Source organism: Ammodytes marinus, assembly GCF_949987685.1.
Source record: "Ammodytes marinus genome assembly, chromosome: 16".
In the NCBI taxonomy this organism is placed as follows: domain Eukaryota; kingdom Metazoa; phylum Chordata; class Actinopteri; order Uranoscopiformes; family Ammodytidae; genus Ammodytes; species Ammodytes marinus.
This window is the reverse complement of record NC_137220.1, coordinates 8,531,227-8,595,002: the sequence shown is the minus strand read 5'-3', so window position 1 is coordinate 8,595,002 and position 63,776 is coordinate 8,531,227. Positions and strand designations below refer to the sequence as shown.

Here is a 63,776-nt window from a genome sequence, read left to right as displayed (position 1 = left end):
TTAACATGCAAGCACAGTCGTGTGCCCCCTGCAGTTAAAGAACCATAATGGAAGCAAACTTGGAATGAATGTATTCCCTCCAGGTGTGAACAATGATTTCTTATGCTGTTCAAATTTTCTCTGGTGAGAATTTTCTATTAACAAAAAGGAATTGCGTCCCACTTTGGCACTTGTCTCTATATTAATGGCTTTGTTTACTAGAGTTGAGGCACTCTGCGAGACCTGCTTTAGTTTCTACAGATTGGAAACAAAACGGGTCAATATGAACAAACACTTGTAAAAATCTGGCTTTACAGAGGCAACACTTTGGTCCCTCTGTAGCTGTTATCGTTGCTTCCAGAATAAAAACATTGAAAATATCAAAATAACAAATTGCTGTAGAAAGCCCAAACAGCAGCTCAATCACAGCAGGGTTGCCAGGCAATCCTGGGATGTAATTTGGTGGCGTATATGAGTCAGCGATTTAGTTGGCTCTCACCGTTGACAATTTACTGCAGTTCTTTTCTGCTGGCTTTTGCTTTCTCCCTCTGTCCTCTCAACTCTCTCTTTTTCTGTGCAATCTAACCTGCTAACGAATGTTACAACTGTTATGGTTTATCTCTCTCCCTGTCCAGCTACAACAACATATCCCAATCTCCATTCCCTTTCTCTGTGCAATATCTCATCCATCCACTACTGCCCTAAAACATCTGCTGCTTTCACCATGACCTGAACTCCTCAACACATCTCCACACCTGCTTCCCATTTACTATAAGTACCACAATGTTGTCTTCTTTTGTTGCAGAGGCTTTGTCAGTATTGTGTTTTCTGTTTATTCTTCTGCCACAGCTCCTGTGTCTCTACCTGTACCTGCCAGTAAGCTTCTTTGTATATACTGTAGTCTGAGCCCCCGGTTCCCAGCTTCTAGCCCAATCCATGGCCTTGCTAGCTGCTGCTGTCCACCATTCTGCACCTTTCACCTACAACCAGCCTTTCCTGTCACAGCTAGCTAGCCAGCCACCTGCATGTCCTGTCATGGCCAGCCGGCCACCTATCCTTCTTAAGTTGTCAAGGAAATTCCTTGACAATCCAGCTGTCACTAAAGGAGGGAGTTGTTTGGTAATTTTCACGTACAGGGTCATCCTGCCCAAGCCCTATACCGTTTTCTATGGGCTCCTTCTTCGCCTCTGCACTTGCTCCACTACCTGCTTGACGCCCACTGCAAAGTACAGTTTTCTTGTTGACCACAACATAGTCTCGCAAAGCCAGACCAAACTACAGCAAGTAGTATGGTCTGGAAGCACTCCGTTTAGAGCCGTCTATTCGGGGGGAAACTGGGCTGGCCTGTTTTTATTTCTTTAAACCAATCACAATCATCTACGGCGGGGCTAACCCCGGGAAGCAGCCAATGGAGGCGTAGCGTTGTTTGCCGACGCCAGCGCTTAATAGACGCTGGCTGAAGTGGTCAAGCCAGACTAACCACAACACCGTCCTTTTCCAGTTCCAAGGCTGTCTTGCCTGATCTGCAGTCCCCTGGCCACTTATCCCTAACACTTTTGTGTTTCTATTTTTTTTTTATCTCTACCTGTACCTGCTTGCCTTCCAATTCTGCCAACTCTCCTGTGTCTTCACCTGTACATGCACATGTCACACGCATAATTCCAGCTCACATATACAACTTGATATTTTCATTGGTTCTTTCTGTCGCCAGCATCCATGATGGTATAACTCACTTCCGAAGACAATAAATAAATCCTCCTCATCCATCTCGGATGAACCTTGTTGCAGCAGAGCTTTGCCAGCTCCACAGCCCCAAATCCCCTTTTGTCGCATTTCATTCTGTGTTTACCTGATGTGTGTTCACATTGTACGCTCACTAAAGACTAAGGGGACGAAAGCTGATTATTCAGGCTTTAAATAACTTTGACGGTTCCTGTGTTGAATCTAAACCTGCTTGGCCTTCTTTGTTGCCTCGACCCCTTGTCACATGCAGTCCTTTACATAATCTGAACTGTGTTAAGGCCTGATAAAATCACATCAGTGGGTCAGTGGGTCTTCCTTGACTGCTTTTACGTCGGTGTTGAACCAGTTGGATTTTATCATTATGTACAGAGTAGAGTAAATTTGCTTAGGCTTTCAGCAATAGAAATTGGCAGTTGAGACAGAGTGCATGGGAAATGCTACATCGTTAATCTTTTGAGTCTTGTATAATAAGAATTGGTACTGTAAATACTTTTTATTTTCTATTGTTTTAGTAGAGGTAACATTTTATTCATTTTCCCAGTCTGCGCTCTTGACGTGGTGTGAAGAGAAATGAATCAATACTTGCTCTGCCTCAAAGCAAACAGTTAAAGAATAATTGAATGATTGCCCCTCAGACTGAGACAAATGACTCTCATCTGTAAGTGATTGGACTTGTTGCTGCCTTGCCCTTCACTACCTTGCATTACTCGCGCGCTGCTTTCCTCTTATTGCCTGCCTCCTCCACGCCAAATTGAAATTCAAATGAGCCCCGGTGGCTCGACAACAAAACAAATGTGCCTGCTAATTCATCTTGTAGACACATTTGAAACAAACATTGTAAAAAGTTTAGATGCGATCAAAAGAAAAAGTTTAACATCATATATCCATATAAGATGGTGGAAAGTTTTGGTTTGAACATTCAGGTGTATTTCCGCTAAATTATTTCCCTCTGTCCCTTTTTGTCGGCATCAGCTGGCACGAATTGCTTCAGTGAGAGTCCAATCCAGGGCTTTAGAATGTAGAGAGATATGGAGAAAGAGCCCAATTATAGGTGTAGATGTAGTTATTCTTGTGTGTGTGCATTTTTTTTTTTTACAATATACCTTGGAAAATGTCTAAGGGGTCTGCTATATTTCCAAGGATATAGTATAGTATAGTTATGCACTTGCAGAGAACAGGAACTTTTATTTCTATATGAGTGAGAACGATCATATAAGATGGGGTTTAGCTTTTTCTTCATTGTCAGGTGTGAGAAGCTTACGCATCCATTTAAATTGCATCAAGCATCACACAAAAGTAGACATTCAAGGTTCCATTTAATCTATTAATAATGTTTTTTTCGTTTCATTGTCTTCTTCTAGATCAATGGCAGAGAAAAAACAAAAATTCAAAGTTTTATAAAAATGAATGAGTGATATTATTGTACCAATATCAAATAATGTCTCTTCTGAAAAAGTGTGTGTTTTACTGGCACACGTCCACAATGCACAATGTTTGGACCGACCTTATGTGCATGAGGGAAACGGGACAGCTGGGAGGTTAATTAAATCTGTGGAGTCCGAAGAGGCACAGATGCACAAATCACATCTTACAGTGAAGCACCTGCTATCCACCGCTCTGTTACCTCCGGACCCTGTTCCTGCACAGTTACATAAGAAACCCTATATAATATGTAAAGGAAGTGGGACAAAAACCTATTTAAAGAGGCCATGTTAATCAAAAGCTCAGTCTATAATTAAAGAGCCAACTTCTGTGTTGGATAGTGTGGAGAGCTGCTGTTGTGTGAGTGGTGGTGGTGGTGTGCAGCTCTTAGCACTGTGCAGGGAAAACGTTAAGTCAAATTATTGCCACAAAAATCCAATGAAATTATAAACCCTTTTGATGTCCTTCCGGCCCAAAAATACATGAATGAAAGTTGAGGGGAAATCATTCACAGCATCGCCCACGTTACTAGCCCAGTCGACATGCTGTCCGGTTTTCTGAATTATGGATATTGATTTAAATTGTAAGAAAGTGCAATATGTTTACAACTATCTTCTATTAATGATAAATGATGGTATCAAGAGATCTAATGTGTTTTTATGGGAGTATTAAAGAAGGCATATGTCAACTCTTTTTAGATGTGTGTGACATAGAGTGCATTGCATACCTTCACTTGATAACGTTGGATCAGGATGAAGGGATGACCTCATTCTCTCACTCCCTCATGAGATCTCCCCGTTCACATTTCACTTTGCACATCTTTTCAGACGGATGCTGCTCGCTCGTACATTATTTTCTCTCCCCTATGGATGTTATACCTAAAGGGCACATTTAAAAGTTTGATGCTTCTCTTAATACCTCTTAGGATTTCCTTCACGTGCACAAGTCATGAGATGAACTAGCATGTCACTCGGAATCAAACGATACTTACTGTGAAATCACATCTTAATGACGGCAGCGTTTTAATTATGCATCAAGATTGCAGATGGCTTCAGTCACGTCTGCAGCTGTATTTCATGCATGGGTGTACACATGGAAGAAGACATATGCACAGAGAAACGTGTGCATATGTGCTCCTCTAAACAGCCTGCTGGACCCGCTGAGGTTGTGTATATGTACTGGCTTTCTTTCTTCCCTTCTTATGGAGACCTCAGACTCACAACATCTCTGGTCCTCTTCCTCTGCCCCCATGTTCCCCCTGTCTCTCCATCATTCCCTCCTGTTTGGCATCAAAGAGCTCCATTTCTTTTCTCTGCTTCCTATCTTGGCCTTCTCTCCCCTTCTGTCAGCCAAGAGTGAGATTCAAGTCTAGCCTCAAAGCACTGACCCACAGAAGGAAGGGTTGCTCGCTGCATTTTGCTCACCGAAGAACAAATAAGGCAGTCAGTCAGAGAGCTGCCCAAGCAGGAGTGAAGGGAAAAGGACTCATATATATATATACAGGGGAGAGAAGAAGATGACAAGAAGAGCAAGGAAGATGGGCACAAGTCGGGCAGAAACACAAAGACGTGTACACCATGTTTACTTCCAAATAGGGTTGAGTTGTTGCTGTTGAAGTCTGGTAATGAAACCCAAGAGATCCTCTTCAGTGACGCTATTATTAGAGTTTGTTGACTGTCTCGCATCTTCCTTGTCTCTCTCTCTCTCTATTTTTTTTCACCATTAAGAACTAGGAACACACTGCGCTGAATAATCATGATCATATTTGGTGCTGCTGCTTGCTCTTCAGAGCATAGTGTTACTGTGGGTGGAATTGTAAAGGCCAATGGGAAATACAGTGCAACAAAAAGTGAGTAACTTTGAACCTTGTCTGTCTGCTCTACACCTCTCATCTTTGCCACATTATCTATGTAGCATCTCTATGGAAACGGCCGGCCCTTGATCTTCCCTCAACTCTCTCTTGCCCTGACACTGGTGTAAGATGTTGCAAAAAAAAAAATTTTGGAGCAGAATGTGTATTTGGAGGTAAGAGAGGACGCAGAATGTGAAACCACTGGTGGAGGGGAAACATATTGCTCATCGTCCATGCATATACATGCATATACTAGAGTTTTTGAATCAGTGTAAATAAGTAGAAATATGGTATGATTGCATTTTGGTTCCATTGCCGCCTTTGATTGCAGGCCCATGTCTTTGCCTTTGTCTATATTTTCCTAAACCACTCCAATCAATTCATCAGCCCCTCTTCTTCTGCTCAGCTGCTCATCACAACCTCTTCATCTCCACTCATCTGTGGCTCTCGCATTATGATGAATTTGCTGTTGCCGGAAAAGCAGCTGTTTACATTCCCTCGGCATCTGGTTTCTCTTTATTGCAACTTTCATATCTGCCACTTGTTGATTGAACTCCCTGCCTGTGTGATGTCTGACAAAGTCTCACAAACTATTGATTTACCAACTCCCAGAGCTTGCTTCAAAGCTGCATGATTTATGAAGTGAAAAGTTACTATTAGAGCATCCGGGCTCTCCATTTCATTTCGCATTTCCCCCTGAAAAATTCATCGCTGTTATGAGCAATAAAGTTGATAACGCTGGAATATTTAGCCGACCAGGTGGATTGAGTCATTGAGATAATGTGTATATATTTAGTGTAGCCTATGCACCACAATGACAAAATGTATAACTTCTATACTTCTATCATGAATAAAATCAAGCCATTCTGAGGCATACCTTAGCTGAGTGGACGGTTACATGAGACAGCGAGAGGTAGAAGCTGGAGCAGATGGGTGAGGCCCACAGAAGGCTGTCCAGACAGGTGAGTGCAATACCACATGCAGTGTGATGGATGTAACTGCTACCGTACAGAGAGGGACATCAACAACTGCGGTGTCTGTGCAGTCCCTCTATTCGCTATAATGTGTGACTTTATTGCTATGGCCTCTGTGGAGTTTATGCTGTACTGTTGGTTGCCTTGGAGATATGCCTCATTCTGCTGTTAAAGTGACATTTAATTAATTTATGTTGCCTAATGATGCTTGCTGCACCCGCCGCGGTGTCCATTGCTCTTTTTATTTATTGTTTGTCATTTCTGTTTAATTGTCTGAGTTGTGTCTCTTTGCTGGTGGTTTCCAATGAGGCAACACCAAGCCCCAACCTCAGCGATTTTTACCAGCATCCAATAAGGAAGTGACCACAACTGTAGTAACCAGGAAGTGCCACTGGGGGCTGGGAGCAGAAGACAGCCATCTCTCATTGACTCCAATGTTAAACATGCCGTTTTCACAGCATTATTAAACCTATTTACAGCCTGGGCCACGAAACCATTTAAGTCTGTATGTTTAGGTCATATCTCCATGACAACACTGAGAGGGGTGAATTTTTTTGGCCCACGCTAGTTTTTATTCTTTTGGAGGTTAAAATGTATTGGCGCGATCTCTTGAGTGACAGCTCTCCGCCCGTTGTCCCTCACTTTGCCTCGGAGGTATACGTCAGCTATCTCCCTCCCCCTCACAAAATGGAGACGCGCACAAACCAGGATTATTGGATGCCGTGTGAATAACTGAGGTCAGCCCGGATGCTACATCCATATTATTTACTATCTATGGGCAACACAGAGGAAGGCTGATGTATATTTTGAATTGATATAGGCCTAATGAGTTATGCACAAGTATCCTAGGCTACTTTATAATTGACTTGAGTAAAATTGCTGTAAAGTAGGCTACCAGTTCTACCTACACACTCTAACTCTTTCCTTCTGTGGTAAAGCCATTGTCTGAACAACTGGGGTTTTCCTCAGTTTAATCCTGTTGTTACTCTTACTGTACAGGCCACGACACATGCTGCTAAAGCGTTGGCTTAATTGAGTCAAAATGGCAGCCCTAACAGTAATCCCACATGAAGGTTCATTAGAGTAATCAACTGAGCGGGGAAGGTTTGAACTTTGCGTGACTATGTTGCACTACATTTACATTTCAAGTGAAGTTTCCGCTCTAAAATTAGAAGTCTCAAAACTAGGCCACGTGTTGACTAAGTTTACTCATTAGGCAGGCAGGGGATGCAAACCTTAAATCTCCCTTTTTATTTGTTCCAAGGTGTGTGGGTGTCCAAAGCAAAAGGCGCCCTAAAGTCTCCAGACAAAATTTTAGATTGCTGTTTTTTTGTATACTTTATCCTCCTCTCATCCGTCCTACACACTTTATGTCTCTGCATCAGAGTGTGGTTTCTGAGTCTTTGTCGCCGATTCCTCTGTTGCAGTCGGCATGGCGTTTGATCCACCGGGTGGCCTGTGTGTGTGTGTGTGCTGCTCCTTACTTTCTTCTGAAAGTCAAGCACACCCACCACACGCAGCATGAATAATTGAAGCGCTGGGGGAGAGGCTGATTCTTCTCCTTTACAGAACCCGACATCCCGACAGTGTTGGCCTGTTTGTCTGAGCGCTATAAAGCTTTACCCGATCTGTTTGGAGGACGCCTTCTCTGATGTTCAGGCTCCCCTCGTTCCCTCTCGAGATCAGCTAGAGCTTAATCACTGGTTACAATAACAGTGTCAGGAAATTAAGGCTTTCCCCAGCCATTGCAGTCACCTCCAAAAGGTCCCACCCCTGCAGAGAACACCTGACTCTATCCCTCTCTATCTCTCTCTCTCTTCCCCTCTCTTGCTCTGCACTCCGATGAGATTGGGGGAAAAGGGCAAAGAGGAGCCCCGGCTGTGATGCGAAATGGTCAGATAGATTGCGGTACGGGCTTCTGTGTCCTTAAAGGAAATTGAATTGACCGCCGGTTATGTCTCAATACAGTGGGGCTCAGTTGACCTCCTTCAGCTCACTCTCTTATCAGCCCAGCCCCAGACCGCTGTCACCTGTCACAACATCTGGCCGTGTGTGGGCAGCTATAAGGGCGGCCATTTCAAATGTATGCCTCAGAGCGCCGAGATGCTGTATTAGAAAATCCCCAAGTTATCAGTTATCACCGTGGCTGAAAAAAAGGTCTGCTCTGGAGAACTTGAGAAGAGCTGTTGGCTATTTTGTTCCTCCACTTTTCTTCACTATAGTGTTCACTCCAATTACACTTACAAGTCCACTCCCGTGCCTTTTGAAATTCCTCTTCTCTCCTCTCATCCTCCCCAGCAAACGTGACCGGCTGGCTGCTACCAATTCCTTCATCTAGCTGGCTCTACTTTTCCTTTGTCTCCTCTCCTAAACCTGCTCTCCTCGCTTCACTTTCTCGTGACAGCCTAGAGCTAAAAATATATATTTTCGGATGTCTTCATATTTTCCTCAAACCGCCATCCTATGCAGGATTTCTAAACAGCACAAAGCACATAATTACTCCCCATGGCCCCTCCATTTTCCTAGTAATTGCCATAATGATGTTTGCTGCTCTGCTAATGTCCCCCTACTCAAGTCTTTGCCCAAGGTCAGTGCACATAAATATGAAAAAAGCAAGAAAAACAAACAATTCAACCGTTCCCACACAGCAGCACCCAGGAAGGAACCTTCATTTCACTTTCTGCTCTCCTCTCCTCTATGTAGATTTAACCGTTTGGAAGTCAGTTGTTGTAGCCTGTCGTTTTAATATACGTTTTGCAAAGTATCAATGTGCGTGTGTGTGTGTGTGTGTGTGTGTGTGTGTGTGTGTGTGTGTGTGCGTGTGAGAGAGTGTGAGAGTGTGCGTGTGTGCAATCTGCGCTGAATTGCAGTCTGTTAAACTGTCACCCCCAGCGCGTTCTGCTTTTGACAGTGCTGCCCCTCAGAGACTGCAGCATTTTGAGCTGCTGCCTGTGTGCTGTGACATCACCTGTTGCTGTCACTACAACAACTTGATCATGCCATCCCAGTGCATAGCAGAGCATGAGCGCCTGACCAATGAGATTTGGCTCAAGAGGGGGGTTGGTGGAGGGACAGCCAGATGATATGGAGATGGTGGTCCCTCTGTGTCGCTATGTGGCACCGGTTGATGGAGGACCCAGTAAATGGCTGTGACTGCAGAGCGGTACGGCCTGCCACACGGATGCCGGTGCCAGCGTATTGCACTGTCCCCCTCCATCTACTCACCGTGATGAATGTAAAATTGATAAAGGCTCATTAATATGCGCAGACAAAAGGGAAAGCCATCGACTACCTCAGCAGCTCCTGTCGCTTTTTTTTTTGGGTGGAAATTTAATTTAGTAACTAACTGGATCAGTAAAGCGCAGTGATCACAACCCTATAGCTCCAATTTGCATATTAATGTAGCGTGCCGCATGCAGCCTGCAATGTTTGTGGACGGGTGGGGCTGAGGCGACTGTTTTTAATTACCTTTACTTTAGAGGTGACAGGGGTGGGACCTTGTCGTGTTGCATTGGAGGCAAGAAAAAGGCAGCATTTCCCCTAAGGAAAACAATCTAATGCTTCTGCATTTTTATTATAAAAAAAAAAACAAGGTGTTTTGTTGTCCCTGCTCACCCAGAGGACTTGTAGTGGGACTTTTTCTGCCCAATGCAAGTTGAAGAAATATAATTACTCCAATAGCACCTCCCACCCCCACCCCCATGTATTTCCTTCTTCAGTGATTTCACTTTGCCGCATTTGCCCGCTCTCCCACATAAATGAATGCTCTTATAAATGTCAAATATTATTTTAATGCACCCGTGACGTATAGTGAAATTATTTTCTGAATGTGTGAGCATGAGAAAGATTTATGTGACTTTTAAAACAGAATATATATTCTGTTGCATGAATTATACAACAGCTTTATGGAAGCAATGCATAGTCGCACGTCTTTATCCTGGAGCAAGTTCAGCTGTGCACTGTTAGGCGCAGAGACAGGGAGAGGGACCAAAACAATAAGGGAGGAACTGCAGTATTTTAAGGCTGCCGTAAAAGTAATATCAAATCAAGTTGGAAGGGTCCCAAAAGGTTCAAATTCATTTAGACTTTTATTATCAGTAATACTTCTATTGCACTCATGTTTGATATGAGATACAATTCATCCAATTCAAAGAAAACTTCTCTCCTGCCCATGTCTCTTATTCTGAGTTTAGCACGAATAATTGTAACAAAAAATAAGCAGATGCATGCTGCAGAAACAACAGCTGGCCAAAAGTATGTAACATATAAGACATTCAGCAGTACTGAATAATAACAAAAAGAAAAAGAAATGAAGAAAAAACATGCTACAACATAGAAAGCATATACTCTGCACACCCTTTACATCGACACACTTAATAACATGGCATGCCGCAGGTTGATTGTAGTTAAAAGTAAGGGAGCAATAATTATAATTTTTTTGTGATTTTGAAAGTGCACATTTTGAAATTGAATAGGCAATTATTTTGAGACCACTGTGGTTTGTATGCTTTTTTCAATATAAGTTGTTTTTTTAGTTTAATATATAATTATTTTTTTTACTTTAACTGGGGTCTTTCAGATGATGTGCTGGTTTTCCTGTTAATGCATGCCTATGTGGCTCTGTGCTTTGTAGGCACACGTTATCTCCAGACAATAATAAATATAACATAGGCTGGATGTGTTTTTAATGTGGTGGTATTGTATTGTACCATATTGTTGTTTTCTGTGCCTGTGTGTGTAACTACTGTTACGTCGATGTTGAATCAGATGTGCTGATCTGATGTGAAGCCGTCTGTAATCATCTGTGGTGAGACAGGTGTGGATTAGCAACAGCATATAATATGAGACTGCGTACTTTGCACACAAGCTACATCTCTGTCGACTACAGTTGCCACGTTGGCTAGCTGTAATCCACACTAGATGTAGCTTGTGTACCGCAGATAAAGAACAACGGATAAAATGTTACATTGTGACAGAGCACTTTATTTCTCTATAAAAGAAGACTAGAGAGAGGATATAGGAAAAAGTTCTCTCTCCTCACTGAGAGCCCCTATGATCTCCTTTGATCTTCTGGGGGAGAGAGCAGCATCTTGTCTCTCGCTGACACACAGTAGATAAGGCTTATGATCTGACAGTCTTCTTACCTAACCTGGATTTTTTACTTTGCCTGGCTGGCTGTCACTCTTTCTGACTTACTTCACAACCCTGTCACTCCGCTTGCCTGAGCTTTCTAGTTTTCAGTGCAGTTGAGGCGTTTTGCTGCTCCATGATCTGCTCTGCATTTGTTATCCTGGGAGTTTTCAGTATACCTGCTCTGAAAGCAAAAAAACATTTTGAATGTTTTGGTTTATAAACACATCCATCATGTTCTACTACATTTTGGCCTGAAACTTATAAGAAACATATAAAAAAATAAAAATAAAACAGAACAATCGAAAACAAGTACCCATATTTTTTTGCATGTGTTTAATGTTTTCCATGTAAAATACATTTTCTACAGTGAGTCTCTGTTAATGCTGCAGGCTGTATAAGGCCAACGTTGGTTGGCCAAGAAACAAATCTGTTTGTAACTCACCGCCCACACTGGTAATCAAAAGTTGCCCTTCATCAGTGAGTTCAACAGCCCATGGGTTTCGTTTGTCAGTGTGAATGAATTTCCATATCAAAAGTGAAAAACAAATTTTACTCAGCCCACTGAAGGTTGCGTGGGATTTTTGTTTTCTTACCTCCTTATCTGTTTTGATCCCCACAGAAAGGCTGGGCTGTATATAGTATATAATGTATAGTAGATGACCACCTTTCAACTGGTTCAAATCCTGTGTGTCTTGTCTATACCAGTACAGCTACCATAGCATCAACACAGTGGTTTTAATGATGATGAGGGAGGATTCCACAGATACTTTGAATTTAGGAAATATCACAGTCATAAACGCCACAACTTCCGATGCACAGTGGGTTCTCTAGAGCTCCATTGTCCTCGTCATCATAACTGGGTTGTAACGTTAGTTGAAGGGGAATAATAATGCCACACATGTCTCACTCAATCTTTTCACACAGTATATTTTCCTTGAAATATATGCTTCAATTGGAATGCTGTGTCACACATTACATTCACAATTGTCATACAGTGCAAATTATCTATCACAGATGATCAGCTTCAAGGCAAGCAGCTCCCACTGGTCACTTTCCTCAGGTCAGTTAGCTTCAATTATAGACTTCGGTTGATGTCACACATGTGTTTAGCTTTGTTGTTCAAGCTCGTATAGGCAGGGACCATCCAGAAATAAAAGAAATTAATAACTGTGTACTGTATATGCAAATGGTGCAATTAACTCTCAAGAAAGTGGGCCTGGCTGAAAAGGACAAAACCTGGAGGTGAGGGACGTTTGCCAATTTAAATCTTGCTAGCGCTTTCTGCAAATGAGAGCATGTACTTTTCAAAAAGGCACGAGTCATTAGAGCAGTAGAGGCTGAAAGGAGATTGCAACTGATCCATGTTAAAAAAGAAGTGCAGATCTTATTTAATTTTGTAGCATTTTTCCATCAATGACAGCTGACCTTGATTGACAAGAGTTTCTTTTTCATTCTTACTTCTATCATTACTGCGGGCCCTTCACTTACCGTAATTGGCTAATTTAAAAAATATTCACAGTACACAATTGAGCTGAACGTGCTATAATAATTCACCTTGCATTTTGGTTCATAACCCCTGATATAAGCATTTTTATGAATAGGCCTATTTCCATTAGACTCGTTTACCCACAAACCTTTCAAATAGCTTCTCCAATGTTAATAACATTTGGTACAGAGCAAGGTAAGATTGGCACAATTTCTTCTTTCTTTCTTCTCTTTTTCAATATGACATTTATTTTAACGATAGGTGCTAACACTGTCACATACTTTTGACCGGATTTGAAAGTGGTTCCAGTACTAGTGAAAGTGATTTTCACAAGGTTTATCAGGAAACATCTGAATTATTCACCATATCTGGAATCATCAATACTTATTGGCTACACAAGTACAATACACATGGAACTGCTCCTCCTCATGAACCCAAATACAGTATTGTACCAACATTTGGTGGACAGCTGTGAGGATTGATTAGGTTATGATTGATAAATAAGAATGATTTACAACAACCCAACCAGCTTGTAGCATTGTAAGAGCTGAAATAGTTTTTTTTAATTTTCACTTGTTTGACTGTTCATTTCTGCTTGGTGCTTAGTGTATACGTTTGTATTGAATTACACCTTCTCTATCGGCGTACCAGAGCTGAACCTGTATCTCTTTTCTCCAATGGCACCTTACTGTAATTACAGAAAGAGGAGAGAGATCCAGGAGAGCTTCCAATTCAATCCACCATGGTACATCTTTACTGCGTTTAGCAGGGTGTGTGATGTCCGGACATCAGGGTCATAAAACTGAATCACCTGTGGTTGCAGCCCGGAAAGATTCTGCTTTGCAAAACGGTACCTAATTGGATTAGGGATTCTAGCGATGAATCAATGAAAGATCAAAATGCAATTAAAGATCCAAACTAATGAGCGAGGTTCTCTGAAAAGTTAAGTGGGGTAAAATCACCTCCTCTCTTGCTAACCCGTTATTCCATCTCCACACCCTGGTACAATTATTTTTGAATTTTAAACACGGGAAATGGAGTGCAAGGTAATGTTTATTCACGAAGGAATAAACGTTCAAAGCACTGTTCAGAGTCGCTTCTGTGTCACCTCACGGAGCAGGGAGTTGAGAAAAAAAGTTTGTTTATTGTGAATTGAGGAGAGTGGTGTTCCAAGTGTGTCTGAGGGGCACAGCTAACGAGGAAGTTGATGAATGATGCTACAGTGGAAGAAACCGAGAATTAGCAGCAGACGCATAAAAAAAAAAGAGTTGGACCATATGTGAGCCTTGCTGTCACTAGACAAAAGTAACTCAAATTGAATTAAAGAGGAGTATATCAACACCAGCTGCACACACAGATGAATATATTTTCATCAAAACAAACCTTCTTTCTGGAGGATCTGTGTTTGCTTCTTAATCATTGAGTTGCTGTCTCTATCTCTTGTTGCCTATGATGCTCATCCCCTGTGCACTCTATTAAACCAGTTCCATTGCTGCCATATCTGCCACAATCAGTTCAAGTGCATGTGAGAATACTACATGCATATGGCCACTTTAAGCAAATCACGCTCCCGGAGACGGTCTGTGGTCTATTCTCCCTTTTTGTTTTCTTCTCTGCATTAATGCCTGCTGCTCCCGTTCCGAGATTTCTGTAGGTTAATGCATCCTCCACACACATAGAAAAAAAAAATGTATTGGTTACTTATTATTCAGGCCAACTTTACTTTTAACGTTGGTTTCTTTTGTGTTCCCTATAGACCTGTAAAACTCTGCATTCAAGAAATATTCTGGCAAAGTCACCGCTGACCCCTACATCAATGAAATGTTTTACTGAAGAAGTGGCTGACAGTCTTTTCAAGGTAAACTAGTTGCAGTGTCTCCCGCGTACGGCCAAGCATGACAATGAGTGTGACTATTAAAAACTTTTAAAAACTTCTATTTGCGGTAAAAATAACTATCTTACAGACATCTCGTGTGCTGTGTTTCAGAGTTTACCGAGATTAGTATAGATATTTAGTATTACCTATCAACTATATTCTGCAATTTTTGGGAACTAAGTAAAAATTGTACTGCTAGTTATCCAATTGCACTGAATAATCTGCTCTACGGTGTGTGTGTGTGTGTGTGTGTGTGACGTGTGTGTGTGTGTGTGTGTGTGTGTGTTTGACTGAACAAACATCTTTTTGACTCTATAAACGGTCATACTTTTCATTAGTCACTGTCTTGCTGCCAACTGAGCAATCAGTCTCATCTCATGAGTAATTCTTGACTCACTTTTTTCATTCAGTTCAGTACAGTACACAGACTTGAGTCAGTGCACTTTGTTGTTTTTTTGCAAGCTGAGTGATCAAAGCATCACCATGACATTTTTTTACTGACTCATACTAAAAAGTTCCTTTGTAGCTATCCAAATTGCCATTTTACTTCTGAATAGTGATGACATATATCCAAATGCTGTGTGATATTTCCAATTATTTAGAATTATAATATTTTAAGCCTATAGGAGGCTATTGAAAACAGTTCCATTTAGATCAAATTAAAGGAACCTGTTTTCTGATTGAAACTCTACTTTGCTCTCAGTGCTGCTTGAGAAACACCCAGCTCAGACGAGCCTGAAGAATGTTGTACCTGACCAATGTTGCAGATACATCTCCACTATGTGTGAATCTTAGCTTTGAGAGATTTACACACTGTGTAGAACAGCTTCATGATGTTATGCCCCCTGAATCACAGCCTTCACTATTTTCAATCCACCATTTTCTGATCTTGAGCAAAGAAGATGAGTAAGTGCTGTTGGAAGGGGTTACGTACTGACAAGTATACCTTAATCGCTGATGATCTATCCTGATTCCTGACAGATACCGTAGTTCAATACTATACGTGGGGCCATCATTAATGATTTGATGGGTTTCGTCATGCCCCTGATCTTCATGGTTATTATCACTACACATGGCCCTAAAAAAATTGTCTACAAAAAAACTTCTGTTATTTTTCAGAACTACTTGGTAATAGCATTGTTTTTGTCCCCCCATTTCAACTCTGAACTGAATGTGTGAGCAAAATATCCAAAAAGTGAATTGACAATTTTGCTTAAGAAACTTGACCAATACTGTATCTTTCAAGCTGCTGCTGTTGGATGCCCAGTATTGTTGTTCACTGTATGGTGCTTAAATGTCAGCCACTCCTGTAGGAACTCATCAGGGCTCCCTTTGGCTTCACTTTACACTTCATCGATAGAAAGGTCATCCAGGATACAGTAAGTATGATCACCATGGATACGCAGGAAAATAAAGGTGAAAGATACCATTTAATTTGATGTATTCTGAAACTACCATAGCCTCTGCAGAGAAACCTTATGAATGAGTGGAACAAATTGACAGCACAGGCTGCCTGAAGAAGTGCCCCCTACAGCAGAGAATGCCAATGTGGCCTCAAATTCTTCTTCGGTAGCTCGATAATAAAAAGGTTGCAATGAAAGATTCCTATTTGGAGACTTTGATGTGAACAGTTTCCCACTGTATGCCTTGTGTTTGAACGTTTCCCTGCAGAAAGCACCTGAGAGAAGCTGTGCGACTAACACAATTAGATCAGATTGAAGCTTGATAAGCCACAGTCACTGTGAAGACCCATTCCTCTACTTAAATCTAAATGCTTTCAGAATTCCTTTTAAATTTTTTCTCTTTTTTTTTGCTTGTCGACTTCTTCCCACCTCCAACAGCTTCTTTTCACTGAGTGTTCAGCTTTTACTTTATATTCACCTTTGGAAAATACAGTTTAAGTTCTGGCTGGTGCACTTACATTCAATAATCTTTTGAGTATATGGAAGTATACTGTTTTATTACACACCACCCAAGCCTTGGCTTTGTTGATTAAAAGAAGTGGATGGAATGTTCTCAAAGATATAGTTTAATGCAGCCCCAGGATCTCTAAGTGTGGTAGATATGGCCTTTTCAGTAGTCACACGCTTTCACCTGATTATATTTGATGAATTTTGCCATGGTAGTAAAAGCCACTCAGTGTCAATAAGATGGGGACAATGTATTCCAGAATTTTATTATTTTGAAAATGTGGCATTTTTCTCATTTGAGGATTTGAAATGTCATGCTGAAGAAACAGCTTCAATTATATTCACATATAAACACATCATTTTATACCTACAGGTACCCGTCATTCAAGAAGAAATAAAATAACAAGTAATAATCATGATTTATATTCATTTATATTGTTTATTTTATTTTAAAAGATCCATTTTGTGAGTACACACCTCCCACCTCCCCGCTCTGTTTTAAATGAATGTGACAATGAAATACCAAGTCATAAATGGTAAAGATTGATATTTATTTCTCATCACAAATAAAAAGAACCATGCTTACTCATCACAGAAAGAAAAAAAAGCGCAGCGCTCAGTCCTGGTATCTTTACCGACATTGCTGTCGGAGTGTTTTTTGAGAATGTGAATAATAGCACTCTATGAAGATTGAAATTCTTTAAAAAAATCCAAGCCTATGCCCATACACTGAACCCCCCACCCCACACCTCCCACAACCTGTACCCACCTCCACCCTGTTCCTTTGTCGCTCACCGAACAATGATCACAGCTTTATTTGAGTGGGGAAGTACCCTCAGTCTCCAGAAGTCTTAATAACCTGGAAGAGTGTGACATTGTAAAGCACCTGGTGTCCATTGTTCCAGGTGTACAAGACCCTCTCCCTGGGGTTGTAGTCCATCATGGAGATGTGGGAGTATTGATTGTGAAATGGGATGTCTGTGTACTCATAGCTGGATGTATTGGTATAGTAGGCAAAGTAGATTTTAGCACCCGCCAGGTGGGAGTTGGTGACGTAAAGTGTACCGCAGATCATAAAAGACTCTCCAGCACTGCGCTTGGGAAAGCCTGTGTCCCAAGTCTGTAGCACTTCCAGACTTTGAGGCTCCAGGCGACTGATGACAATGTTACCGGCATTGGGGATGGTGGTGTAAACGGCCCACAGGCCATTCTCATCCGCCATGAGGTCGATGTCAGAGGAGCCACCCCAGGAGTAGGGAAAGGTGTTGTTATAGCCGGCTCCACTCAGGCTGCGCTGCACCAGCACACTTCGAGAACGAAAGTGGTATTTGATGATGATGTTGCTCTGGTACTTGTTGTAGTACAGCGAGCCGTTGAAGACCACATGGCCAGTGCCTGCCCAGGGGTGAGGCAGCAAGTGCTGCACAAAGTTCTGGCCCTTCATGAAATCATTCATTGTGCGGTATTCCAGGACACGCCGACCCTTGAAGTACCCATCCATGGACCACACCTGGGAAGAGAAGAAAAATGAATGTCAAAAGAAAGGAAGAGGGTAAGAACTAAAGGAACCGATGATCTAGAGGTTAAAGAAGAACATCGTTGTGCAATACCTAGACACACCTCTTGGCAAGAGTGCTGTGGGATTATGGCTGGTGGTCCTGCCCTGAGCAAACTAAGCTTCTGGTGTGCATGTGGTGAATCTCTACTTGTTTGAGTATGAGTGTACTACTCCATGCATTTGTGCACAATTGAATGTGTATGCAGAACTATTGATCTCTCCTGAATGTGGGAGTGAAGACGTTGCCTGCGCTTCGCAGTCAACCACTGTTTGTGCTCCCTGCCCTTTCCAGTCCACATTCACAGAAAATCAATCCATTTAGCAGCTCTATCTTCTTTCCTCAAGCACTCTCATCGGATCTCATCACTGACATGGCCCCTCTCTGGCTGCTTCTCCCATCTCATTCCCTCAGTGCTTCTGCCGAGGCACAGTTCAGCTTTTAATTGATTCAATTAAACTGCAGTTGGCTTTGATATTTATTTTGCCCTTAACATATCACGGAGAGCCCTGCTAAGATGTAGCTCTCATTCTTCTGATGAGCCACCCATCGTTTTTCACCTCTTTCTCTCTTTTCCTGCCCTGGCCTCCTTCCCAGGTGTAGAGAAGGCACTTTTCTTCAATAACAATTCCAGTGGGGAGAGAGGAAAGGTTTGGGTGGAGCCGGGGGTGGTAAAGCTACTGCAGATGAATTATGGAGAAGGAGAGATTATGGAGCATTAAGCATTGTTTTCTCCTCGTCCTGCTAAATGACTCCCTGCAGCTGAGCAGGAAACAGAAGCTGAGCCAGGCTAAAGCTTTAGCACCTTCACACTTTTTCTCAAGTGAGTTTTTTTATTTCATGATTGGTGCAAGTGTTGTTGTGATATTGTTGATGTATCTTGTTATTCCTACAATCAGTGATTGTCCTAAAGAGTCTAATGCGGTTTCAGCAAGTCAGATGATTTAGTACAAAGAGCAGGGCCTTCAATCACTGTAACTGACCATTTCTGTTGGCAACATCTATTAGCCTGTTTGATTTAGGGCTGGGATGAAAAAGGCAATCGTCATCTCTTCTCTAAAAATGCATCAGTTTCATTCTCCCCTACAGAGGGCTTAATAACCCACTCTTCCTATTCTCCAGCACCACCACTTCTCCATTTACCAGGCCACACAGTTCAGATTCATTTTTTCTTCCCTTGTCTTTCCCCCTTCTTCTCACCATGTGTCTGCCCAAGCAAAACCAAATGTCATCTCTAATCAGCTGAAGCCATTACTATATCATCTGGGCCCAGAGCATCTCGGCATACTCCTGGTAATTACCGAGGTGATTTAGAAAACTTTAGCCCAAACTACTCGTTCATTTCTCCACTGATGATGAAGTGATTAATCAGCAGGACTTGCAGTGACAGCGGAAGGCAGGGAGGAGGGAAAGGGATGCAATCCATCAATGACTCAGCTTTGCATCCCCATTTCTGTCTCTGTCTCTCTTCTTTCAGAGAGATCTACACCAGCAAAACAGTCAATCAGTCAATGAAATATCATGGTAGCATTGCTGTGAGGGAGATCATTTCCTTTTAGCAGCTCATTGCAGATGTTTGTTGAAATATGGAGGTAGATGGAGGAGGAGGAGGATTAAGGGGCTTTAGTTTAAAAGTGAGTATTGAAACAGAAGGACTTACTCTGTTGTCTGAGCTGGGGATCATGGTATCTGTCATCCAGGACCCAAACCTTGACCCTGATGCACGTACTGTGATGGGATTACTGACCCCAGTCAACTTCCCACAACCTGGAGGTCAAAGAAGTGAAAGGGATAAGACGGCATTCATGTACAGGTATATAGATTTGCACACACTGTAGATACTGTGATGGAAAAAGACTCCCACACGGAAAGACATATATTTTTATGCCAGGGAACTCTAGTTATAGTGCTCATATGAAACATGGTCAAATAAGTTCTTTCCATTTCTGCACACTTTTAGAAATACATGTATTATAAGTGTTTTCGCTGTTTGCAGATGACACCCACACAAGTGTGTTAAAAACTGACATAGGTGAGGTATTGATGGATATTCAAATTGGCAATTTTACTGTTGGTTAAGTGGGTGTACTTGTATCCCAGTCAGAATAGGTCTTGGACAAGGCTTGGACTTAGATAGAGTTGAATCAGAATCACTTGAATCTTAAACTGAAGCTTAGTTACTGGATAAACTAAGTGCATTCCACTTCTGTAAATTCCTTAGTTTGTATTTGTTGGATTTTGTAAAAACATCAACAAGATTTCAAGAAAAGACATTACACAAGATCAATCATTCAATCAGGGTTTCTAGGGCAATGTTCTGCTATTTTTGCAGATGATTCGGGCGGAGTCGAAAAGTTGATAATGTACAACAGAGTTTTGACCATTAATGATTTTCATTTTATCATTAATTTCTTTCTGCACCACAGTCTGATCACTAAGTATTGTGCTACAATATCAGGTCATATCAAATAAAACATTAAATGATTACCCACTCAACCACCCAACAACATTTGCATGGAACTTATACCTAGTTTCTGCATGCAGGAGTGGAGCCTGGTCTCCAGCAGCAGGACTCTCTGGCGCAGCTCTTCATAGTCATAGGCCCCCATCTCTTCTTGGATGGTCATCAGCACCAAGGACAGATTCCTCACCTCCTCCCGAAGGCGAAGGATCATCTTGGCATCCGCCTTGTATTGCTCCAGCACTGGCAGCAAGGGGAGCAGCTGGGTGACCTTGTCTTTCAACTCCTAAGATGGTCATTGCAGAAAAAGACACATGGACTAGCAACGGGCTTGGAGAAGATTAAACCCTGGGATAAATAATGGACAGGGGATGCGTTTGATCATAGTAGTAAGTACAGGGGATTGTCTGCAGAGGAACTAGCCCTTCAATCTTCAGCTGTCTCTTGACCCCCTTCTGGCTCATAGATCAGCTCAAAATGTAGCTTGGTGCTATTTCATCTCTTCCCTCAAGGCCTGGAATCATTTGTGATGCTGGTTTGTTTGTTGACGAAGCTGGTTTGGTTGATCACATTTTCACCTACAGTTAGGAGCACGGTACTGCTTGGTCTGTGACTCATCCTGTGTTTAGAATTGAAAAGGACAATGTGTCCTTAGGTAGGAATGCAGAAAGCAGCAGGGGAGCCGGGCAGCCTGCTTGGAAGGCAGAAAGCTCAACAGAGAAATAGGTGTATCAATAAAGTGTGGCCACCACAGGAGGGGCTGTTTCCTCCTTGTTAAGGTTTTATCGTAAATCTGGTGATGGAGCAGCTCTCAGCCCCGTGGCGCCACATCATAAATCTCATTTTCCCCTTTTCAAGCTGCGAAAACTCAGTCTCGTTAATCTCCCACGCTTTGCCATTGGCAACTTTGAGCTGCACGCATTCATCAGCTAACCTGCTCTGGTCAAATCCTGCTTTTTTAAAATGCTTTTCCCCCTCTTTATTGGTTTGCGGATACATATTCCCATAAATCCTGGGGATACAATGCTCACTATTCTGCAATGTTTAGCCATCTGAGGGCTTTCCTGATAAATTGACTCATTTCATAAACATCTTCATTATCTCCATTGGACCTGCTTCCATAAAACACACTGCAAGCAAAACACGGCCACTCATGCTTTACCCTGTGCTGAGGCAGGGTCCCAGCGGTAAATCACACTCATCAAACATTTATCAAGTCATCTTTTAATCAAACAAACACAATCACAAAAACTATTTTATGGTCCATCTAATATCTGTAATCCTGTGCGACATTTGGAGAAAGCCTGGGCGAAACAGCCCCCAGACAGGAAGACAAAAAGTCCCACTGAAAATGGAAGCAGCCCTAGCTTGTAGAGATAAGGTAGAGTGAATGTGAAAATATGTGCCGGCTTTCTAAGAGCAGACACCAGACTGTTAAGTATGAATAGTAGAAAGAGAGTCCGAGAGGGGAAAGGATGTAAAGAGGGGAATACAGAAAAAAACACTCTTCTTCGTCCAGGAGTTTAATAATTTAGGAGCATGTGAATTTGCTCAAATTTCCTCTGCGCATGACTCAGTGACTGAGAGACTTAGATAGTTTTAGAATTGATTTTGTGTTCCTATGCTAGCCCGGCAGTCTACCGAGAGTCATACAAAATGTTATTGTCTGTGAAAAGCAAACAAGATTGCAATGTAATCTTGCAAAGTTTGTGTGCGCACTGAGAGAGCAGTGCCACATCTAATGGTATCTGCATTCACTTGTCAATTATACACACACACACACACACATGCACGCACACACGCACACAAACACACACAGCGCTGTACAAGAGGTGACAGACAGCCAATTACCTGAAAGCCCTTTGGATTGAGACTGCGGGGATTTTCTGTGGCCACCTTCAGCTTTCCATCCACCACTTTCATTAGGCTCTCTGTGTTTCTTACATACTGTAGATCTCTGTATGTCCGCAGGTCCAACACCTCCATTGACTGGCTGATGTTCTGAACCTGTGACATACACACACAAACATACAAACGCACACCACCAAACAAGAATTGCTTTAGTTAATATGAACAGTCTTTTGTGTTAAACTTAAAGAAATATTTGGGGATTGTTTTTACATGAGCATATAAATTCCTCTTGACTTTCAGCTTCAGCTTGTGAATGGAGCTGACCTGATCAGTTGATTATTGAAAGTATTTTCAGGACCGATTTATCGTTTCAGTCAATGCTTGGTAAAACAAAATAAAATGGTTACAATTATGAAATTGACCATTTTCCTTTTTCCACAGACAGTAGGAGTAATAGTTGATTTGACCAAAAAAGACATCACAGTGAAGATGAACATATTTGTAAGCCTGTTTTCTACAGTTCTGTTATAATGAGAAACAACGGCATACATTCCCTACAGTGTATATCACACTTCATGGATAAACAAAGGAGAACCTGATGCTTGGCAGTCTATCATACTGTCATAGCTTGGAGTCTGACTGGAGCCCAGTTGGGTTTTGCTGGTCTGTTGAATTGAAAACGCTGAAATGCCCAGAGGTGCGGATGTCTCTGTCCCCCCTTCAACAAACTGCCAACCCCTCTAGGATGTCACCAAGACTGTCACCCAATGCATGCTGGGATGGCCTGCAGCTCACCAGGGATGAGCGTATATGTAACAATGAATTTCCCTGAAGGCAACCACTGCAGTTACTCAACAGTATATACAAGGCTTGCTTCCCCATCCAGGATACAGACCGCTAACATCCAATTGGACACTGATCCCTCTGGGGACTTCAAGATATACAGAATACACAGTATATACAGTATATACAGACACACATGTCTTTTCTAAAGCCTGGATGTAGAGATCAAGGTGTTAATTTACATCCAGCACCGAGGATAAGGAAAAAGATGTGTGAACAGTATGTGTAAACTTTTTTTTCCCCATATATGGTATCAAGCAGAACTCACTTGAATAGAATAAAAGATTAAACAAGCTGAAAGATGAGTGTAGTAGTTGCTCGACTAAATTAGAATTGCTTTCTTGCCTTACACATCACCACCAAGAAAGAAATGTATAATAATTATGATATAGGTGTATTGGTATCAGCAGATATCGGAGTCGGATTGTACTGAAAATAGTGGATCGGTGCATCTCTAACTATAATGCAAACAGCAAATCCCATGTAGAAGCAAACACTCTGTGAAGTAGGTGTATCTTTACTAGTTTCTCGGCTTGCTCATTCTTGGACAACCCACTCTGTTGCTGCATAACAAGCCTACTTCTTCAAACTCCCCCTCAACTTCTGCACGTTGCCCCAAACTAGCCAGAAATCATCTGAACATTGACAAATGCTACAGTGCAGTGGTGCATATAGCGGCCTCACGTGTACATATGTTATGTACAGCTACCCACTCAGACATGTACCACTGAAACTCTAAGCACACGCGCACACACACACACACACACACACACACACACACACACACACACACACACACACACACACACACACACACACACACACACACACACACACACACACACACACACGATATGTATTCAAATCTCTACTAACAAAAACAAAAATGGTTCCATCTCACAGGTCATAGTTTGGCATAAAGTCTGTTTCGCACCAAATGCCTGGCATGCCTACTCTTTGACAGCCCACTCGATTACTTTGTGTCCAGCCTACTGCTTTCCACACCCAATTTATCTCCCACATGCTTCATGAACTGGCCAGGGAATATTGGGTCAGAAAATATTTTCTTCTCCAATTAAAACGCATTTGACAGCAGCACAGATGGAATCGTGCAACTGTAAACTTCTTTCAACGGCCTGGACTCTGTAAACAAATGCTTGAGGGGCGCACGCACGCACACATGCACACACACACACACACATACACACACACACACACACACACACACACACACACACACACACACACACACACACACACACACACACACACACACACACACACACACACACACACACACACACACACACACACACACAGGCATTTCACACTTTCTTCTGGCCAGACCACTCCCCACCCTCACACTCTCCAGAATCCAATCAGTCCAAGGTGTGTCTGCCTCAGGTCCAGTGTAATGACTAACTCTGTACCAAAATACCAAAGTGTGTTTGTGGGCATTTGTGTGCCTGACTGTGCCATTCTATCTCTGGTCTCAGAAAGTCGGCCAGAGAGGTCAAAGGGGCATACTGTTCAAAAGCTTGCGCCGTGAGCATTTTTTTTCACACCACCCACCGTCCTTCAGGTTCATCCCTGCTTTGGATGGCACATTGTCTTCCGTTACAGAAAAGCTGAATAGAGGGTTCTGCAATAGGCTACTTTACATTCTTTGAACAGAGGGTGCTTTTGACATTGTTGTAACCTTGGCTCTTCTGTGTCAGGGAGAGACTTTGCTGAAATGGTCCTCTCAAATTAATCTGCCACATGCTCTGGGTTCAAATGAGGATGTCTTGGTGTGCAAAGGTACGTGCACATACTTATACACAGACTCACACACACCAAGTCTCTCAAGTTGTGGCTTTCACTTCTTGTGTGCAGCTTTAATAGCGCTGACCCCCGGGTGTCCTCATTAGGATGGACTGTGAACTGTATTTGATTGAAGCGCTTTGCTCTGATAACTACTGTCTTACGAGCAGATACAGAGAGTGAACACGATAACATAAACAACCAAACATCATATATAGTAGATTCAGTTCTTATTGAGAACGCCTCAGATGGGGATGATTTGACTCTGTGGTCAACCACTTTGAGTTGAAATGTACACCTCTCTGGCATTGACTTGACACGAATAACATATTACATGCTTTAAAATGAGTATTTATGCATATTTTCTTTTTATTAGTTTTCCCTGAGATATATGCACATTTTTCAGGGAGAAGCCGGTAAATTTATCCTGATTTGTATTTAATGATGCACTTGCAATGTTGACAGCTCAGAAAAAATTCTCCAGTGGTGGAAAGTGAAAGGAAAAACGAGCAGAAAATACCAATGAGCACCTGATCACATCGCTCAAAATAAGATAAAAGTGACTTTGTGCTGCAAACGGTATCCTTAAAAATGTAATATTCATGCAAGTTTTTTAGATAAGTATTGTATTGTTTTTTAGAGACAGAATAAACCCCAATATATTTTGAGAAATTTGACATTGGATTGAAATGTGACTCTATTTACCTGAGAATTAAGTTACACTCGGTTACACTTACATGCACACGGACCAATTCAGGTAACACAAGCACATGCTGTACTGTTTATACTGTATAGTACTCTATAGGCATGAGTTGTGCATTAAATCTGCATTTAATCGACAAACTATGAACTGTATGAACAACATTAACAATAAGGCAACATTTCCGTCATTGAAATAAATATAGCATAGTTTGCTCTGTATTTCAGTTCTGCGTAGATAGAAAACATACAGCAACCGTATTTTCTACATATGTTCATACATTACGGCTATATTACAGTTATTTTTAGATGCATACGTATCATATGCACATATCTATGTGAACAAAATGACTCCAGCTTTATCAAGTTTGTTTTTCAGAATGTGCCTTCTCTTTTGGAATGGGCTTCTTTCAAGGTGTGTGTGTGCATATGTGTTGTGTGTGCATAGATTTGGTTTGTGGGAATGTAAGCTTGAAACAGTATCAGACAGAGATTGTCAGGGGAGAAGGCAAACTTAAATGAGAATGAATGCAATAAGTGAATTCAGGCGTCTCATTGATCTATCAGGGCCTTGGAGCCTATACTCCGCATCTCAATTTGCCATTCTTCTCACACCAAAGACCACGTGAAAGTCTGCCCCTCCTGTCTTACTAGCTCTCTTCCTCTTCTCTGCTTCCATTATTTCACTCACTCTGTGTCCACGCTCTCATTCAAACATTCACTCATTTTGAGTGTCTACAAAAAAACAACTATGTTGTGAATGAGCCGTCAAGCTAGTGAAAGCTATTAAACATTATTATTATTACTCAGGTTTTTATTATTCAATTTGAGAAAGGCAATGGAATCAGAATGGAAAGATGCTGATGTACTGTCTGCAAACCACCAATCGATGCAGTTGCAGATCTGGAGTCAGCTGTGGATCACGTGAGAGCGAGGTCCTCTCTGGCCTGTACTCTCACAACGACTCTGTGTGTGTGTAGTGTTTATGTGTTTTTGTGTGTGTGTGTGTGTCACGCACGCACTAGCCAAGAGCAGGAAATTACATTTGCATACAATACACTGCCCTGCAGGTCAAGAGTTAAACACAGATCATGTATTGTGCTTGCTTTTGTTCCCGAATGCTTGAGGGTTTTGTGTGAACATGTTTCTGTGTGTCTTTAAATGAAACTGATTTGCTTGCTAGACTTAGAGAAACACAGAATGAGCACATGTTCTGAGTAAACATATTTAGCGCGCACACCATTTACTGGGTAACTATGCAAACAAAGCAATTGCCATCTTCACTGATTCGTAAAAACGTATTATCTAATGGATTTATATTCATAATAGAAACATAAGGCTAAGGATCAGTACATCTAATTTCATGGGTAAGTTGAGGACATTTCTCTCATTAAGACCAATCCCTCCTCCATTCATCTTAAGCATCTCTGTTGCTCAAAAAAGAATAGTTTTAACCAACTTGGCAACCATCGCCTGACTGGCGTCATGATCATCTGCAGGACTGGGGTTGAGGCAGACGTGAATCTGTTATTTTCAACAGCCTGTATCTGTCAGACATAGCGCCAGACATGAGTGCAGATCAGTTTGGCAGTTGGTGCTTTGTGTGGGTAACAGTGTCTCAAAGTGTGTGTGTGTGTGTGTTATTGACAGTTGTCACCTTCTCCATGAGTTGGCGAAGCTGCCTGCTGCGTGGGTCGCGGTTACACATGTTCTGGGCCGGTGCGACCACAGTACAGATACACTTCCCATCTGCGTCCTGTGCCGAGCTGTAGATCTGCCAGCCCTCCTCTGGGCTTGGGTACAAAGCCTGCAGAAAAACATAGAGACATATACAGTATCTTAGACTAAGGTTATAAATGGGTTGCTTCTGTCTGCTGTTGTATACGTAGCTATACCGAGCAGCAGGGGGTTTCAAAATGTACCAGGGCAGACATGATGCTCCATTCTGCCACCATGTATCAAGAGCTATCTGAAAAGTGTTCCAGCCCGCATAACACATAAACTAATACATTTATCTTATACTTGATAGTGCTGTAGACAGTGTTTTGGAAGGAGAAACAGAATATTTTAATACATTCCATATCGTGATTAGTTGTGCCCATTCTGTCACCACAAGTTAGCTGCAGTCATATTTCCTCCATGGCGGTTCCCCTTTCCCTCTGGCAGACCTGTCAAAAGTGACTCTTCCCTGAAGGCAATTAATAGCAATTGATCCCTCAAATACTCCAAATCACTTGCAGTGTAATTTTGGTATGAATTGTAGATCAACGGAGAGAGAGAGGGAGCAAGGCCCGGGCTTTAAAGAGGTGACAGAGAGAAGCTATAGGCCTAAGGAGTAAGAGATAAGATACAAATATGACATTGATGAAAAATACTCCAATCAAATGGGTATAAAAAAAAACCAATGGAAGGACAGATAATGGAGTAAGATCCTGATGAACGATGAAGAAAAGCAGAGACGGCAGGAGGAACATTAGGTTTTTTAAAGTAAATAGGAAGGAGAAGGGATCAGGGCCAGGTTTGTGTGAAAGCAGAGCGTCTAATAAGTTTGGACACAAGAGAGGAAATGGAGCTGTTTGGGATCGATAATGCAGGCTGTTACCATTGGAGGAGGGGGCCAGGCCGGAAGGATGGAAGTCTCTCTCTCTCTCTCTCTCTTTCTCTCTCTCTAATCCAATCAAAAGTAGTGCTGTGCGCTAGCAGGCACGCCACACGCACATGTATACACACACTGTTTACTCAAAGGCCTGGCCTATAGGACGATCTGTTCATTCACACGACATGTACATACACTCACAGCAGCGTTCGCAGGAAAATGTAATGAGAAAAGGAGCAGCCATTTTAGTGATGAAATTAAAGAGCCATCCCCATAAGTGGAAGGAAAAAAGGGCTGGGAAATAAAGTCTCGTGTCTGGGCTCTCCTAGCGTTCCTTTGAGCGATGTTGTGCTGTGTGCTCTCTCGTCTTCTTGGGTCGGGGGATCAGATTAAAACGTCTCGGTGGGAGAGGGGGGGGGGGGGGGACCTGTGTGATTGGAGTGTAAAGTAGCAACCACCCTGCGAGCCAATGTGCTCACTGTCACATCTTGTCACTCCTGCCAATCCCTTGGCACTCCAAACCCCCCTCCCCTCCCCAACACCCCTCTCCCTTTCCTCTAGTGCTCTCACTGCCTCTCCCTTCTCCTCTTCCTCCCTCACACACTCTCAGAACGAGTGAATTTAAAATCTGACTTACTTCAAACCAATCTTGGCAGATGGTCTACAGCTACGTGAGCTACACTTAAATATGCCATAGTGTGTCAACCATTTTTTGCATCTGTTTAATTATATTCAAGGTATATTGAGACTCAAACAATGTCAAAATGAGAACATCTTAAATGAATTGAAAAAAAAAGAACATGATTAATATTCTGTTTTTATTTTCTATTCTGTATAATGCAACATATGAGTAATATTTCAGTTTGACTTCCTGTCTACTGTGTGCAGATGAATGACTATTGGCTCTCTGGCTAAATATATCATTCCATTATTCTATAATATTGATGCATATTTGTGAGTCGATGCGCAGCCAGTCCCTGCAGTGACGGCACAGATTTCCTTCAGTCAGCACCTTTTGTTGTTCTCTCTCTCTCTCTTCCCTCTTTGAGGCAATCCCACATCAGTAGACTGTGAGGTGGAGAGAGCATGGAGCTCTACAGAGGCTACAGTCGGAGTTAAGAGACAACAACAGAGGCACTCTCTCTCCACAGCAGAACCTCCACCCATTCCTTTCAACAGCATCTCGCTCTCTGTTTCATTCTACCATTGCCTTGGGGGGGAGATGTTCTTTTTTTCTCTGGCTGTTTCTCCGACTGTATCTCACTCACTGTCATGACTTCTGATTCACAGTAGCGTGTGTGTGTGTGTGTGTGTGTGTGTGTGTGTGTGTGTGTTAATGCTCATGGGTTTCTGTAAACATCCCAGTGTTTATATCTGTATATCTTCTGATTTACATGCAAGAACAGAACATACAGTATGTGTATGCTTGTACATACAGTATAACATGTAATCCAACTGATTTGAATAATGCATTTATATTGACAGGCATTTTTTTAATGCTGCATTTGCACTACTGATCCACCCCCAAGAGAGTTTGTTTGTTTGTTGATTTGTAAATCCCTGCATTTATAATGCGTCATCATTACTGCAGGACCGGATATGCATATGCAATGGACTGCTAGCATTCTGTGGATGTGTGTGTAAGATAGTGGATTGAGAGGGCCGCAGCATGGCACACAGGCTTCTCATTACAGTTGATATCCTAAGGTGTTAACAGATGGAGGTTTGTTTACCTCAAACAACAGAATCTACATAAGTTGCTCACTGTGAGGGTATGTGCAGGGTCATTCCTTAAAAAAATTAGCCCTCGTCCATCCATGTGGTAGGCTGTCTGCCTTCCTACCACGCCAGATACTCACTTTTTTGGTTCAGAAAGATTATTTCGAATGGATGCAGAAGTGCACATCAATATTTCATGCTGCCATCAGCCTGAAAGCGTGCCACAGTTAGTGTCGCAACCGACTTTTTCTTTTCTTCTTTTTTTACAATTTGTAACATGGTGGGCAGTAAAAAAAGCAACATGTTCAAAATTCTTCAAACGAGTAATATTGGTGGTGTGTCTACTCCATTATCATAATACTTTCTTCATTATCATTCATTCGTTTGAACATGTTTAAACTCCTGCTGTGTGCCCCACGTGCGCTTTCCCCAAGTCAAGGACTGTTCACACACTGAAACCAATCCTCTCCCCTCTTCATTAATGTTTCATAAATGCTGGGCTGGAATTAAGAGCTTATTTGAACCAGTTCCAATTTCATTACCGCCCACCTATCCATTCTGCGCTATAACCTCCCCATTCCCGTCACAGTGGCAGTTCAGAGAGCGGGACGTAAATGCGTTTTGTCCTTTATATTAGGCTTTGTGCCTGAGCCGTTGCTAAGAGCTCCATACATCAGCACTGATACCAAACTGATCACTCAGAGCGCCACTAGAAAACTTGAATATGTTTCCCCGAACGTTGGCTTATTTATGTACATATGATTGAGTCTCCTCACTGCAGCGATGAGTGGGTCATTGACATTGGTTCATTTAAAATGCTCACACCATGCAGAGTATCAGATATCATATCACAGTAGGAACAACACCTTCCTCTATAGCTAATGTAATTCAGAATTACTTTCAGGGTGTGTGTGGAGGAGTGAAACGAATAAATACCTCTGCAGTTCAGGCCTCAGAATGTTAACGTTTGAGTAATGATGATAACATAACCTGTGCTATCAGTGACAGCTAGCTGGGAGCACTTCGGGTCTGGGTAGATAAGAATTTTCCCCCAAGACACAGGCGGTGGTTTCAGGAGAAAGAGGACGTGCTCGGTTCACTGTCCCAGAATTTCACCCATTAGATGTGTGAGGGATGGAATAGAATATGTAAGTGCCAGATTTGAAGCTGTCACAGCCGTGGCTGCTATGCAAAAGTCCATTAAGGAAAGAAGAAAAGCAGCAATAAAAACAACAGGAAACTACAGAGGGCAAGGGAGAAGAGAATTCAATTGGCCTTGCTTCGCCAGAGTTAAAATGACTCTTTAAGATTCCTGGATGGTCCCTTTTGCACCACCCCAGGGTTTCCTTTTATTCCCATGACATCACATCTTGACAGCCTGGGCCTATGAAGTCAAGTGCACAATGCACTGCTGGCTAGTCTACTATAACCACACAGCTTCCTAAACGGATCAAAGTGGGAGTAACTGATACACTGATGAGTAGAAAAAGGGAAGAGTTGTGGTTTGAGAAGGGGCTGACTGGAAAGAGAGAAACGGCTCTCATTTCCTCAAGCTTGGTTTAAATGCTGCCCAGAGTTACAATACTAAATGACAACTTGGGTTGAATCCATGCTGAGAGGGTGTAAGAGGAGAAGAGATGAGAAGTAATGGGCCATTACTAAGCTAAAAATGTGTAACCAAATCATGCTATTTCCAACATTTCTTATCGGTCTCCTCCTGTACACTGCAGACAAAAGAGATCAGACTTGGTTCAGTAATATGAGTCCGTGTGGTTTAGACTAGAGGCAACCAGTATGTAAAACTAACAATCCAACTTGTGCCATTATTACCTAAGCTCTTCTTCATAGTACAAAGAATTCCGGAGCCATTCTTGTGGCGTTAACGATTAACCACATTTAAAAGGGATTATCCAATTTAGACACTGGAGCCGGTGGTATCGGTGTCGACAGTTCTGGCATGATAGACTTCCTCTGTGGTTTCATTAGAGCGACCCCGGAGCTGGGTGTAGCTGTAAAGCCTGCGCTAAATGAGATCATAAATCCATAGCTCCACTACTTTATGAGCATGACGGGGAGTCTATTATAACTTCCATAAGCAGCAGGCAGGCAGGAAGTGGCGAACCAACACACAGACGCTGGCACAAGTCTTGAGTCAATGGGATGGATAGAGAGAGCTGACCCGCTACACTGTGAACTGAGCTTACCATCAGATATGAACTGCAACACCCCCGAGGACATACACAGTGCAAGAGACAGGAGAACTGAGATAAGTGAGGACGTATGGAGAGAAACAAAAAAGAAGCGTTTTGAGAAACGTAGTGGGGCATCCAGGTGAGATAGTCTGAGAGGCAAAGAGGTATATTACCGATGTAATCTCTCTTTCCCCCCCGCGCTTCCAGCCCTCATTGCCAACTTTGCTTATCCAAATTCTACAGCCCTCACTTTATTTTCCCTCTCAACTCTCTTCTTATCATTCTTTGCAGGAGGAAGTTTTTACGCGCCAGGCATTAACTTCTGTCAATGCTGTTCCCCCCCTGGGCAAAGTAGAAAAACAGCTGCCTTTTGCTTCACACAACTTTGTATTCTTGTCTGTTGCGATGGCCAAACAATCGGATCCCATTTTTCAAAATGTGCTGGGTATTGCTGTTATTGAACCAAACAACAACAAATAAACATGCAAATACACAACTCCCCATGCTCTTCAAATGAACAATAAGTCAATCCCCAAAGCACATGCCAGCTGTCGGTCTTTTGAAATGAAACTCATTAAAGACTCCCTCCCAGTCCAAGTGCCTGGTTTTCTTCCTGCACCCAAGGAAAAGCGATTACCACATTCAGTGCAGCATGGTTGCCAGTCAATAATATGACTCATAAACTCATCATGCCCCCGCCCCCTCCCTTTACCTCCCTGCCTGCTGCCTCTCACTGTCTCCCACTCACTACCTGCCTCCCCTCCTGTGCTGTCCTGCTCACTTTCCATCTGCGCCTCACTCGTTCCACTCCGGATCACTCTTGAGTGACAGTGGGGCTGGGGGGCTCAGTCGGAGTGACATTAAATGACACTCCCAATAGGGGCAGCTACTACTTAAAAACGTTTTTGGATCAGGCTGCTAGCGCAATGCCAGGTGCTCTAGTAGTGAAATGCATTTGGCATCGACTCTGCTGTAAGACGGCTAAGAGATAGCTCTATCGTGACTAGTGCTAAATAGAGGAGGGGGTGACAAGAGTGGCAGGCAGGGTCGCTAGTGTGAGCAAACATATCACAAACTGTTAGAACACAGTCATTGCTTCGTTGGAGGAAAATATGGATTGCTCTGTGTGAATTGTGAAATTATCAAATTGTTGTGAAAGGGCACACATCAATGATTCAGTCTCAAAATGATTATGAATCATATCAAAAGCCTGATTAAAACCCTGGGATCAATAACACTTTGTACACATGTAGGCTATCACAAAATGAATCAATGTATCAAACCAATTTAAAAGGATATTACAACACTGGCTATCACTAATCAGAGAGATTGTGGCCCTGCACATGGCTTCCCATTGACCATGCACTTAAAGCAGTAGAGGACCCCTGTCAGGGTCTCGACTCATATCAATTTTTGGTGGAAGGCAGTACAATAAACATAAAAACCAAAGTGCTCAAATAAAAATCTGCAGCCCTGTTTAATCTTTAATCCATAGCCAAGCATTGATCTTTACAATCTAGCTTTATTGTATTGCACAGTGGATGTGATAAAGTTTACAGTCTCACACTCAGACGCTGGGTGACCCCCAATCACATTGTGAAGCCCTGCTCTTTGGATGCTGCCATTTGTTGTTACACGCTGCCTTTTGATGCTGGAAAAATATTTTCTTCACTCTTCTGCCTCACAGCTTTCTTATTTTAGATATCAAAGGGAGAGTCATCACACACACACACACACACACACGCACACACACACGCACACACACACACACGCACACACACACACACACACACACACACACACACACACACACACACACACACACACACACAAATGTTCTGTCTTTCCATGCTGTATATATCATGGGTACACACATCTACAGTATGTGGAAGTATATAATTTATTTATGCCCATCATTTACACTCATTTTAACAGATACATTATATATATATATATATATATATATATAAAAGAACCATATTGTATCATTACTCCTTGATCTAAGGATTGTGTCAAATCAACTTGCAACCCACACTGAGAGAATCGCACAGTGGGACAGTTAATGCTTTAGTAATTTATGTCCTATTGTTGTAAAGCAGACATTAATATTCCTAACAGACTTTCTACTTTGACTTTGCCTCGTATATTACACAAGAACTCCTTTATTGTTCCAGTATTCTTTGGATTACATATATTTATATATATTCAACTTGTTTGCAAGTATGGTGTCTGTTTCTACTTTTATGTTTATGACACAGCTTAATTTATCATTGTCAACCTTTCTAGGCTGAACCTACTAAGCACTAAATTACCCCATACGCATTACAGCTTGATGGCTCAGAATTAAATGCAGATAAAATAAAACAACTGTTGCCGGTTCGTATGTTGAAAAACAAATCCAGCAGTGCAGTGCCGTGGCGGGGACTGTTCTACCTCTATTAAGCCTGTTTTTCAAGATGTCAAGTTTTCCCTTTTGACTTTGATTTCAGCTTTGAATATCTTGTTAAAAGAGCGTACCGACTTGTTTATTCCGCCTACTGAAATCTGACACAGCCTATCACCCTGTCATACTGAGAGAATTATTCACACATTATTGTAATGCCCTACTTAGACTAGTTACCTGTGTGACACTGTAAAATGTGTTTCACTGGAATTATCAGCAATTATGTTAGAACTCAGCTACCCACTAAAAGCTTCAAATAAGCTCCCCATGTTCTGTACCTGTGCTGAATCACTTATTACTTAAAATAAAATCAATTCAAGATTGATATTATTTAAAAAAAAAATACAACTGAGTCATTACATGGTCAACAATTTATAAAGAGCTTATTACAGGACTTTTAAACCATATGTGTCTTGACATCCCCCTTCAATCATCCAGGGGCTTTTAGCTGTCCCATTAGGTAGACTACAGGGGACAGAACCATTGTATACTTTAAAGCTGCTAATGCTGCTTAATGTGTCAATGGATCCATACATCCAGCTGACCAAAAACTTAATAACTAACTGCAACATGAATGCCTTAATAACTTTGAGTGTGCAGAGCACTTTGTAAAGGTCTATAGCTTCTCTTGGCTTGACCATTCTGTATAGACACCAGTTCCATGTGAGTGTGAGCTTTCCAGTGTCTCATTAGGGAACATGCTTTTGCACTATCCAGATGTGCACAAGCATCCAGGCGGTGTTGTGCCTAGTGCCATGGCGGAAAAAGGCCCATATAAACTCAGTCAGCTGTGTCTTCTTCGGATCAGCTGGTTAGAAGACGGGCGTAGAAAGCAAGTGAAGCAGACTTTGAAAATAGCTCTGAGGCTGGGAGAATATGTGACGCAGCTTGCATGGGTGCCAGGGTGGCAAGCAGTGCAATGCAATGGCCACTGGCACATTAGCACCACACAATGTCACAAGACAGTAGCTGGATTGTATTTGATTAGAGCTCTAAACATTGTGTGAGTCATGACTTCCTCTTATGACCATCACAGGGAAGTGTCTCATCGATAGCGTAGGGACTTTTGAGGCAAGGTTTTACATTAAAGATTTATTTGCCGCCATTGTTTATGAGGGGAGATTATTCCTGTCTCAAAGCGAAGACATTTCCCATCACAACAGACCTTTTAGCTGTAATAATTCCTGGCACTATCAAACCGGCTCATCAGTTTTGATGAAACTTTGATGAAATGAAACTTCTAGGAGCTTTTTATCCCTCTGTTGGTTGGTGAATGACGGTTGCCTTAATGGGAAAATATCCACTCCAGAACTGCTCCATTGTGTCCACTCTTTTGAAATGTAAATGATAAGGCTTCCAGTGTTGAGTTTTGATTAGAGCGATTTTACTGAAAAAATAAAAATCTTTTATTCCCCTGGACCCTGAGCTGGATAAGCAGGCATTGAAATGGATGGCTTATCTGGACCGATAGTCCTCAGGGAAAGGTGGGTGTTCAATAGGATTATAAGAGTTTAGCGCTGTAAATAATTCAAACCTTCCTAATGCTCTGACGTTGTTACAGAGATTAGATTATGATTTGGCTTTTGATGTTGTAGACAAACGGCAAAATCCCTCAGCTTTCAGCACGCTGCTTGACGTATCACAAAGGTAACACTGTGTTAAGCTAAGCTGCAATTTTTCTCCCCTTGAGAAGACATTTTCAACCCGACAGCTCACTGCAACATTTAGAAGACACTCGCCGACAAGATTGGTGTTGTAACAAACCGTAATAAATTATAAAACTTCTCTCTTCAAACAGATGGACACTCACCCCTGAGACAAGGATGCTGCCAAAACATACTCCGAGTACATGTTTTAAATATACATGCACACACTCGCATACATACACATATACAGACGGTCACAGATCACTTGGTGAAGCATCATTTCAGTCAATCATTTCAACAGACCCAGAGATGTCCTCATTGGTAAAAGGTTCCAAAATAACTTGTCTATACGAATAGAGGCAAAGTCATTTTTGAACCACTGATGAGCCTGAAAATGTCAAATTCCTCGTCTGTTTTCTCTCATTGTCTGTCATCTTTCTTACCTCACATTTGCACACCAAGAAAGACAGACGGACAGAACTTTCAGATTTCATTGTTTGCAATAAACGGAAGAAAAGTTTCCATGTAGACAAAATTGAAATGTAAAATCTCAACAAAAACTTCATTTTAACTGCTTTTTTGTACTGAGAAAATATCTGTATGACCTGCCTACATTGGGCCAGAGCGTTTCACTCGAGGTGGGGGGGATTGAGAGGAATCAGAGACAATCGGAGCAAGAGAGAAATAAGACATACTCAACACTGTAGGATTGTCTCTCTCTACCACCACACCTCGTCTGTCCCATCACCTCTGAATGTGAGCAGTGCCTGGAGGTGACTGACAGATGGGATTAGCCTGAGCATCACTCAACAACAGTCCTCTTCCTCCCGTCATCCCGACAAAAACATATGATTTACCACGGCCGTCCACACTGCACCCTGCGCCCCTCTCCATCACTCACGCTGTCACAAGCCCATGCACAGTTCAGCATCATTATACCTAATGTGACTCGTACACCAATATGTGCATCGCTCACGTTCGGTTTAAACATTGCTCTCTCATGCGTGTCAACGTCCATCATCTCTCTCTAATTAATACAACGTATAGCCCTCGAGACAGACTCACAGTCCCACTAACATCTGTATGCCCTTAAACATATGAACACACTCTTAACTCACTTGCTCCTCAGCTGGGTTACTCTCTTTTAACTGTCATTATTTCTTTCTCTCTTACATTCACAAAAAAAGAGCACAAACAAACAAAAACAGAGCATGCACAATAGCAACAAAAAAACAGCAAAAGGAAGTCATACGCACGCTGACAATCCTCTCGGAGGTGCCCCCTCTGGAGACGGTGGTCCCGTTGAGTCCCACCAGAGAGGGCAGAGTCTGAGACATCCAGTTGGTCACCATGGCCATGGTGCTGAGCACCGCCCCGATCTTTAGCATGGGCACACTCATGTCTGCTTCCTGTGGGGGCCCCCGGGCACAAACGGCCCTACAGCCAGCCCTACCCTTTACCCTGCCCTGCCCTACCCTACCCTGCCCTAGACCCTCGGCTCCAGTCAAACCCGCTCTGCTCCAGACAGGGAAGCAGCCAGTCAACACAGCAGCGCCTCCCAGAGCTGGTCCAGCACAGTGACCAGACCCACACAGCACTGGCTCAGTCAGAGGGACAGCCGGTCAGAGAAGAGCAGCTCACATCCAACAGCATCACGCTGGAATCTTCCCCCTCAGAGTGACTGCCTCAGCGTTACCCCCTCCTTCCCTCTCTCTCTCTCTCTTTCCCTCACATTCCCTCTCTCTCACCCTCCCTCCCCTTGTCTCTCGCTCTCTTGTTCCCCCTTCCCTTCTCTTTCTCAAGATGCAGGGGCTGCGTATTGGCTGACTCTCTGTCTCATCCCCTCCCAATAAACCCCCTTCTCTACCCTTGCCAGCCCTGTTTTGCATGTATCCATTATTTTCCTTTCCTCTCTCTTCCTCTGACATTTGGCTGTTCTTTCATGACTCACATCTTGTTTGTGAGTGAGCGCCGACATTTCTGAGGCGTGGAGATCAGAGCGAGAGAGAGAGAGACAGAGAGACAAAGAGAGTGAGAGAAAGAGAGAATGAGAAGAGAAGCGAGAGAAGAGAGACTGATTTCAGCTGGCTGATATGTGCTGTCTGTTATGTGACATGCGTGTGCCCAGGGCACGCGAGGCAGAGTAGACTGTCCTGCAGCCTCATCACACTGTCTGTGCTGACGGAGGAGTGAGGGTATGGAGAGGTGGATAGATTTTAAGGTTGACCAGTAGCTTATTTGGGGAGACACAGGGCAGGTGATTCAGCAGGATATTGATGTGGGAGATCAAGGTGCTCCTGTCTGCTTTAATGACAGCTCACCTGTCATTCTGCTTCATGACATGTGAGGCTGTAACTTACACTTTTTCACAGTATCTCACCAACTGTACTCAGCCTGAGGCATATGAATGTCATCATATTCTGTTACAATGTCTTCTTGACAGTCACAGTGTGTACAATGTTGCTGATGCTCTAAAAGTAGTGCTTGAGTGCAAATTTGGATAAAGATTGAACTGACATAAACCATTAAATTGGTTATAGCAAGGGTATTGCATTTCAATTGTCAAGCATTACATATTTGTTGTAATGCCATAATCCTTTAATGGCTTTAGCTTTCAGCGCATTCACAGAAGGAAAGCCAGTGTCGGATATCGTACCAATTGCTTCGCTGCCTTTTTCATGTCTTTTCAATTCAGGGGACTGTGCCTCAGGCCTGATCTGATCTTATTTCAGCTCTTATTTGAGGTTAGTTTTCGGATGTGGGGGCCATACATTTAGTTTCACCTGTGCACGAATGGGCCATAATGAAATCAGGAATGCTGCAGAATGTGTATTGGAGGGTGTCTCAAATTTCTCCTTGAAGCTCAAAGCCCCTCTCCTCAGAAAAAATTAAATAAAAATCCAGAAAGGTATAGCTGGTAGTGTCATTTCACACCCCTAAACAAGCATGCATAATGATGACAGAAAGGCCTACTCAGAAAAAACGTCCAGGTCATCTCCATTTCTTGCCTTCCTTCCTGGTCCACTGACTTATTCATCCTGTCAGTCACGGATGGGTTGCCCCCTCCCCACCCAGTCCTACCGGGGTGATTGATATGGGCTCCTCTGCCCGGGCTGTGTGTGATATGAGAAGAGACAGCTTTCTGAGCCCCATCCGAGAATATGTCAGCCCTCCTCAGCTCACCTGCTGGCTCCCACAAATCATTCTCGCCATTTCTGGAGCAAGACTGTCCCCGTGTGGTAACCAGTGGAATTGCACCGCTAGACAGCAATGGAGCAGACGGCGCAATGTTGAACTTGGCAACAGCTACTTGTCACTTTAAAAGGAATGTGTCAAGCAGATGTAAGGGGGCATGTGGCAGCGCTGTTTAGAGTCACACTGGTCCATGTCTCACAGAGATTTCAGTGAGGCAGGCAAAAAAAAAAGGAGCTTCTATCCAAAAGAGGACACACACACACACACACACACACACACACACACACACACACACACACACACACACACACACACACACACACACACACACACACACACACACACACACACACACACAGCCAGGGGCAATGCTGGAAATAGACTGGCGCCAAGTGAATATGTCACAAATATTATCTAATTGGAAATGTCAAATGCGATTCACCATGTATCTCAATAGCTGTTCGTTGAAAATACTTTCAGTCTACAGATAAACAATAAAACCTAATCGATCAGTAACAAGTGCATGTCAATATTTATAATCCACAGACATTTATAAATTTGAATGCAGTGTCATTTTCTCAGGGTTTTTCGTCACAAGCTTTTTGTGGATGAGGGAAGCTCTGTTTTGCAATGGTCCATACACACTATATTTCCTTTTTAAAGAACCGTCCAACGAGAATGCAGTAATCGTCATATACACAGGGTGGCAGCAGAGATTTAAACATGGATGTGGAAGTCCTTTACCCTTGGAAAGGTGTTTAATCACGCTCCCGAACACAGTTGACTCTAAGAAAACCTGGTTCAGAGGAAGGCAGAACAGGAAAATAATTTAAGATGGTGCTAATTGACCAGCTACTCCATCCATGTACATCTGTGTGGTCACTATGTGTTAGAATCAAGCTGGATAATTAACAGAAAGTACAACAAGAAATCTATGGCTTCAGCACTTTGATTACAAAAAACTGTTCTCCACTGATGATGAGTCCAATTTGTAAAGTTTGACTGCAAAATATTTGCTTAATAATGTCTTGTGCAATAGTCTGATGAAACAGAAAATGAAAAGAGAAGTTTGCATTCACAAATAATTCTACACTTTGAGAGGACCTTATTTGATGCAATGCATTCCATAGGCCCTTACCCCAAATCATCTATCATCCATAGTGGACTGTTGTCATGTACAGATAGGTTCAAACATGGAGCCTTTAGGTAAGACAAAACAATGTGTGGTGGAAAACAAGATTATTACATCATTAAAAGCAAACCTTAATGCTAAATATAAACTACTCTCTGTTCTCTAGCTTGCATTCTGATTGGAGGAGTGTGAAAACCTATATTCTCCCTCTAGTTGGATGACATGATAATTGGTTCCAGTACCAGAATACTGTGAGCATGCTGCACCACCAGGGTGACCAATAACCGAAGCCAACAAAGGCTGCTGTCAGAAACTCCTACATCACATTTTCTCTCAGGGTTCCCGCACCTTTGCACCCTTTCCTTCCATTTCAAGGCCTATTTTAATCATACACCAGAGAGTTAATAAGGTATCTATTGTGGAGTGTGGAGTGGACCTTCACTCTCTCTCAAACTTAAGATTCACCTCACACAGAATGCAGGTCGGATGTCATCCTTTGTAAAAGCGATGGACTAAATTATAAGATGGTAATAATGATCACGGTGATGAGAACATTCCGTTATACGTCAAAGACTTCCAGGCTCTGCCAATCATCTGTCTAATCACAGAGTCTGTTGGCAGAACAAGCTTTCATTAAATATTAGCCAGAGAGGGAGCCGGCCATTTAACCTGTATTAATTTAATCCCCTTTGATTCATCTTCACAGCCATTCCTCATCATTTCCACCAATAATTGACCGGCCTCATTTTCTGTGTCATTATTTCCTATTCTTTGTCGCTCTCTTTGTTCTCCCTCTCTGTGAATTTTCCTTGGCCTTTAAATCCTCACTAAACGCTCTCTCCTTCTCTCTGTTGTCGCTCTCTCTTTGACTATTTCTGTGCTATGTTCATACACTCATACACAATAATATTAGCTGTCAGGTCACATGCTTGGACTCAGATTTGCACTTACAATACAATGCACTACGAAACAATACAATACAAAAACAAATACAAGACTGTGGAACATCTACATGCACGTGTATGGCTCCTCCACATATACAGTACATGCCAACATGGCTTGATGCTCCAACCTAATCATTTAAAAGTAAATCCTGTGGCCAGGGTCTGTAAAGGGCATCAGTTCAAATGGTTGAAAATCCCCACCAACTGCAGAAATTGCAGCATTTCTTCACACCCATGGATGGCAGTAGAGCGCCACATTGCCTGAGGTCATAGGGACAAGCTCTGGGTGAGATGACAATACCAGGGAGCAGGAAGAGCCATACACGAGCACAGAGGAACACACAGCAAGCTACAGATTCACACCTGGAAAAAAGGACCAAATTACACCTCAGCTAATTACACAGACCTAATTCATAATGATGCAGAGCTGTTATGACTCGCCAACGAGCCATGCCCCTCACTCTGGAAGATGCTGCTGTCATCTGGTTCTAAGAATACTGGCTACTTTTCTGAGTCATAATTCATTAATTAGATGATGGACATGGAGGCCCACTGCCTTCTAAATACATCAAGATCATAATCATCTTAAACAAAGCGTGACCTCATTACCATGGCAACTATTTAAATGTCTTGAATAGCCTGGACCCCAGGGTTTAGGCAGGCACACAGTGGTGTGCTTTCAACATGGAGTGTTTAATCTATTAACGGCTCCTGTGGGCCTTTGATTAAGGAAACTCATCTGGGCTTTTATATTTTAAAGCAGCGAGTGAAACCACAAGAGGACTGAAGAGTACACAGACATTGTCCCTCTGCATGCATAAAGCATAGAGAACACATCCTATCGAGTTGAATGCGTTCAATAATTCAGGCAGTGAACATTCACCACAAATGAAGTATAGGACCTCTGTTCCACACAGGCAATTGACAATATATCAATCCTGACATGATGAATCTGGCTTGCATGGCGACCTGACATGGGACTCGATAACCTTGCATTAACACTGTTTAACAAGATTAAGTATTATAATCTCAAACAGTGTGCATGATGTAGAGCTTATGTTAAAAATGTGTGAATTAGTGTATGTGTTATGTGTGTGTTAACATATGCATGCATAGCCTTGTTTGTGTGTGCCATTGCTCCTCCGTATTTGTGTGTCCACTTGCATGAGCTACGCTTTCTGTCCACTCAACTGTGAAATTTCTACAGTAATGGTGGTTGCCACAGTGCTGCGTGCGTGAGAGACCCAGTTGAGCTTTGACATGCACATAATGTACAGTATCTCAGTGACCATACATAAAGAAGGAACAGAACAGTGTCACTGCCCCAGGCTCGGCGCAGTAGTGCTTAACTACAATAATGTCTATTAACAGGTGAGAAACTCTCCCTGCAGTGGGAACACGTGGGAGAGCAAATCAATACACCTAAGTGTGTCTGCCTGGCTGCATTGACTGTAATACACCTACAACACCCTGTGCTAAGTCCATCTATTGTCTTTACAGAATAGCCCATTGAGCCAATCTAATCAACCCCGCACTGAAGACCAGGAGATGCATTAATAATATATCCCGAGGCAAGACTGTAGATCTAAGACCAAGACCATCAATGGTCTTAATTACCTGTACAGTGCTCACATAACCGTATAGACAATATATATTCTTTAATAGTGTATGGATAATCTTTATTTGCTCATAAAACATTTTGAAGCAGTCCTCAGATTGAGTGAAATATTCAAAGCCAAGACAAGGTTTCTTATAATTGCACCATTACACGAGTTGGACATTTGTAGATGTCTTAACAATAATCTAATTGGTCAAATCTAGCAACCACGTCTCTTTTCCATCCTTTTTAAATGACCCACCAGAGGGGCAGATGCTTTCTTTGTCTAAACCAACATGACATTGGACAAATCCTAGTTCAGTGTACTTGTTCTTTGAAACCTCAAGAATAGTTTTGCTGGAACATGCAGAATTGATTATTCATGGAGGGCATGTTGCTTCTGATTGCTACCTTGATTACAATTCCAACAGCCCATGAGGCATGTACACTATTATTTGTAGGGTATTCATGGATGGTATATGGTTGAATGTCAAGCAGGGCACCACTTTCTGCTTACCAAAGAAAAGGCTTGATCAAAGAACTACAATCAGCTGCCATGCATTTTGCAGCACAGCATGGCTCTATGCTCTGTTCTCCACCAGCTGAATAGAACTCTGTGCAGCACTTCCTGTGGTAAATTTGCCCAGTTGAATTGCTTGTGCCACATCCTGACCTTTTCTACCCACCCAGCTAATCAAACATTCTCTCTGTTACATGGGGGAAGCTATTCCTGTAAATTGAGTAATTACTGACAGCACATTGGGAGTCTTCAGGCCGACAGAGAGGTAGCTCAAAGAGAGCCTGCTGCTAATTGAGAATGCCCCCCCATGCTCGCTCGCCTTTAAAAAAAAATGCCCTTCACAGAACTTGTGGCATGGGCCTCTTCACTCAGCCATAAATAATCGAGTTTTTCATCCAGATGGTAAATTGTATTCTGCTGAGTGCTGGAAAGAAATCTTTTCTTCAAAAAGCAGTTTAATTTCAGACAGCACAACTGATACAACTGGAAAGTGTTTTGTTTCATTAATGATGTGTTCATCTCTATATGCAGAAGAGCTGAGAGCTAATCTAATGATAGAGGCCATGCTACTAGTTCCTTAACTGAAGAGACAAGCCGTCGACAAAGTGTCTGCTGCTGCGTTTTCATATTTGGTGTCTGAGTCACCCAGTCACAGAGTGAAGAAGATATGACTATGGTTAGCTAATCACTGTGGCAGGTTACACAAGAGGACAACAAGCCAACGAACAATACAGGAGATAGACAAAAAACATTATAGAAGAAACAATGGTGTTACGGAGAGGCAGAGAGAGACACACGGAAAAAGGGAGAAATAGATGGGTGATGCATTGGAATCTCCCAGAGGTGATGAATTTACATCTTGTCTGTTTTCTGCCACGTCTGCAACTGTGAAAGTAACAGGACCCGAGAGGAGTAGAGAGATCCTGCCAACCCACAGTCTGATTGACTGAGAGCTTGCAGCAGCCAATTGTGATAAAACATATTTATTTTTTATCTTAATGCATCTAAGCACTAAACATTGTCAGGAGAAACAAAACAATGACCAGAACCCCATTCTACAGCTACGACTGTATATTAGCAATAAAAGGACAAAACCAGCCTGTGGGCCTTTTGTCCAGCATATTTGTCAGAGCTCATACAGAAGCCTCCATTTGTATCCTCTGTCTTCAGGTCATTAATGCTCAGAGAAGCTGTAACATTTAATTAGGGACACATTATAAGGACGACACAGGCACAGTGTGCACTGGAGAGAAAAAAAACTAAACAAAACAGCCCCTAACTGAATATTACAACATCATTTAGATGCCTCGTGGAGATATGGGGCAAAGAAAAATGGCTAGGAGAAACTTTGTAGATAACAAATTGTCTTGTCACAGTTTGCTTTTATGGAGTTATGCCTTGCTGGTGGAAAGAGTAGTACATCATAACAGTAAAAACAAATAAACATTATTGCGTTAGTATGTGTCCTTTTGAACCTTCCCCCGACACACTGCCGATGATTTCAGCCATGTAATCTTCCAAAAAAACACTGTCAAACAAGAGGAGCCACTGATTGGTTCAGAGATAAGGCAGACTAACAGGCAGGGAAAATACCAACACACCGGAGAAATTGAGTGTATAAAGTATTTACTGTGTCTGTGTGTGTATGTGCTTTGTTTTCTAATATGCAAATGTATTTTGGGTGTGGATTTCCATATAAGCCTGTACAGGGGTCTGCCGCACCCACATATGTACTTATATGTTCTAGCACTACGTGTTTTCTTATATTGTTTGTATGTGAAATAAACTAAACTTAACTAAACTAAATGAGAGCATGTTGAACATTATACAGGGATAATATCTGCTGGAGTTAGCCGAGTGTGAGATGAAGAAGTGTTGGTGGGAGGGAAGGAGGAGAAGAGATAGAACCCTAATGGTAAAAGAGTGGCCACAGACTCAGGCTCTTTACCACGGGGGGTTGCATTGAATCATCAGGCTGGATCTCTCAACAGCAATAGATGCAACGTTCAGCTAGTAAAAACGCAATAAACTAGTATGCTGACTGTAGCTACATGTCCTGCATTACTATCTCAATTCAGCTTTCGACTTGAGTCAATGTGTGTTTTATAGACAAATTGTTCCTCTGTGGATTCTTGCGTCTTTATCTGTATACCATTTGTGTGTAGGATGTTGTGCAGCACACGTTCCACTCTGAGCATGATGCAGATCTGCGGGGCTTAACGATGGTATTTGTGAGTGCAGTCTGATAGAGATATGATATCAGTAAAAGGCCATCCCATCCCTTGCATTAGTATTCCAGGCAGCCCCAAGGAAGGGAATAGCAGATTATTTTTCCCTAAAGGAGGTGCTTCCTATGCTAATTCTTTACATAAATATTATCATTGGTCTTGAAGACATGGCGGTCTGTAACTCCACTGGGCATTGTTTTCTGGGATATTCCGTATGTTGCCTGATTTGCCATTGGGTAAAATGGACCAGAATTAATTCAAAAATAAGTCCCCTCACTGAGCAATGGGAGATTATGATGGCATAAATACCCTTTAATAATAATTTCTAAAAGGGTTGCTGATTCCGGGGACAACACTGACACCCACAAATTAAATCACTTATTTTAATTTAGCATGTTACTATGTTTTAAAAGGCTTCGGTCCATAATAATCAGAATTTGTATTTTCCTCGATATTCACCATTAAGTGGCACTTTGCTGAATCAACATATGACACATGTATATAATCAATATGCTCTTCTTAAATTGCTTCTATTATGCTCAGGTCGATCAGTTTCAGTTTGATCTGAGTCCCACTGTTTACATTAAAGTGGACCTATTATACTTGTTCGACTTTTATGACCTATACACGTTGTTATAATGATTTATAGTCATGTTTAACCATACTAAAGTATCAAATAATGACTTACATGCATTTAGACGTATTCCGTGCTGACCGTCTGGGGTGGCTGTGCAGAGCGCTAAACACTAGGGCAGCTGGTTGAGAATTCACTTGTTCAAATTTCCGGGATTCGTAACGTCACAAATCCGGATTTTCCCATGTATGGTAATGCTGCAACGTGCTCCGGCCATGCCCCCACCTGCCTGCTCAAATCTGCCCTCGCGCTGCTGAAAGTGTTCCGGAAGGAAGGTAACCAATCACAACGGAGTGGGGTTTGCAGGAGGGGGGCGAGGGGGCACAAAGCCGAGTGTGGACAGAGACTGCTGAATGCACCCAGATGAGAGGAAGAGTTTCCCGAAAATCTACATGGTTTTTTGTGCTGTGATTCGTGTCAGGTTGCTCTATAGGAGTCATTAATGAGAAATTAAGACCAGAAAAGTAGTATAATAGGAGATCTTTAAATAGGGGCTGTTTTGATGATGATCAACACAGATTTTTAAGCATGGCCAGTGCCACTGTGCTGCACATGTCCATACAGCACACATACAGATGAAAAGAATTTGCCTGACAAGGGAGAAGTACTCTCTTTTCTGAAGATGGCTGCATCCCCACCAGCTCACTGCACGCTGTTATTCTCCCTGAGAGCAGTAAGAGATGTAAGACGGGCCTGAGAGGGCCAGTAGCCGGAGGCATTAGGGCTTAAAGAGAGAGGACCTCTGCTGAATACCTATTCATCACATCACCATTAAAGTGGCTGAAGCACTCAACTCTGCTGCTCAAAAACATAACGAGGATCAGAGCATCAGATCCCATAGCATATAGTGTGACACGATGATAGGGCTATCACTGCCTGTCTGTCTCGTATGCTAACCGAGCCCAGAGACTGCTTCAACCTGCTCGCTCTGTGATGCAGCAAGACGCAGACAATGCACCGTATGTCTGGCTACACAATCTGCAGGCTTGTAAACTCAATAGAAGATAAACAAGGGTAGACTGTTATCATCATCATCATCATCACGAGAGCCGCTTTTCAATCAGAGCATGATGTTTTACTGTTTTTTAACCCTCCCACATAAATGCCACTTAACACACATTTACTTCTCTCGTCCTGTCTGTCAACACTACATCCTTTCTTCCGGCCAGGTGTCTCGTCATAGTGACAGGATGCACATGCCAGTATTTTGTCATGGTCGCGGGCGTATTGATTAAGCAATGCGGAGCTAATTAAAGACGATCTGCAAGGAGTGTCAGTGCCAGTAAAGAGGGAAATAAAATCACAGTGACGAAGCGATAGTCCTCTGATTTGTTATTCTCCTTTTGAATTCGGATGGGAAACATAATAACCCTGCAGGCACAGTCTGAGGGCACTTTCTCTCTCTCTCTCTCTCTCTCTCTGTCTCTCTCTTGTTTTTCCCGCTACCCCTGCCTGAAACTTCCAAATTTCATTTCCAGCAATTCTGCTCTGTCTTTTCCACTTTCTCTCTCTCTCTCCCTCCCTCTCACTCACTCACTTCCCAGCCATGCTGCCCTCCTCAGCCTCTCCTCTGGGCACTAATTCAAACCCAATCCACATCCTCTCACTTTGTTCTCTGACAGATGCCCACCAAGCCTGACCACCACAGCATCTGTCTTCAGTATGTATGTGTGTGTGTGTGTGTGTGTGTGTGTGTGTGTGTGTGTGTGTGTGTGTGTGTGTGTGTGTGTGTGTGAACTAAATGTCTGTTATATACTGTACACAGTGTTTTGCTGGTGGTTGTTTGTGATGCACATGAAGACTTTTTTAAATCAATGCAACAGTTTTCTTATCCACACCGAAAATTCAACATCATTTAGATGAGCGTAAGCATACCAATTAGCAAGAGAATTTTCTAAGGGACAAGATGGGCAAAAGGAGGCTTTCTTTACTAATGAGAATATATATTTTGTTCCTTGTTCAGGCTCTCTGTGCGTCTGAGGCATCTGAAAGTTGAAAAGAGAATATGAAAAATGTTGTAGAGGAAGAACTCAGGACACACTCAAGGGCATTGTTTCAAAACCATGTTTTGTTTGTTTTCTCGATAAATAATGAAACGGGCATAATGAGGACTTTATAATAAGGTTCCGTGCTGCTGCTGCATACACAGGACTCACTCTAAGAAATGCTCATTTCAACTAATGTGCTTATCTAAATCCCAGCCTTTAGATCTATTAATAATGAATGCAGAAGACGGCCTGTTGCATCATTTTCCTCCAGGATTGTGTAACCCATCAAAGCCAGATCAAACTTCATTCAGTCAATGTCATCGACGCTGCAGATATCATTCCATTTGGCTTTTTATTTGATATGATCCATAATAACTGAATACACACACACACGCACACACACACACACACACACGCACACACACGCACACACACATGCACACGACCGTGTCTGTGTGTGTGTTTTGTGGACTTGGGAGAAATCCCAGTGGGGTTTAGAATCAGGCGGCATAATGTAATGTAAAGCTGGTGTCCCTTCCAGTGGAGCATCTTGTTATCTCCCCTCTCTCCCTACATGTAGTGTCTCTATCAAAGGACCTCTCTACCCTTCTCACCGTGGGTCTGCAGCTCTGCCAGCCTGCTTGATATGCAGCAGTGTCTGGTGGCTGCCGGGCTCCCACGCCTCCCTGACTGGAGGCTTTAAGAGAGAGAGAGAGAGAGATAGATAGAGAGAGAGAGAAGGAGAGAGAGAGAGAGAGAGCCAGTCCCTTCATCAATGGGCCCTACTGAGTGGCTGTGACAGTGCCACGCGGAGAAAACACATCGATTAAATGGTTCCTCTTGCCACTCCGCTTCTGCCGCGCCGCATTGCTCTCTCATCTCTCATCCCTCTTTCCTCCTCCCCAAATGAAAGCTCTGCAACTGAGTTAGCTTTTCAGCATGGGAGGCAAGGCTGTCACACGCGCGCACATAGCAGGGAGGGTATTCTCTGGAATAAAAGTAGAAAGGATCATGTGAGATAAGGGGCGAAGGGGGATAAAGAAGAGACATTTAGATGAAAGACAGACAGAGAGAGAGAGAGAGAGAGAGAGAGAGAGGTAGTAAGAGAGAAAGTTTGAGGAGATCCACCAAGATTCACCAACTTCCTGTGATGTCAATTGCTGCAAAAGCTTTTCAAAGGTAGAGTCAGTGATTCTGGAGAATGCATGTTGTAAAAATCAGTGACAATCTCCTCACAATCCGCTATACCTGTCAATACTGTGTGTGCACTGAAGAAAAAAAATCCAGTGTTAATACAAAGCCTAGGCTCTGTAAACAGGTATGTCAATAAAGGGTATTTGTTTTTTCAGCACACGGACAGTACAGACAGGTAGCAGATCATTCACTGATTTTGACAAAAAGTGATTTTGACAACAAGAGATTATCGCTGACTCCCCCTTTGACTCCATGAACGTGAGCTATACGTGAAACAACCTAGGGCTTTCAAAGAGAGAAAACTATGCTGTGCAAAATATCTGTCTTCAGACGTTGACATTAAACCCCAAGCTCTTGTAAAGGAAAACGAGCATGTGTGGTATGTTGGTCCATATAGCCATGTGTGATGGAGCAGGTGGAGGCAGGATATCACAGTCTGGTGTTTGAGGATGCATCACTCTCTCCTGATGCGGGACGTGTGTCTTTTGCGATGAAAGCGAAAAAAAGAATTGTGAAGAGCACCGTTCAAGTAGCAGCCTGCCCAATCTGCTCAGTCTTATGAAAGCTTTTGTATCGGAGCGGGAAGAGGAGCTCTAGGCGCAACAGCCATATTTATATTCCAATCTTCTACACAGAAACCCACATTGCCAGGCTCATAAAAGATTCATCGAGCAGGGGAAAGCAAGGTCGTACTAGAAAACTGGTCAGGGGGTGCCTACTGCAATGCAAAAAAAAAAGAGCAGATGGGTGCAAAAAAATAAAACAAAATCATTTGGTGAGTCCCATGATGGCAGTTACTAGGGTAACGTGCGTCGTTAGCCTTATTACAGTTGGCAGTGTGTCCAGCATTGACCATGATGATCAGGCATGTCTGGGCCCTCGTTGTCCTCTGTCAATCATATTCATCATAACCCTAGGATATATTTTACAACCGTGGCCATGTTTGTTGGTATCGATTCAATGCATTGTTTGGCTCCTGTCTATTGTGGATCCCATTGCTGACATTGTTTGTGAACTACAAAGCGAAAGGGGATGGGAGAAAGGGAGACGGAGACGATGCCTGTGAAACAGAGACTGAATGTATGTGTGTGTGCGTGTGTGTGTGTGTGTGTGTGTGTGCATCTGTGCGCCTCTTCTGGGTGTTGTCAGAGAAATGTCCTTCTGGCTTAGAGTCACAGACATATAGCTCTGGGAGTCCTTCACCCTCCAGCACAGTCACACAGAAGGAAAGAGAGAAAGTGAGTGTGTGTGTGTGTGTGTGTGGGGTGGGGGGGATTCGATATAGAGCTGATATTAATCCCTACAGTCAAGCTGATCCTTCCATACACTTTTGACACTGACAGCACGCATGCAAATAACATCCCCTATGTGAGCACAGAGAATCTTTTGAGAAATTGTACATTACTTAGTCGATGTCTGGAAGAAATAATTGGGGTCAAAAAGGGACACTGCAGGCTCAAAGGACACATACATTTTTTTTCTTTCTTTTTGCATGTATGTTTATTACATTTATGTGTGTGTGTGTGTGTGTGTGTGTGTGTGTGTGTGTGTGTGTGTGTGTGTGTGTGTGTGTGTGTGTGTGTGTGTGTATTTAGGCCCCAAGTGTACAGCCGTCTGCTGGTTAGCTGCCAGGTTAACCATGTCTGTGTAAATGAGAAAGCTATAACAACTGTATTTAGTAGTCAGTCCCAGAAGAGCTTAAAGACCTTTTCTAATGACGATGATATGCTGCCCTGGAGTCAGCCAGCTCAGTCCATGGGATTGTTAATGGTCACTTTAGGCCGGCAGGCCGCTGGGTTTTCAGCAAGACAGAAAACGGCAACAGAGGTCATTCAGAGCCCACACAACCCTGGAGCATAAGTGCTGGTGCGTCTGTGGCTCGGAATGAGCAAGTGGTCATTAAAAACGTGGACCAACTACTAAGGTTACCAGATCTTCCCATTTGACTTTGACAATCCCAGTTTGAAGGAAGAGTGTCTGCTGTCCTCTGGAATATCTCACAACACTCCCATTCCCAGGGTGTCCACGTCAGATGCCCCATGTGGATGGAAGTTAAACAGGCCCCCACCTACTCACTCAGCTTAAAAACTCAGAAAAACAAACATGTTGCAAGGGATTGGGTTTTTATCTGTCTGTTCAGTGTATCAGGAAAATATCCTACATAGAATACTAGTCATATGTTTTACAGAAGCCTGCTGCAGTATATATAGTATGGACTTAATCTTCATGATTTTGTCTTTGGTTTGTTTTGCAAGTCAGAAAGGTCATGGGTGTACACGTACATGAAGGGGCATCCCATCTGGACAGGTAAAGACTACACTGCCTGGCACACCCTCTCTACCTCAGGGAGCAGACCATGGCAGCGACACGGAGATGCTGTTAGTCTGGGAGTGAGGCCACATGACCTCACATGCTTCTCTACCCGCCGTTCCCATCTGTTAACCAATTACCTCGCCTCCTGCCGCCTGCCTCCGCGCCTCATGCAAGGCACTCCACGGTAGTAAAATCAGTCACCCGTTTCACCCCGGGCCCGCACCGCAAAAAAGCTCATTGCCATCATCACACGCTAATATCACCCCTGTGTGAGTCATTTAGAACCACATTTAGAATAACTGACCCAGAAACAGGTACACCATCATCAACCACCGGACCACTCACACACAGGCACTCAAACCTCCCCGTCCATTAAAAAACACACTTACTCACCACCCCTTCTTTCCTCTACCGCATATCACGCACTGTGCCTGGGTGGAATTGTACAGTATTGACTTGCTCTTAACACCACAATGTTCAACGCGTATGTCCTTCCTAAAAAAAAAGTATCCCTAAAAAACAAATGGTTCACCTTGTGAGGACCTCATTACTTTCTCAGATGGGAGGTGAGTCCCCACAATATCACTGTGTGTATAAAGACCATTTGTCCTTACTAACGCACGGAAGCACACACTTCTGATGATAAAGCAGCAGGCTACATTAAAAGCACATCAAACATTAAGATGAGAGGGCGAACAGCGGACAGCACAATTGCTTAAAATCTCTCTCTCTTTGTGCTCCGGTCTCCTTTCTTAAGCCCCACCCCCCCCCCCCCCCTTTTCTTCTCTTTTATGACACACGTCTCTTTACCGTGGGTGAGATTCAGACTCGCACAATGTGCTATCATTATAATGCATCTTTTGGAGCTCTACGCTAATCAGCCATGATACAAGCACATACTATTCAATCTCCTCAAGCAGCGCTGAATCCCACGTCATGCCACTTCATTATCTGTAGCTGATTGTGAAGCAGCACCTTTGTATATCATTGGGCTGTGCTTGAAAGGTGGGCTCACCCACATGGTACTCAACATAATTGTACGCGACAGACAGGCAACACAGAAATAAGGTTACGTGGATTATCGAATTTATTTAACAGCGGAGGAAAATTGTGAAAAGGCCACTAAGCCTTAAATTATTGATACTTATTTGTAATATGTGGCTCACATTAGATATATAACACTAGTGTACTTGAAATGTGTACGCTCTTCAGAACATTAACATAATGTGAACTGCATGCTAAATATGTGAAGTTCTCATATTGGATTTAAAGTTGTGCCTGTGTACTGCAGCTTGACCTTCCAATGGGCTTATGTTGTAATGCGGCGTTGGTAATTCAGACGAGCACTGGAGCGGTCGTAGCATAGCGGGGTGATTCTAACAGTTGAGCATGTGTCTTTGTGTCTCACTGGCAGATTTACACCCCGGCTCCTGCAGCTTTTCATTTATTTAATTCTCTAGGTGGAGGTTAGGCGGCTGCTGCTTGGCAAAGCACATTCTGTCCGGCTCTTCTCTACCCAGTGTCCTTCCTCTTGGGAGCGGTACACTCACATCTCGTTTCCTCTTCGACTGTCATCAAGCTGCACAATCTCATATATTGATATTTAGGAAAAAAAGGTAGTCTGCCGGATAACAACAGAAGTAAAAACCTCTCTGTAAAAAGTATTTTTTTTTTCAAGTTTCATTGTTTCTGTGTAATGGTCTCTTGGCATGGAGAGCGGGACAGGAATTCACCACAAGTGGTTGGATTATACCCATGTCTGGGGAAGGGCTTTTATTATGATCATGCTGATTTGCTCTCATTGCTCTGGCACTATAGGAATACAGATTTTTGGCCCAAGGGTCACTGGAACGGTCAAAGCTGTCTCAAGCTCAGATTTGCCAACCCAGCTGTTTGTCCTGCCTGACTCTGATTGAGCTGACGTCTGTCCTTGCTGTCCTGACATGAAGAGACCTTTTAGATAGCGTTAGCATTAGGTCAGCTAACTGCTAATAGCTCTACATCACTTTGCTTTTGGTTGTTTGCCTGTGGAATCAGACCTTAAACATGATGTCAGGTTTGTTAAGGATATTGACATATGAGCTATGAGATAGTCTACTCAGTATAGCTTTGCCATAGCTTGTATCAATTAAACCATCTCAATAGAGTGGCACTTATATTACAGCAGTAAAGTAGCCTACTGTATAATTAGCTAAATGTAAATAAACTATATGTTTGTGCCAAATGATTTTTAAACAGCAACATAAATTACAAGCGCGTTCCTTTACGGTACTCGCCTTTTAGTTATAAATCAACCCCAGTTGGGTGAGTTTCTTGCGCAATCATCACACAAATTTGGAATGAGGAAAAACAACTTAACACAGTCGTAAATGGCAGTCTGTTCACACCGGTTATTTATCGTGATCCCTGATGAGAGAAAGGATTCAGTAAATTGCTGAAAAAAATCGAGCCAATTGCTTACACAGGATTCTGTCTTCCAATTTGAGAATGACAAGCAATTAGGTTTTTTCTCCCCCACTGCACTTGGTGTTTGAACAGAACAAAGCAAGTGTTGGTTTCAATCTCCATCACTCTCCATATTTCTACTGGACAACTTAAGCAGAAATTGAGCAGCCTCAGAAAATTAAACAAAACAAAAATAAAAATGTCCCTTTAACAATATAACATCAAATCTCAATGAGGCTCCAGCATACTTTTTTAAATCAGCTTCATGATCTGAAAGGAATTTAAGTGGAACACAAGTCTTTATTATCTATACACATTCATCTTAGTCTCATATGCTTTGTCTTTAACCGATATGTGATATGTATTCATGAAGATTCATGGATTTGGTTAGGCAACAATTACCAAATGGAATTCCACGTGACATAATTTGTGATCAAAATGATATTTTACCAACAGTGAATTTTACTGTGGTCTTTTTTTTAGTCTTTGTTTAGTACTCATATATCTGATCATCTCATTATTCGCGGCACAGCTTTAATTCTCTAAATTAAAGTCCAGTTTACATACAGTAAACGGAGCATCTCTACTCCCAAGATAATGTAGGCTGTGCATCAATGCTAAGCTGTTCATATTTACTACACCAACGGAAAGATGCTGAGCTTACAGACAATTAGTTTTAAGTCCACATTATGCTGACAAGCTTTCATTTTTAACTCCCGACGGATCCGTACACTTTTTTTCACAGGATATTTTGCATTTTCTGAAACGAATTTCCCAAAATGATATACATTAAACGTGCAGAAAGATTGCATCACAAATTCATCTGAATGAATGAGGAGATGGTTAAAATGTACATTCTATTCTTTATGGGGTGTATAGTGCATGTATTACTTACAGATGCGCACACACACGCTGCCACACACCCACACACACACACACACACACACACACACACACACACACACACACACACACACACACACACACACACACTGCCACACGCCCACACACACACACACACTGACAGACGCCTCAACACATGTGTCCTTTCATGCACGGCTTGATGTGCAAACCATAGACAGGCATCTGTGCCAAGGTCAAGCAGGTGCCCATCTGTATCACTAACACCAAGGACCCCTGGGCATTATGGGTACTTAACAGACACATGCAGTGAACGCACAAGTGCATCTGTCTCATTAAGGCCCTGTAAATATTTCATACAAGTCTGGGCTCAGACTGTGACTAAAACTATGTGGATACCTCGACTGCGCTGATGGAGAGTGTTCGCCTCATTGCGGGGGATAGCAAGCAGTCATCAATTCTTCATGTTTGCCGTGCAATCTTAGGGGAGAGACGGGTGGTGTCGTATTTTCTTTCAGCCCTTTTAAATATTTAATGTAAACACTTGCAACAAATTGTCCCCAAAGGCCAATTACAGCCTGAACCCACTGAAGATGGCTTCGAGGTGTGATCGTAAGTCATCAGCTACATTTTCAGTGTCACATTCGCCAGTGTTTAACTGTGACATTTATTCCTCTCCATTGACTGCAGAAGAGACCATAGTGCTATGGCAATGTGTTTATATTAGTATTGTGTAGGGAATATGGAATGCACAATTTCAGTTGAAGTGTCAGTATCAAGTTATTAGATTATAAAGTCAACTTCAGTTAAATGTGTTTCTTTTACGCATCAGGAAACTAAAGAGCTTGTTCAACTTAAAGGAGGCGTGAGAAGCACATCTAGATATATTCGTGCTTTTATTTTGTTGTTGTCATGTAAATGGGATTTTTCTCTCACTGTGATTGTTACAGAGCCCTATCGACTCCTGCACCTTGCTTCAAAGAACTCTGAATCAAATCAATTGGTTTTCCTCCAATAGCATCTTTGCTGTACATTTTATACTTTGAACATGACAGTAGGCTTAAGTCCTGTTCATCAGCGAACCATCTGTAGACTAAAAGCTACTTCTGCTAAAGGTCAGCTGCAGTGTTCACCCTGTACACATGACCATTGTGTTTGCTGCAAGAAAAGGCTTTTACTGTTTGTTTTTTGTTTTGCCTGTGACAGCATTATTGTTAACACACTGCTATTTATTCTTCAGCCTGAAACATTTTCAAAAATGGGCCAATATCATTATTTGAATCTATTAAATATAGTGAGACTTGAGTGAGTCATGCTTGTTGCGAAAAGTCTACCAACCCCAAAACCATTAACAAAGTGCTTTCAAAAAATATTGATCCACAGGAACCCAAAAATAAAAATATATATAAAAATAAATGTGCCTCATGAGTGACCACCCAGTGTCTTATTTAATATTCCATTATAAATGTAATATAGAATCTATTGTCCATACAGTACATTGATGTGTTACATTTATGTTGCACCGTTGAGATTTAATTTATAGGGTTGATTTTTGTAAGGCCCTGAATGGCCCAGCTTTCCTGTGGCCTTTGCCAAAGGATGATACTTACCGCCAACGTGCGAGGAGGCGCCGTCTGTGAGGTGCCAAATTGACTCAGAGTGCTGTTTTTAACCGAAGGTGCGACACGGCGCTCTCCGTGGTCCTGAATATATTGCTTCGAGCCACTAAAGGTTAGAATCAGCGCCGGCTCACATACTGATTATTGGCCATTTTATACACTCCCAAACACAGAAAAAGTTTAGCCCATAGCCCTCAGCCTTTTAGACCTTGTACTTTCTAAATCTGTCATGGATCATACCTCAACACTGACCACATGCATGCCGACCAGCTGACACCATACGAGTTCAAACGCTCCTGCCTTGTCTGAAAGCTTTTCTGGGTCAAATACTTTACCGTCCGTCACATCAATTTAGACTGTCACATCAAAGCTCGTCATTTGTACCAAAGGGACACTGCTTGGCTCCGGTGTCATGCACCACCGTACCACGTCACACACACACACACACGCCCGGACACACACACACACACACACGCCCGGGCACACACACACGCACGCACACACACACACACACACACACACACACACACACACACACACACACACACACACACACACACACACACACACACACACACACACACACACACACACACACACACACACACACAATCTGTACAGCCATTTATTGGTGCTGCTCTGATACACCCCTAATTACGCATGGCTTGTATTCACAGCCACAAATCACACACGAATCCCCGTAAACAAAGTGTCATTGCTCGGTCCTGTCAGGTTGATCAGCGCAGTGATAGTGTTTCTCTCCGGGAGCCTCTGTGTCACTGATGAAGAGGTAAGATAGGAAGGTCTGTAAACAACGACCTCCAGGGCATCACATGTATCAGACAGAGCCTCCTGGGAAAGCGCCAGGATACTTTACAGTACATTCTTCCGTTTTCCCTTTTAAGACAATGTTCTTCTCAACACTAACTGTTTCAAAGCCTATACTCCTATGAATTACATCAAGATCTACGTTGGTCTTAAGACGTGGTGTGAGTGAACCGAGTTATGGTGGATATACCGCCAGCTACAGCTTGGCTAACTGTCATATCTTCCCCTCAACTTTTACCTATGCTGCCCTGCCTTGCATCTCGTCGGTCCGATAAAGGAGATACATTCAGAACCAAATCAAATGTCCCCTCTTTTATGCTGCAACATGCATAGGCTTATAGTCTTCGCACTGACTTCACATAATAGTTTCCCTCCTTTTTTTAACTACGACGCAGCTCTTATTAAGGCTGGTTCTAACCCCAAATTGTTCATATTTAAGAATTCGCATGCGGACAGCCTTGCATTGCTTTAGGGAACTTTTAAACAGAGCTTATTCATGGCGTGCGTGCAAGCGTCTGCTGTGTCGGAGTCCTTACCTCACTGGGCATGACGGCTAACATCACAAGTAGGAACATGGCACTGAAGAGATGCATCCTAGTCGAAATGATAGCGTCCCAGCCGAAACCAGTTTCCTGCGGCTCTCCTCCCCCCGTTCTCGTGCCTTTTCACTTGGGCTGTTTCTCCAGATACAGAGGGATTCCTTTAATGCTGTCTCGGCTGCGCGCCACCAACCTCATCACCAGGACGCACGGCAGCCCTATCTGGCTCGGTAAAGCGACCAGGCGCGTGTCTTCTGTGGAGCATAGACTCTTTTTCAGGTTTGTCGAAAGCAGAAATATCTGACCTCCCTATAGTGCGTAATAATACTCCACGGAGGCTGAGAATGACAGTGGTCCCCTCCCTCCGTCCTCCTGCGAGATATCTGCGACTGAGCGAGAGTCGCGGAGGAGAGTCGCAGAGGTTGGAAGGTGACTGCTGTGCTTGCGAGGTGCCGACGCTAGGAGCAGCACGTCTGTGTGCAAGGAGCCCAGTCAAAGAAGTACCACTCTTTGACGCAGCCAAGCTTGGCAGTGCGTGAGTGCGCGCGCGCGCGCGTGTGTGTGTGTGTGTGTGTGTGTGTGTGTGTGTGTGTGTGTGTGTGTGTGTGTGTGTGTGTGTGTGTGTGTGAGTGTGTGTGTGAGTGAATATGAGAAAGAGCCCTGTTGGCACTGACACTTTTGATCCAGTGACTGAAAGGCATGGATAGAGAGATGGATGGATAGAGAGATGGATGGATAGAAGCATTGCTTGCAGTGACATTTTTCCATTCTCCAATATGACAGATACCTCAAGCAAGAACTGACATTAAGCATTGATTATGTCTTGCTGCTCATGAGCCCCATTGTGAATATCTCTTTGACTGTTAAAGAGGATAAAGGATATAGTGAGTCTGTCACATCTGCATCATAACCATAGATTCAGCGCTGATGCATATCCAATTACAAGATGCCAAGAAAGAGGAATTCTCCAGGGTTGAGGAAATGGCGAGGATCATTCTTGCCCAGATTTACAATGAAGATAAGGAATGTTGTTAACTAGCAGAGATAATTCAATGACGGTTTGACATTCAAATAAGTATTTGTGAGATTGTGAGTGGGTGTACATACAGCCTCTGTATATCATTGTGTGTGTGATTGCATATAATGGGCCTGCATAGATATATGCTTTTTGACAGGAAAATCTATGTGTCATCGGTGGGGAATTGCTTTAATGACTGACAATGTCAAAAAAAGATAAAAGCACAAAGACAGAACACTGTTGCTGGAAAGATTGTGTCCCCCCCCCCCCCATACATTTGAGATGTAATGAAAATTGAGATGTAATGATTTCAGGTTAAAGCTGGGTTGGAGGATTTTGGGAGAAAATGGCAGTTGGGATAGAGATTCGAATTCGAATTCAAATACCTCAACTGCTCCACTTGTTCTCTTTGGTCCCTCCCCTATGGTCCCTCCCTGACACGCTCTACACCAACAGTCGGTGCCAAAGTGAATGGACAGTCCCAACAGCCAATAAGAACAGAGAATCGGAGCCTCGCTCTGATTGGTCAAAGTGTACAACTCATGTTAACTTTGCCCAATCAGAAATCATATACCCCAGCTTTAAGCATCAAATACAGACTGAATGTGGCACATTTTGTACAAATGAGACATCACAGGAGATGAGTATAGTCTGGACACACTATATTTCTAGAGACCCAAGTCACCTTTTATTTAGGCTTCATCTAAAGTCGAAGTCATACACTGGCAAGAATATAATGTTAGTTTCGAGTGTGGACCGTCCACCGTCAAACTTTGTGTCATAGAGTAGTGAAAGGGTGAATGTTTTTAACTTTAAAAAAGTAATGACAGCAGAAGCCTCGAAAGCAGTTACACATAACTTGCACACTAGGGGGACATAGTGTACTTGAGGTCTCCTGTATTTCATAAGGTTCATAATTGTAAATGCCTGAACACATTTTCTTTTATTCATAGTTTATCATTGGACCAAATCATTATTTCAGTTAGGAAAACACTGTCAGTAAGGCATGCCACTGTGGCACACTATCATTTCAACTAGCCAATCATTTCAACTAGCCAATGTTATTTACTCAGGTGTTTTTATTCCATTTACCAGTGTGATGGCTTCTTTCTACTAGCCCGTTGCCTTTATAAGTTTCAGCAGAGGGTTGAAACTTCCTCCACCTTGATGCTGCCCCAGCCGCATGGTTCACACCCTGCTATTTTACCAGCACGACAAAACCACAAGGAGGTGAAATGAATTGCTGAGAGAGGGTGGGTGGGGTGGCGTGTGAGAAAGGAAGGAAGAAAGTGAGGCATTATTCCTGAGCTGTTGTAGTTGTATTGTTGTTGTTGTTGTTGTGTATACTATGCTGCATTGTGCCTCCACTCTCTGACACATACAGTAGAACATGAAGCTGAGAATAGTAGAGAAGCCCAAGGCTGCCAGGCTGAGTTTTAGTGATGTTGAGTCATTGCATGGGGTTCAGAGTGCCAAGTACACTGTAGTAACAGACCCCCCATTCACCCCTCCCTCCCCCCCTGTTATATTTTAGACCCGGGGCACCGATGGAGCTAGGGCAAAATATTCTGAGGTAAATGCAAACAAAGCATAACCTATTTGTCAAAGAGGCAGCATTTTCCCTCTTTTTTATCCCAGAGTCATTGCAGCAAGGCCAAGAGAAAGGACAACAAAAAAAATGGACCTTCAGGGCTACTCTTACTCCTCTCAGGCAGGAGGGCTCTATCTCCCTCTCTTCATGTCACCTCACATGTGACTGCTCTGTGTTAGGCAGATGTGTCTCTAAAATCAATTCCATTTTTCCGGTCTAGACCTGCCTCTGCCTCTCTAAAGTCTTCTTGTCTGGTTTTCTCTCTTTCACTCCCTCATCTGTAGTTACCCTCAGTGTTTATGTTGGTTATTGACTAACGGTTGTTTGATTGCATTTGGTGCTCTCTGACTTAGTCGGGGATATCTCTCTCTCTCTCTGGGCGCTCCACATTGTGAGTGTGTTGCAAAATGATTTGAAGCGATGCAACATATCCACTTTTTTCAAGTGGCCCGAGGACTACATTTAACAACCACCATTTCTGCACTTCTGTTTGTGTGAGTGAGCGTTAGTGTCCGACAGCCTGCAGGAAGCCTGCACGTCAAAAGGTGTAGGATCCTTCAGCATTAAAACACTGCAATTTAGATTTGACTTTTTCCTATTGATCCACCGAAGCCAAGTCTATCATTATATAGATTTTAAATTTCCTCTTTCAATAATTGAACAGCACGGGCCCATTTTAAACACACTGTGGGAATGAAATGTGGTAGAGCCGAGCTGAAGAAAGAGAGATGAGATCAGTGTTTTGTTCGTGGTCCTATAGAGAATATCAGACAGGTGGATGGGACCGGGGAGTGACTAGAGTGTAGATCATCACACAGACAGACACAGACAGTCTAATTGGATTTTGTGAAGTTTAGGAACATGAGTTGCTCTATCAATCTAGCAAACATTGTAGTCTGTCCTATAACAGAGCGTGGGGTTGTTATTGATCTTCGTAATGTTGCTTCTGCTGCCAGTGCTGCTGAGTAATTGTGCAGAAGGACTGAAAGGCCATATGCTTCCTGAAAGCATCCAGTATGTTTAGTCTGGATTAGGTAGTCCAATGGGCAAACATGATAATGTTAAGTTGATTGAGCTCTCAGGCTTTGCTTTAATACTCACTGGTTAGTGCCACCAGACACACACACACAAATGCACACATGCACACACTCAAGCAGTCTACAGCACTGGTTCTCAAATATTTTCTGTCATGCCCCCCCTAGGGGACAGAAATGTTTTCGCGCCCCCCCCCCTAAATTGAAATACTGCTAATATTTATTTATTCATCCGTACAAACCCACTGTATGAGTTTCTGGCACGAGCATTCTGCATACAATCACCTTATTATCAAATTAGATAACAAAAAAATTAGCTGAGATAACTTCTGCAGCAAAAAAAGTTCAGTTTATTAGCTCAATTTGTAACATTTAAACAAGACTGCTCAGTCTGTGTGAATCTCAGGACAGAGAAACAAGAGCAAATGATTCACTGAGGTTTGCATTTCATTCAAAAAAAATTTAAACTGTAAACATAGTTAAGGTGGTGTTTTTTTTATTATTATAGGCCAATAGGCCTTCTGTGATGTGTGATGCGATAACCAATAATTCATTAATGTTATTATTAGTCTACTTGCTTGATTTCTTTTTAAATAGCCTACAGAACGCGAATCGCGGCCTTTTGCGCGGATATGACCATACACAAGCACACATCACGCTTGCTAGCACTTAAAAACCCCGCGCCCCCCCTCACAGCTCACGGCGCCCGCCCCCCCTCCCCCCAAGCCAACCCAAAGCCTTGTGCAAACTTTACAACAGCATGCACCGTTCATTGAACAGCATGCCAAATGCTTCTAATGAATATTATTCAACTCAAGTGTATGAAACATCTCAGTCAGTAAATCCCAGTAGAGCAGTGTCTTTGTGTACAGCCAAATGGACTGCAACACGTCCCACCTGCTGAGCTTGACTTTCCTCTTCACTAATGGAAGGCCGTTGTAAATTCAGACATTACATTTAAAGATAACAAATTACAGGATTTTAAGCAAAAGCTGTGGTGGTCATTGTGGATAACCATTCATGAGAGGTTTCTCTCCCATGGCTTTTATCATTGCAATGAAATATCCACTTTAACAAACTTTTCCTATTAGATCAGTGTTAAAACAAGGGCAGCTCTCTTTTGTTACAGTTGATGTAACACCTAATATATTGTTATTATGGCATCTAGAATAATAGAGAACACTTAAGTCAGAAGGTTAATAGTGCCTCGTTGCCATATAGCAATGTTCGTCCCTTGCCCCGATTGAAAGCTGTGAGATCCTCAATGGCTGCCTGAAGTTAGAATTACACATGGCCTTTCACACCCTCCTTCGGGCTGTCTCAGTTTAGTACATTCTTCATGCAACCAGGGCCACCACCAGAGCAAGAACAATCCAGGACAATCCAGGTTATGTTGGGGTTTCTGCAACAGAAAAAAACAGGACAGCTCCATGCTTCATGTCTGTGCCTCGCCATACTTCAGCAAACATCATCAATCATCATATAGTAGATGAACTGTACGACAGTCTGCTGGTGGCGTCGCTGACTGAAAACTAAACAACGTCGAGGCGCTGCTGCCCTTCACAGACTCACAGATACATGAAGAAATGAGGGGAGAGACGGACTGGCAAATACAAAGAGATGGTCTGCCAAGAGGTCCAATCTTTTAAGTGAGGCAGCCTAGCACAAACGCATACACACACACACGCACTCACTCACACACACACACACACACACACACACACACACACACACACACACACACACACACACACACACACACACGCACAATCGCATCGGCCTTTTGCTTTGAGTTCATCCCCCCCTCTCGCCTCGTTCTTCCCCTAACTTATCCCTCCTCTGTTTCCCTCCTCTGTCTGTTCCTCCCAGAACTGAGATGCTCCCCGCGTTGTACTCTGTTGCCTGTGTTTGT

The 63,776-nt window shown here is 42.7% G+C and overlaps 1 protein-coding gene across 2 annotated transcripts; it reads right to left on the bottom strand.

The window, feature by feature from the left end:
• Window positions 1–16,820: 16,820 nt before the first annotated feature.
• Window positions 16,821–58,660, bottom strand: olfm2a (olfactomedin 2a). 2 transcript variants are annotated; one of them, XM_080043768.1, is made up of 6 exons: window positions 37,441–37,614; window positions 27,246–27,395; window positions 22,244–22,399; window positions 20,459–20,678; window positions 19,592–19,698; window positions 16,821–17,885 (listed from the first exon to the last, which is right to left on the bottom strand). In XM_080043768.1, exons 1-6 carry the CDS (start codon window positions 37,582–37,584, stop codon window positions 17,211–17,213), a joined length of 1,452 nt encoding a protein of 483 aa, XP_079899894.1. In that variant the 5' UTR covers window positions 37,585–37,614; the 3' UTR covers window positions 16,821–17,210. The 2 variants fall into 2 exon arrangements, with proteins under 2 accessions (XP_079899894.1, XP_079899895.1); XM_080043769.1 differs by lacking the exon at window positions 37,441–37,614 and adding an exon at window positions 58,219–58,660 and having other exon boundaries at window positions 16,823–17,885.
• Between the last annotated feature and the right edge of the window lie 5,116 nt (window positions 58,661–63,776).

Excerpts from the sequence above, each read along its gene's own strand:
- olfm2a (XM_080043768.1), bottom strand. The coding sequence starts at position 37,584 with ATGAGTGTGCCCATGCTAAAGATCGGGGCGGTGCTCAGCACCATGGCC. Across the intron at positions 27,396-37,440 it reads CCTCCGAGAGGATTGTCAGC|GCTTTGTACCCAAGCCCAGA; the intron begins GTGCGTATGACT and ends GTTTTTCTGCAG. Across the intron at positions 19,699-20,458 it reads CTCCTGCATGCAGAAACTAG|GTTGTGGGAAGTTGACTGGG; the intron begins GTATAAGTTCCA and ends TTTGACCTCCAG.